Consider the following 72089-nt stretch of genomic DNA (forward strand, 5'->3'; position numbering starts at 1 on the left):
CAGACAGATCGGTGGTTAGATGCCATGTGAGCTGCTGAGAAACATGGACTTGTCTGCTGAATTACTACCTTCACACAGCTTGCAAATACTAATGGGACAGATGTTTAACGGTGGCAGAGCCGTGCGATTCGTACAAGTTGCCATCTTAATTAGTTCCTCTGTGTCAAGCTGTTCCTTCAGCGGAGACAAGAAGGACAACTTAATGCTGGAGGGGAAACCGATAGGTGGTCTTTGTCTCTCAGTCTGCCTCTCTCTCTGTCATATTCACCCACTCGCCTCCCACACACACTGCCACTCACAGTTTCCCTAACACAGATCACTATTGATTGTGCTCTGTTGTGCACTGAGTGTGCCGTGTACAGGGCCAATCATTGTTTTTCAACATGACTTTTTAATTTAGCCTGTTCAGAGTTCAGTCTTCACTTGGCCTGTAAATGCACCAGGGTGTGCAGCTGCATTCAGACATGAGCTTTTGGTCAGTGAGGATTCAAAAGTGCAAGTCAGGGGGTTGGGAGATTCACCAGAGTTTCTCCTTCAAGCCCCTTTAGTAAAACCTCTGGATGTCAGAGTGAACCCATGCAGGTCTGCGAGGTAGTGGGCTCGTTGACGACATTTCTAGAATGTGACAGAAGCAAAACGATATAAAAACAAGTAACAGAATGCAAATATCTCAGGATGAAAAAGAGGTTCCCTACACATAGAAGACGCAGAGAAAGATATCAGCTTTCGAGCAAAAACAGGATTTGAGAGCTTATGGTGATACGGGCTGACGCTGGTTTGACTGTAAACAAAAATGTGTCATCTCCCGAGCAGGATTTATACATTAGGGTCCAGCCTCCGAGCCTGAATGTTCCGGAGATCTCTGTCTTGTTGTGAACACGTCTGACCAGATAATATCATTGTATGTTGATCATATGTGAAAGGCAAACTCCAGGGAATGCCCGCACTGTGGGTCCCGACTTCTCCTGCGCCCGTGTCCGAAAATACCCCAGAAGACTGGTGGTATACAAAGGCAGTAATTAGTGGAGTGATCCTTAAAGGGGGCTCAGAGGAAACTCAGTGATAATCCTCACTTTTTCCTGGAGAGCATATGTGAGTGTGCATATGAAACAGGAAACATTAGGTACTGTAAGGCAGATGATAAAGGCAGAGGGGTGTGCTCTGAGTCCTTCCCACACTTTATATTTATGCATCAAGTTGGTGAACCGGGTCCCCAGGGTTCAGTGTGTCTACAGGACTTAATATCAAAGGTGAAAGGAGGGACCTGTCCGCTGGTGCGCGAAGACTCCAAAACTGCTCGTTCCCTTGAGGACATGTCATCGCTAGCTAGGCAGGTTCCATCTGAGTCTCAGTATGACTCATTCCAGGACACGCTGACAGATGCACAAACCACCCAGACATAATGATGCCTTTTTGCAAACATTGTGGACTTTTGTTATTTTGCTGTCGCTGTATTTCCAACCAACCCATGCACTTAGCCACACAAATCATGTGTCAGTTAGAAGTGTGCTTTCAGGAATACACATTTTAAACTCCTCGTGACACTGTGACTCACTATGCAACGTTACTCTTGTTTATCTAGAAAAACAGCATGTCAGCATTTTTCAATAAAGCCTCAGAATGAGATGCCCTTGATATGGAGAACATTTTATGATGCCCTTTAACAGTGAATGTCCTCTGACCCTTTGAGAGAAGGATCTTTCTAATATACACGACTAGAGCCTGATGAGCGTTTACACTTTTCTATTATTTACATTCTCCAGATGTTCCCTGACTTTTAAAGCCTGCATTTAAAAATAGTATAGTAAGTATATGTATTTAGTTTCAATTTCATCTGATTTGATTACAGCAGACCGAACCCAAGCAAAGTCATCTTTCTATGAAGGGTCAATACTTGTCTTATTAATCTCAAGGCTCCAAAGATGGAAAATGCAACTCTCTGTTTTTCCATGTGCTCTGAACCTCAGGCAGTGTGGCACAGCTGTCGGCCACTTGCTTTCCCTTTTACGCAAGATCAGAAATCCCCTGGTGCCCCTGATTTTCAAAAGAATCAACAATGTTATCTTAGTTAATGAGACCAAACTGACAACGGCCAGAAGTCTTAGCTATATTATTGTGTTTTAATGATCGTGTCCGAAGCCACAGCGGGGTTTTATACCACTAAGTTCAGAAAGTATACGAATATTTGCATAGAGAAAATACTTTAAAGGTAACCTGCGGCGTTTCTTACCATTAATCGAAGTATGGAGCAGTTCTTCAATAAGTGGGTCCCTGCTTCATTTGTATTACCCAGATGCATCCTCATATACAGCATACAGGCAATGTGATGTGCATCCTGCTGCCAGTTAAGGCAATTCCGCTGATGGACAGTTGGCAGTGGAAATGTGAGAAAGAGAGTAGAAATTAGCTTGAAGAAGCAAATAATAAGAATACTGATAAACACGGGTTTGATCAATGCAGGATATAAATCTTTGGAAGATATAAAAACAAACATATCAAACCTGTCAGGAATGTCTGAAAAATTGCCCCCCCCCCATTTTCTGGAGTTTGTCTTCCATGTCTGAACCAATTAGCAGGAGTCGGTCCGAGTCAGACACGTTAACAACAACAGGGAAATTATCGGAACAATCGGGGAGGCGTGATGGGCATGATGTCGAAATTATGCTGTGGAACTCATCTGTTATTGTTTACAGCACAATCTCATTGTATTTCCAAGTTAGGATGTCCGTAGGCTCCTCTAGGTGTAAAACATATCATCAGTCGATGTTAAGCTTCTGGATATTTTCCTGCTGTGTTCTCACATGGGCTGACATTTTTCCAGACAGTTGACAAGGGGGCCTGGCATGAAAACTTCCAGAAAAGACGGTTTTGGGATATTTGACTGAAAACAGATTTAGTGTAAAGACACGATACATTTAGACAAAAAACAGACACCTGCTTCTTTTCTCCTCAGGCTACTTACTGACTGACTGCAGACTGAGCTCAACATCAATTTTTGTTTTTTTTTGTTTGTTTTGAAACTTGTTGACCTCAGATAATTTGTACAATGAAACAATTACAAAGTAAAAGAAATACAGCTGCATGTATAAATGGAGACGATGGTATCTTCATAGTTTCACTGAACAATGAAAAGAGGAGCAGATACTGTGGTTTGATTGAAACACCCACCACTCTTGAACCCTCGGCGGTCGATATAGTATTTAGTATTGTGTGAAGATAAGTGGCAAATTGCTTTATCTCTTGCAAAGCTCCCTTCATTTACACAGAGATTAGCCCAAAACATATTGTTCATCATTACAGGACTTATGAATAGTTAATAGAAGAGGGATAACTGAGGCTGGGGAAAGTAATAATTAATGAGCCTGGGTGCAGATGGGACAGAACGGGATACTTAATTAAATTTTGGCATTAGGAAGTGACCCATTTTTTTTAAGTTGTTTGCAGTGTGGGTAAGTTTTAAGTCAAAGAAATCCAACTTTTTGTTCTCGGAGATTGTTAACATGTTTTTAGGGGAATTAGAGTAATAGTAGTTAGCAGAGTTTTAAAAAGTAGCTGTAATGAAACAAAGAGACTCAGAAAACCTTGGAACTTGTGATCAGTGCTTGGCAATAGGCCTGTGCCTGGAGGCTAAAGCAACATCGTCATGCAGAGAAGACTCTTCCAAAAGCCTGCCTTATACTGTATATTATACATTATGAAAATATCTCAGCGGCTGAATCTCTGCTCTCCAACTGTGCATGCCTTAACATTTAAAGTTTTAAAAACATTCTTTTGTTGAGCAGAGGATTTGTCTGCGTTTGTTGTCTTTCTGTGTGTCTGAGGATCAGTGTTGATGAAAAGTGGTGTTTTTCTGCTCACTGTCCAGTCAGTTCTCTGGGTTTGTGGGTCGGCCACAAAGAAAATCCTGCAAATAATGGCGCCTCATAAATGTCTGAGAGAGAAGACGTCTCCTCGCAGGTGGTTGGAGGCGGAGCCATCTCACTCCAGGCTGCTCCTTCCCTGCTGTGACACCTCAGCAGTGAAACTAAGGAGGTCAGCGAGGAGCAGAAAAAAACGAACAACGCCTCAAGTGATCATGACGCCTGGATGACTTGATGATGAAATCTGTGTGTAATCCATCAAACACACTGTTCTCAAGTTGGCACAGTTGCAGTTCACGATACTTTTTGACAGTTAGTACAATTTCAAATTTCAACCTCAACATTCTTATGAGTTTTAACTTTTTAGTCCATGATCAATCGAATGTAACAAAAAGGTTTAAGGTTCAACCTGAGGCCAATATCAGCTAGAAACGGCTCTAGCCCTGAGACCCGATGAGAGTAAGTGGCAGAGCTAATGGATGCATGGATGGTTTCAAGTTCAAATTCCATATGTCTTGAGAAGTGATTTTAAAGATGCCCCAGATTCTCAAGCTGGCAGTTTCAGAGCTGTGGGACCTTGACTGCAAAACACCTTCAGTCTTGAGCCGGGAAGCCGGGGCTGAGGACTTAACAGCGCTGCCCGAGGATCTGAAGCTCTCGAGGAAGAGCAGGAAGTCAGCAGGGCTGAACCATGATGGGTGATCAGTGGACCTTAAGATCATTTGTAGGACTCCCGATTGAAGTCAGGAAGAGTATTTTATGGTTATTAAAAACATCATAGAACCTGTATTTGTTCAGTTATAATTAAAAACCAAAGTAGATCATATTTATAATGTTATGCAAGTAGTTTGAAATTGAAATGCTAAATTTAAACATATACATTCAAAGTACACTGCACTAATGAAAAAAATATAATAGTGAAAATCTGAACCAGGTTTTTGACCTCATGTTAGTTTGAGTTTCTTCTCATTTTGTATTTTGGTGAAGGTTTGGTCTGAAATGGTCTGCCTCTCCAGTGGTAGTGGGTGTAAGTTGTATTCACATTTCCTGCGTTATTGATACAGAATTGGGTCATCGTGTGCATAACTGGAGGGAATTCTCAATCACAAAATCTGAAAAACCGTGAAGTTAGAAAAGCAGATTGCAAACGGATTAGCCCGGGGGCTTCTGGGAAAATGGTTATCTCGCTTCCTCTAGACATCAAAATTCCACTGCATACTGAAACTCCTCTGTCTGAGGAGACACGGACAGGAATTGTCTGACAATTTATAAGGGTAGATCAAGTTTGATAAAGATAAAGGTGGTGTTCAGCGGGGGGCACTGAGATCTAAAACTCTGAATACTGTGGTATAGTTACACATCTCAGGTCAGGAAATAATGTGTCAACACTCGTCACTGTTGAAAGATGACGATGAAAAACAGAGAGAGAGGAAGAATTACAAAAGGAGAGCTAGTTTGACATGAGTGAGTGTGGGTGTAGATGAAACACGCCGGAGAAAGTGTTGATCTACCTACTAGCTCCTCGTAGAGTGGCAATTATTTCTCTGAACTTGGAAGCAAACATAGAAAACTGTGAATTAATGAACTTGCATTCTTTCTGTTACAGGTGTTTTCTTCAAAAACACTTTCTTTTAGTTGCAGTGTATCTCCCATAGATTATATATAGGGTCCTTCCAAATGCAATAAAAGAACGGAAACTATAGACATGATCACATTTAAACTGCAGCAGTTGATTCCACACTCGCACAGGTTGGGTCTTCATTTCAGGATTGCAGGATTCTCAAACTTACTTCCAGTTTACATCTGTAGAATAAAAGCCAGCTCGCTGTAGCAGTGGTTATATCCAGGTGTCTATAACCTGGTTTAATTCACAAGATGATTAAATGTCCCAGTCCACCACTCCAGACAGGCTCCTGACAGCAGCCTCTCATGTGGACAGGAACGAGAGACCCCGGGGGGACGTCTGATGTCACAGCAGACTTGAGCTGAAATATCCAAGCGTCTGCTCCTGCATGCCCATGCCCACCAGATTATAATACCTGGAGGGGTCTCTAATAATCTTTGGACCCTGTCTCGGGCAGAGCCTGGGTTGGCCGTTGCCCATGAGGCAGCTTCCTGAAATTGAATTGGGAGGGATTCAATGGGTTTTAAAGACATTGGCTCTCGGTGTGATGGAACCAGAGAGGGCTGAGAATGCTTGGCAGCTGTGACTGACAGAAGGCTCGACAGTGGAACAAAGTGAGAGGGACAGAGAGATCGGGAAAAATAATTGGACAGAGTTAAGGCAAACTGATGGGAGGAGAGCGATTGTCCCCATTAAAGGTCAGGAAAAGGTCATTTAACTTCAAGTGGCTTCAGTCCTTATTTACATGCCTCATTCAAACATATGCTTCCAGTCAGGAGGGAACTATGTAAACAATGGTTGTATTTGTTAACTCTTCGAGCTTATAATTAAGCATCAGCCACACTGTTGATGTTGGACATATTGTAACACAGCAGATATGAAAATTAGAAATAGAAATAGAAAGAAATTACTTACTCTATTTCCATAACACCTGATAATAGGACTGGAAGAAGCTTCAGCGACACAAACACATTGATCAGATTTCTGTTCCTCTAATATTCTGTTAACATGTGTATGGATTTCTGCTGTTAATGGAATTTTCAATATGCTGGTGAAAAAACATTAAAACACATTTTTTCGATAAACAACAAAACTCAATTTGGGATGAATTTAATCGACATAAATATTTCAACCATTGCATAATAAGTTTGGCTATTGTGTCACACTTTTTGAACAGCGAAAAGGAACCGTTCATTCACATGAAAACCTGTTTGCCAGAGGGGAAAGGAAAAAGGAATGATTGCTAGTATGAGAAATGATTATAGCGCCTGTGTAAAAATTGTTTGAAGGGAAAGTGTGACAGAAGCATTGTCTCCAAATTAAGGCCAAAAAAAAGAAAGAAACTGAGCCTGAAAAATAGAATGCATCAGCTCGGATGGGAGAAATGGGACTGAAGCAATGGAGCAGGAAGCAAAGAGAAGTCGTGACTGTAATATTCACTTCATTTTCGATGGAACATTTGCCACATATCTGAAAAGAAAAGCACGCGTGGTAATATATTTTTCTGCTTTTCATCTTCAACTTTGACTTCAACTGTGTGTGTCTTTGATTCTCCTTCTGAACACAACACCATACAGCATGTGTCTGAGAGTGGTTTCACACCTGAGAGTCCGGGCCAAGGTCTGAACCAACACTCTCTCTTTGTTACATTATATATATTTGCTTCAGCTATTTTAGTTTCACATTCTGATTTAGAGATGGCACAAAAGGCATTTGTATGACATATGTGGGCTGTGTCTACCCATGCTTTGCAGTGATTGGTTTGTAGAGTTCAAATGTGCTAAATGAACGTCCTCGTTACTCAAACACTACATCAGCAGAGGCGAAGACAGAAAGCAATCAGGCAAAAAAAAAAAATTCAGCATCAATTGGTTTCAAAATTAGAACTATCAAAAAAATATTGTTTTCCTACTGCAAACCAGCCGAACCATGGTTCCCTTTGATCCGGAACAAAACCACCTCTTTTAGTTGGTCTGATTTTGGTCCGTTGGTCTGGACTATGGTGGGAGGTTTGAAATAAACTTAAAAAAAAGATCAAAGATCCGGACTGAACAAGGTAGATGTGAAAGCCTCTTCAGAAAAAACTGGAAATACAGCCTGGTTTTCTGCAAAAATGCCATGACAGAGAGCACGGCAGCCCTGCAGGCATTGTACATTAGAGTACAATGGATATAAAGCTACAGCCAGCATGTCATCAGTGCTTTTGATCGTCACACCATCAAACTGAAAATATAGTGTGGGGAAAAAGGCAAACGGGCACTCATTGATCTGCGCACTTTCAGCATTTCCAGTGAGGCATTGAGCTTATAGGATATCAATGCATTCAGATGATGCTGCTAACAATAAGGGTCTTGTGAAACAGTCTGTGCTGCATCTGAGTGCTTAACTCACTGCTGGAAAAGGGCACCGGCTTTTAGTGGTTTGCCTGCAAGACCTCAGAGTGGCAGGTACAAAGTGACAGCATTAACTTGAACTCCCATGGCGGCTTGGCTTCTCGGCTCAAGACTGCCCCCTCCCCTCTTCGCCCTGCTGCTCCCACATTGTCGACCCACAGACTCTTAATGATGCCTTCCAGAGGAGTCCATCTCTCTCTGCCCAAACCCGAGGGTCGTGACCGCTCGTCGTCATGGTTCCCAAACAATCTCACAAACTGTCAATCTTCTTGGAGGAGGGACGGCCTGCCCTCGGATGGCCACAGAATCATCAGGCTTAGAACGTGATTGTTATAATCAACTGATCACAAGACTTATAAATTGATTAAGTTACTGTAGATCACATGAGGAAATTAGAAAGACCACAATCCTGCAAGAAGGCATAATGAAATGTTCTGAGTATATTTCGGCATTAAAGGGAGACAGTCTGTGTTTGGAACTGTTGCCCCGCAGCAAGAAGGCTGTAGCAATCCCAGTTTGGCTAAGGGCCTGTTTATATGGTGTTTGCATGTTTATCCCTGTGTCTGAGTGGGTTTTCTCCAGGTTCTCCAGCTTCCTCCTTACAGTGGGTGTTTTTCTGTGTATGTCTGCCCTGCATTTACACAACTTGTATCCGTCTTGGATTCGAGCAGGGACAGGTTGACGTGCTAGCGACCTGTGCAGGGTGTCCCCTGCCTCTCGCCAAACGTAAGCAGGTATTGACTCGATCCACCTCAGTGACCCTCAAAGGATAAGTGATATGATGGATGGAACGATGGATGGAAGTCTGTCACCTGACAAATTTTATTTATTTATTTATATAACTATGATATACATTTTTTTTCAATTGCTCTATGTCATATTTCACAGATTTATTCTCATTAGTTCTTTCTAGTAAAGCACTTTGTAACATTGTTAAGAAAAGTTTGAGGTTAAATTCTGAAAGAACAGTCAAGGTGATATACACACACAGTGAATTTCCACTCGTTCATTGCGAGCTCTGGTTTGAATATGACAGGGAATGAGATGCTGCACCGACAGACGTGTTGTTCACCAAAACACCGACAGCTCGCGGATGACGCTCGTGCTGTGTTGTTGAACAGACATCAAAGGCAGACGCCTCAAATCGTTTCTCTGTCAAACTGTGTGACCCAGCAGCACCTCTCTTCCTCCATATGCACACAGACAAGCCGATAAGCATACAACCCATGTATGCTACGCACTAACTCACTCACACAGGCACACACACAGTGCAGCCTTTACACTCGACATTCATGCGCCTTCACCACTTCAACTCTCTATTATTATCCTGGCTTCTAAGAAGTGGAATTTTGCTTCCTTCGAAGTCGAATGACCCAGCAGCCAGTCCCAGTACTACAGGCAGGAATCTGTCACAGTTGTGTTGACCCTTGATCTCTGAGTCTTTGAAACCTGGACACCCTCCCACACCGACACCACTGACCCCATACAGCTCCCCCCGAGTGGGACATCTGTGGAAACGTTGAACGCTGTGTTTGCTTCTGAAGTGAGGGTTGTAGAAGGCGCGCCACACAGGCAGAGAGCTGAAGATGTATGGAGATGCTGTACTTGGTTTCTCAGGGGATGTATAATGTTTCAGAGGTGTGTTAAAATCACTGAGTATGGAAACCACCACAAATTTTGTCTAATGGCAGGAATAGAAAAAACTAAGTTGACACGTGTTTTAAAAAACATTGAGAATCGTAGCTACAACAACAAGATGGTTCTTACACCCATCAATATGCATCTCATACCATGATGTGGTTCATGGATTCACTGATAATCTAATTCTGAGAGATTTTTAGTGTTTGCTGCACTTGAGACATGGAAACCAATAGCATCTATATACAAACTCAATTATAACAGACGGCATGCTACAACAGATCTTTCCTATCACTACATTTTTCTCCAAATTCACTGAGTGAATCACAAATTGAATTATCTGGAGCAGGATTTGATTAGAAAAGACAATCAATTTGATAAGCAGACTCCAGAGAGGCTCACAGTATTCACAAAAGAGAACACGCAAACTGTTGGTAAGCATTTCACCACAGGTTTCACCACAGGAGCCTTTCCAGTAACTGACTGTTTACTTCAAAGTTAACTTCAGACGCGCACCCACAAACACACACACTGTACAAAACACATGGAATCACATTTACAATTCCAATTTCCTTGAAAGTACATAGGCTACAGCATAATTGAAGGAATCATCCTAGTATTTCTTTAAAAAGGAAGAGAAACTAAAAATAATTGCAAAGCGCTGCAGGTTTTTTTCTCGTCCCTCAGTGACCTGGGAATTCATTTCAGACAAGAAGTGATGATTCCCCTCAGAACGGTGTGACTGCAGCAGTGGAAGGACTTCAGGCCGCCGGCTGCCCGTGTTGCTTCGTCTAATGATGTTTGTCCAAAAAAGACAAAAACCTCTCCATGGAAACACTTGTGGGATTTAATTAACAGTGAGTGACACGTTCAGGTAAACACAGCGTTGTTTTATTCAGCTTATTTTTCCCTTTAATTCTTTTGCTTAAGTTTCAAGAGCGACACTGCTGCTGAGAGCAGGATTATTCATTTGAGTTTTTAGCTTAAGGGAATTACTCCAGACAGAACTCTGTAAGAATGTCCCAGGAGACATTGCTTCTAACTCTGAATTAGGCTGGAGGAAATGCTTTTAACTCACACATACTTCTGGCCGCCTCATATGTCCTGCGTCTCTTTTGTGCATCACCTGTACTCAGAAATCCATGCTACGCATCTGCAAGAAGCAATAGGCATGTGAACAGTGGGGCCAGTATTTGAAGAGGTCAGTAGGCAGCTTGCTGAAATGGCTTGGTAGGCGCTGCTAGCGAGCTTTGCTGTTCTCACTGGCTCACTGTTTGAGTTGTGCTCCATAATAGGTGGGTTGATTCGACATAGGAAATAATTCAATGTCCTCTCAGGCATTTGAAGATAATTTGCCGTGTTTCTCGTTGTTATTTTCTCACATTGGTTGAAACAAACTCTTCATTGACACGACATCGCTGATTTAAGGGCCTCACATATCATCTACAATGGTGTTGGTGTTCTCCCCGTGATCTAAGAAGTAACCATACACTCACCTCCACTGTTGCCTTGTATTTTATTTACAGGAATCAAACCTAACTTAGATATGGATAGATACATATAGTTCTGGGGTGTGCCCTCTGGTGGAATACTCCATTAACATGCATAGTTCATAAGTATGACAACAAATATGCTCTTGATACATCTGGATGTCTAACTGACTGTGTGGCTCAAAGGCAAGTATATCCCTGGACTTGAGCTTCCTCAAGACTCAGTGACACCAAATACCTCCTAACTCTCAAATGTCGATGCCTCACCATCTCCATGACATACAAAGTAGACTTGTTTTTTGGGCTGCACTGTAAACCATGGCGGATTACTGGCTGGTGCCTCGGAGGACACACATCCTCTCTGACCGGCCAAACAAACACTGATTGCCTCAACTAGACTCAGACGCACACAAACATGCATTCACCAGCAGCATCAATCAGTCAGTGCAAGTCACAACACGGCTGCTTTCAGACCCACGAGCGGCCGTTTCACCCCTTGTCCGGATTGTTTTCAAATCCATTTTTACCCACATCTCCCTCATCACTCACGTGCAAAACAAATGAAATTAGAAAGTTGTAAATAAACACATCCATTGTTCTAATGCTCTGGTGAGAGCAGTGTTTTAATTAGCCCGGAGGAGTTGGACTTTAAAAGCCAGACAAGGCCAATCAATGGTGACGTGACAGTGAGCAACAGAGGCCTCCTCTTAAACACGATCCAGTGAGGATCAATCAGGGAGAGTGCTCCGGCCATTTCTAGGTTAACTGCAGTCCAACCTTAAAAGGACGGATTGGAGGCTGGACGAGTTGCAATTGTCCTCAATTCCCCAGGTTTTCTGGAAGCTACTAAATTATTTAACCATAAACAAAGACTTAGCCACCGTAAGCTAACCCACATTCTCTTCCATCCATCAACACATGCAGAAACGGCATTTCTAATACATGCTTTTGTCCAGGTCAGTGAATTTGTTACACACGCTCTAATGCCTTTAAACATTGTGAATGACTTATATTGTGCTTGGCCTGCATCATGTCCCACAGAAGGTTGACCTGTGAGGTCTGACGTCCTCTGCAGGAATGCCTCAGATGAGATGTTTTATGTTTTGTGTTTGGAATTGTCATCCTGTCTGTGGTGTTGTGTTAAGGTGAACCTTGAGAGTCTTTATCTTCTGAGCATAATAGGCATCTTGTTATGACTCATGGTGACGCACACTGATATCTGCCCCCCCATTTGGTAAAATACTGAAATGCTTCTATTGTACTTTAGGCTTTTTGGTTTGGCTGCCAGCATGTGCGTTACACCAGGAATCTGCTCTGTTAACAGATCCATGTTGTAATAAACTATATATTATACATGATTCAGGTCTCTCTACACTGTGAGACATGAGACTATTTTAATATGTGGCACATGTTTTATTGCATGCTTCTTATCCCAGACTGTTTCATTTATTCTCCTTCCATTGAAGATAATCAATACTTGCTATTGATGGCCATTACCATTTCGCTCCGTGCCGCGAGATGTTCCCGCAAACCACCATGGAGGGAGCAGAGGCACAGCTGGTCAATTATGTGCATATGTCAGTATGAATACGGTTAAACTGTTTTCACATTAATCAATACCTGAGATTTTTATTTCCAGAAACGTCTAAAGCCCTTTACGATCACGCCCTGGGGCCTCGCCGGGCTTTAATGCTTAGTCATAAACCTTTCATAATTAGAATGGTGGGCAGTTTTAAATACCGCAGGTGATATTTATAGGGATAATGTGAGTGTGGTGCAGGTCTGACTTTATTAAGCTCCATAGGAATACAGATTCATCAGCAGTATTAAAGTAAGGCTTTGGTATTTTCTTAATTCCCTCTCATACATACCTCTCATACATAATACACATACTTCTGAATGTTTCTAAGCTTTCTCGCTTCCCAAATAAAATTATAATACCACTCAATAGAGTTGAGACTCCACCTTTTCAGGACTTTGAAAAGTTTCTCCATAGCCTGCGTCTATTCCAAAGAAAGAGCACATGGAGGACACTACCTCTTTTGTGGAGGAGGAAATTTGGTATGGGGCAACTGTATAGTGTAGGTTACAGCTCCTTATATTTAAAGTGCCGAAATTGTTTGACAAGATTGGTTTAAACCCTGTGAGGTAAAATTTTCCTTGCTGCTTATTTACTAAATTAGTGTTTTTGTAATTCTCATAAAATTACAACTTTATTCTCATAATATCACAAGTTTCCTCTCAATAACAAAATGTTTCTGACAATATTAAAAACATTGTTTTCTAGTTTTTTTGTTCATCATTGACCTAATACTCGATGTATGTACCTCATACCGATGACCATTGTGAGGGCTGCAACCTGACTTCCGCTTTAGTCGTTGTTTCCCTAAAGACAGTAAGACCCTACTAGAAAAAGGCCTTCACTAAGTGACTGTTGAATCCATTTGAACTTCAAATAAGCTGCAGACAAACGTAATGAAGAGATAAACCAAATAAACCAAAGTAGCAGCACTTCAAACATCGACAGCACTATCTAGTGAATCTCAAATTAGAACACTTAAATACTTGTCTTTCAAGTTAGAACAATATCTCTGTTTTCTTTTTGATTTTTATGTGTTATATTATATATTTATTTCTATCCTGAGGTCTGGATATAAAAAACATCTGCCACATGGATTAATGGAGATCATGGTTCAGACCTAATCATATATATTCAGCCTGCGCTCAAGGGTTCCTCCAGGCATCAGTCATAGAGAGCTTGTCAAAAAGTATCATGAAAAGATGTGGAGTTATTATTTTGAATTTACCCTGTGTCCAATTAGGGGACAGCAGCAGATTAAGTTTCTCTCAGGCAGGTCCTCTGAACGAAAGCATAAGTGACAGACAAGTCTTACCACTGAAGGCAAATAATAATAATGTAGAAGTAAAGCCTGTTAAAAGGAAGGCTGAAACAGAGCTGAAGACAAACAGTGGTAGTTACTGACACAGAGTCAGTGCAGGTTTATTTTAGCCAGGGAACGGACAGAGAGGAAGATATGTTAAAGTTTAATAAAAAAGAAATATAAGGATGAAAGCACACAATTAAAGTTGAAGAGCAGGAGCGCAGGGACTGGGCCTTGACAGTCGTAGGGAAGAGTTTCGACCTCAGTTTCCTGACAATGCTAATTACCTCCCTGGCTTAAACTCCTGGCCTGAATCTCCTCCACAGCCAGCTAATGCTGCACCTCTTGGGTTTGCAGCTGCATGTTCCTGTGATGAGAGATAGCCTGTAAAGAGTTTATGCTTTGCTTTTCTTCAATCCAAGCCAAACCAGTGGGGCACACTTTTTTCTTTCCGAAGATGACTGGACAGCAAATTTAATCCTCGGAGGGTGAGAGGAGTTTAGGATTATGTGCTATATCTTGCCAGCCAATGAGAGGATTTGAGACTGTCTGGCCCTGAAGCCTAGGCCAATCGTGGCCTGGGGCAGAGGATCAAATGCACATGGCAGGAAAGCAGCAGTGAAGAAGTGATGCACAGTGATAGCTGCAGCGTGAAGGAGTGGCTCTTTAACAAATGAACACTGAATTGAAATTCATTCGCCCATTTTCCTTTCATTTAAGTTACCAGCCTTGTTACTTTATGTAGTTGTTCAAACACCTGTTCAACTTGTAAAAGCGGTCAGTTTGACAATTTATCAAATATTTGTGTCTGTGATAGTTGTGCCTCTATGGATTTACCTCTCCAACATGTCAGTGACCACCAAGTCAGTGCTCGCCATGAACTCATAATGGCGGCAGTCTTTTAGCCTTGTTCTCAAACTCGACAGACAAAATAAATTAAATATAAAGCACATCTCCATATTCTAATATAAACCAACCACGTCTCTTCTCTCCTTTCTCATTTTGTAGTGTTTCTTAATTACCTGCAGTCGCTGGACCTACAACGCTCTTATTTGCAGCAGAGTGCATCAAAATAACTAAAATCTCTTTGTTATGCACGATGGTGATGGTCCTGCCGTTACAAGGGGACGTGCAGTAGAAAAGCAAAATACTTTTAAAATTGACATCATAAACAAGCTGCAGCACCTAATCCTTTCTTTCCCTACAATCACATCATCTTATGGTACAAACACAAGTTAACACGGCTACTTTTAGGCAGGGTGTATCTTCTGTTTGTATTCACTGCCCTCTAGTGTCAGAAAAGTAGTGTTACTTTAACAGGACAAAAAAGCCACTGAACATGAATGATCATCACGTTATTATAGATTTCATTAGCTGTAGGTTTTTCCTTTACAGAATACCATATTATGACCCAGTTGTTTTTCACAGTGTGCATTAATATATATAATAAATATTGTTTCTGTAGTGTAATGACTATTGTTTGATTCCTCCATTTGCACTGAATATGTGCATATGCCCCATTCTCCTTCCATTAACTTCATGCAACAATATTTATGTTTATATCTGGTGCACTGTAGCAGTCTGACATACATTACCACGATGTCTCCCCATAGGGATGATTGATGTTGTTTCATTGGCTTGCCAAAGGGGGGCACTATAAGCGAGATGTTGGAGCTTTGTGTTGAAGATCAAGGTGCAATCAGCAAACAGCCCACAGTAGAATTGAATCCCTCAGTTGGCTTGTAATGCCTCAGTAAGGACAAAGGAAACACAGCAAATAAAAGTTTGTGTTATTTTATTGAGTGTACTCGACGGACGTACCCAGTAACACGGTCAGGTTTCTGATTTCAAGCTGTGCACATTTCCAACTGGTTTGCAGAGAGGTCCGTCTTAAAAGAGCACTTGTTTTTAAATAGTTTCTTGAATAAAGAAACCCCCAGGGTGCACCAACAACAGAAAGGTCTCAAATCTAAGAAAGAGAAAAAAATTCCCTTTAGGAATAGCGTTGAACATTAAACTCAAATGTTTACTTCTACTCTATGGCACAGCCTTGCTTTGGCTGCAAAAGTGAGTGAATGACTCCAATGATAGATAGTGATGTAAAGTCTTAGGTTTTTAATATTCTTTTTATGGGGCAGATGACCCAGTTAGCAGTTGGACATTCCAACCTGCTCCTGTTGACACATCTTCATCATCAAGTTTTCTCTCCCCGACACATACATGTGATCAGTTCACACAAACCCTGTCACAACAATGTGAAAGTATTTGAGCTGTGTACACAGCCGTGTTAACATGTATCTGCTGATAGACCCGATGACCTGCAGTCGGTGCTACCTTTGGTCAGTCGCATTGCGTAACGGTGCAGCTGAACACTGACGTCTCTGTGGGCCTGCAAACCAGGTCTCAGTAAGATCAACAAGTGAATGAGACATTTATGCAATGGTGACATCATATCAAACCGAGACAATAACTGCCCTGAAAAAGAAAATTGTGTCAATAAAAATGTTAGAACTTACTTCAATTGGTAACACAATCTTTTAAGTTATATGTATATTATATGTGTGTAGATATGAATATATATATATGATGTACATAACAGAAGGCAGACACTCCACTCTGCATCGGCCAATCACCTTGCTGCTCCCTCACTGCTCCCGGCTCCCAAATGGTGGAACGAGCTCCCCATTGAGATCAGGACACAGAAGGTCTGCATATCTTTCACTGCAAGCTAAAAAAACATCTCTTCCGACTACATCTTGGCTAAGAAAATTATGTCTAATAACCATCGTCAAGCTAGTTGCACTTAATTATTACACTAACATGTAGCACTATGTAGTTTGGCTTTTTTTAAGCTAATTGTACTGACATCATTATTACTGTTCTGGGTTTGTATCCTCATGGTTGAATGCACTTATTGTAAGTCTCTTTGGGTAAAAGCATCAGTGAAATGATATATAATGAAATGTAATGTAAGTATAATCAACTTATGAGCTCTGTGGGAATCCTGTTTGCGGATTCAAACTTATCTTCCTCTAGGTTACAAACACAAAATATCTTGCTGTGTCCCAATGCAGGGTCCTTCCTGCGGCAGACCATCCATATATATAGTTTGTAACAATCTTCACCTGAGCACAGTGAGTCCTAGGTTGACCCAAGAAGCATCCACCGGTCTGATCTTGCTTTGCTCTGGGATGGAAGGACACACTTGTTGGTAAATAGTCAATTATACAGTGACTTTCTAGTCTTAATGAGCACTCAAAGCAGTTTATAGTAAGGCATTTGCCATTCACACCCATTCATACGGTGCATCTATGTGAAGCACTTTCTCCTTCACACATCAATCACACACGACTGACACAGCTCCTGAGTCACAGCCGCTGAAGGATACGGCCCCTGAATTGAGCCATTGCTTTTGTCTTGACATCTGAACGGTAGCAAGTGCAATCCCAGGAAAGTCTTAAAACTGTGAAGTCTGGATCACTACTGAACATGATCATATTTAATGTTTTACAGCACATGTCGGTTTACAAGCAGAAAAAAACTAGAGTACAAAGGTACAGCAGCATCAATTACATCCGGCTAACGTTACAGGGACGGACAGAAATCCAATTTGCTTCGACTCAGCCTGATGCCTGACTTGGCAGCCTTTAAAAATGTAATCCAATAAACAAGCCATCAATAATTCCACGTCTCATAAGTTATTGAGCATTGGGAAATGAACCAAATTCAATTGTGTCCCAATGCTGAAGACTGGAAGTGTGAGTGGACTCGTATATGACTTTAGTGCCAACTCATTACACACGCACTAACCACTTTGGCAACAGGGGATCCTGTAACTTCTTTAATGTTTGGTGTGGCAGCGTAAAAGGACTTTAACATAGCAGTTACTCAGAATTACTGAACAGGTAACATTTTTAAATGCCTTACAGCATATTATAATAAATTTATTTTTCATAGACCATGTTTTCTGTTTCTTTAGGTTCTGGATTTAAATGTCACTTTTGCCTTTTTTTTTCTTCATAAAAGCGTTAAGTTAATTCAATATTATTTATTTAAAACTAATTCATCTTGATTTTCAAACTGATATGATAGTTAACTTTTAATAAAAGTTCCTGACATCATGTTTAATGTCCATGTTAACCTTGTGTTCACTTAGAATTCAGTACATCAGATCCTCTGCTATTAAAAACTAAAGAAATTGCAATTTTGAAAATAATATTTTTTTACCTTAGGCTGCAGCTTTTTTTTTACCGTATTTTTCTTTATTTTGTTTACGTTTTTTTCTATTTTTCATTTGTTTAGAAAGTGGTTACAAATATATTATAAATAGGATATTCTATTAAATAGCTCCTTACTCTTCTCCCCCAGTGAGTTCTTAGATCATATCATATAGGAAGGGGAAAAGAAAATGTATTTAAATATATCAAATCTATAAATAATATATATAAGCTCTATATTTTGTGAAATTTTCAGTTGTTCTTCCTTTTGTGAGAACAAAATGTGGCCATGTGCCTCGCGGCCTGGTCAAACCTATCAGTGTTATTCGGACAGATTTTGGGAACGTGCCACTGATAGCGATGAGCTTCCACTATCCTAGTTTCACTGACCTGCTTTTAACAGCTGTGGGAGTCGATCTGTAAAAAGGCAAATCTCCTCCAATTAATCATTTATATACGCTGTTTGCATCATTTAGCGCAGCACTGTCTATCGTTTTGGAAACAAAATTTTACACCCAAATCTGAGCCAGCAGAGAGCAAGACCTGTGCTGCAGCTGGCATCAGGTCGAGTCTCTGCTTAACACAGGATCCTACCGGGTTTTCACAGGAGATATTTCAACATGTGATATAATAGAAGAAAAGCTTGACTGACAACATTATGTTCAGTACAAGTGTCTCAACATGAATAATACAAGGACCCTAAAACAGGAAGCAGCTAAATGGAATTCAGTCAATGTTTATCGAAGAAGCTTTTAACCCTGCTTACAGCTATGCTGAACTAAATGAAATAGCTGCTGCCTTAAAACACAGGGATGGGGGGGGGGGGGGGGGGTGATCTTGTGACCAATCATAACGTTACACCCAATTTTGATAGCATCAAATGTTCCATCCAATATATGAAGGTGGGGTTTATGACCTATACTGCAGCCAGTCACCAGGAGACAATCAAGATGGCTTCACGTTTGGGAGCATTCATGTCATCCATCTTTATATTCATTCAGTGCAAGAAAGCGCATGTGCATGAATCACAGTGGTACTATTCTTTCTTGCATACGAGACGATAAAACTATTTTGACTGTAAATAACTTTTTATAATTAAGGTTTCCTCACAGTATTTTTTATTGTTTCACATGAACATTAATCCATCACAATAATAAGATCCCAGCTGGAGAAAGTTCTTGAATTCTGATCATGCCTTCTGCAGCCTTTAACCTGGTGAATCAACAAGAGAAAAATCTTAACCACAGATATATTATTACAAATATAATCAGTTTAGGCTTGAGCATGAAACTACTTCAGTGATAAACTAAACCAATGTCACCTATAACAATGACTGTTTTTTTTTTAACATAAGTATTTAAAGTGTTGAGTTCGATCAGTGTACCACATTTGTACTTGTCGTATCAATGACTATAACAACAGTTTCCCACTAGAGGGCAGCCTCTACCCGACACATTCCTCAGCCCCATCCCTCCACCAACCACAGTGTAACAGCCCGGCTGCCCGAGGACATCATTACACACTCAATAAAGCAATAGTCAGTCATTTTATCTGCTTAATTGATCCCAGTGCTGCCCAACAATGCGTGGTGTGACATTTCTTTACTGCAGCAGACACAGCAGCATGCCTCAGAGTGAGACATGCTATTTGTAACTATCTTGTTGTTGTGCTCTTGCGTGACCGACCATCTGCAGACACCGTGCTGTACACTTGTTGGTCAGCGGCCGAGGTCAAAGCATCAGCAGCTTGTTCCTGCTGGAGCCTTTTGTATACGTCTATCGTGACATTATACGTCTATCTGACATTATCCCACCAGCGCTTGTGAAACACACGTCTCGAAGACAAATAGCGAAGGACGCTCTTTCCCAATCACAAACTGTCTGGGTACAAACTGACAGCATCGTGATCCACACACAGGGGGAGGCCTGATAAGATATGTCTGGCAGACGACGTGGCCACCGGGCACTCCCAACAACAGCCCGAGAAAAACAACTCAGGTTTCAACATCCTTAGATAACAGATAAACAAAGATAGATATGTTTATGTTTACTATGCAAGTAACCTGTATAGTGATTTTTACTCCCACTTGCAAACAAACCTAGTAGCGTACACATGCAGATTGGAAACTCATGCCATCACTGTGCATTATTTATTTTAATGGACGTCATTACCATCATGTGGTAAATTAAAACAATATTTTTGCTTTACCCGACCTATTTATGGCTTTTCATTCTATTATTATACGCTTAGCTGTGGCAGGAGAGCATCCCAGCGGTGAGGTGCACCCAGGACAGGCGGTCGGTCTATCACTGGACATAGAGACCATTTGCATTCACATCCTTCTCTGACCCAAGGGTCTTTAAGCATTTCTTTTCCAATGAAACTACACATTTGTACTATTGAAGGAAACAAGAACACCAGTGAAAATCCATGCAAACAACGTACAGAAAGGATCTGACAGTAAAAACACACTTTTGACTTTCTAACCATTAAGTTGCTGTGCTTAACATTCACCAATAATTACAATAACACTCAGTCGAACTCGTACCTCTGCCAAAGCCAAAGAAGATCTACGCATTTGTCTAGTTCTTATAGTCAAAATGTAAAAGAAAGACGGATGCACTCTGATAACCACCATTATGTTTTTGTGTTAAAACGTAGTTAAAAACAGATTAATTAAATAAAACTCATGGATTTGCCCCTTACTGCATATGTGTTCCTCCAAACCCGGCTGGTCCCATCTCTTCACCAAGTTTGGTGGAATGGGTAAAAACCAGGGGCTATGCAATGTTGAGGTGGTCGTGGTTGTTTGCGGCTAAACTTTAAAATGTTAATATTATTAAGATTGTTGTTAAGATTTATAAGTTGTAAATGAATTATGTTTGGTATGTCCTTCTGTTGTGGGAGGAACTGAGGGTTGTTATGCTTCAATGAGGGGCCCTTCCTTGACCCTTTTCCCCTTGGGCCCCCAAAGGTCCTTGAAATTCTCCTGGTGAAAACATAACCTTGTTGGTTGAGGGAAAACAAAATCTTTACACCTATTCACAATCCATTTCTGGGGCTTGAAATATATGTGACAACTGCTACTTCCTCAATAAATAAAGGCAGGAAACAATTGATTCAAAACTGTTTTCGTTGAACTTGAACCTCTCCTGGAAATATTGTTTTTAATTTCATCTCTTCTCAAATCCTCGAGACAGACATGGTTGCTTCGTGGTGTTGCAGCAGCCGCCCTCACTTGGCCACTCCTTGTGCTGTCAGGCCGGCAGGGTGGAGCTGACAGAAGTACACATGTTTTAAGCATGCTCGGATGCTTCTCCCCCTCCCTCTGTATTTCCCTCCCTCTAATGCCTGCACTGCTGAGCTGAAAAGCGAAAGAGGAGGGCCCGGTACGTGAGCCAACAATGCTTTCTTACCAATCACATGGTTTCCCCACCCTCAGCTCCCTCCCTCTGTCCCTGTCCCTGTTTACTCCCTCCCTCCGTCTCTATGCACGCCAACCAAAGAAAAAAAAGTGCAGGGAGAAAAAAAGTGATAAGCAGCAAGCAGCTTCTGGGTTTTGCTTTCAAGCGCACTCCTGCTGAAACGGTGTGAGTGAGTGTGTGTGCGAGTGTTTGTGTGTGTGTGTGTGTGCGTGGGGCGTTCACTTTTTCTCCTGCCACAGTAGCAACACTTGCAGCAGCGTCAGCCCAGGACAAAAGGCTAAACGCAGCAGAGCCACAGGAGGGGAAACTCAGGGATAGAAGCCGGCAGAGTGGCCCAGCGTGACTGCACTTCTCAGGGAGGAACTCAACCTGCATTTAGCCCTCCAGGCCGTGAAGTGGGGAAAGGACAGATCTCTGTTCACCGGCCCAGGCTGCCTGCCAGCCTCTCCTTGCCAGAGCTGAAGAGCACAGCCTGATACTGACAGTGACTTTCACTCTGTTTTTCACATACACCTCAGTCTGTGTTATTCAGCGTCTAGCCTTCTTCACCTGGACGTCCTGCCCTTCCATCCACCTGTCCTCCAAGATGTCAGAGGATGACTGCCTCTCGCCCATTGGCCTGGACTGCTGCAGTTGCTGCCTGGACCTGGCCAACGGCTGCGATGACTCCTGGTCCGGCGGTCCGGCTCAGGGCCTCCAGGGCACCAGGGGGGCCCTGCCTGGAAGCCCAACAAGCCCCAGTGTCAGTCACTTCCGCCAGCTCCGCAACCAGCTAGTGTACCAGAACCTGAACACAGACAAGCTGAACAACATCATGAGGCAGGACTCCCTGGAGTCGGTGGTTAGGGACCCATGCTACCTTTTCAACGAGGGGATCTGCAACAGCAACATTGACCAGACCATGCTGTCCATACTGCTCTTCTTTCACAGGTACGTCTGGTGTTCTCTTAACCGATGGGTACAGGCTTATCTGATAAGGCAGCAACTGAATTTAAAAGGTCTTTTTTTAGTATGTATCAGCTGAAAATTTGTCTGAACTGATGCTTGGGACATTCAGTTCCAAATCCACCTCACCTCTTATGGAACTGCACATATTGAGCATCGTCTTGCTGATATTTTGCTTCAATGAAGCAGCAATTTTGGAGACTAATCTGGTTTCTTGGATTAGCCCTTTCCTCTAAAAAGGCTGACATAAGTTTTTACTGATATGGATTCAGTAGAGGCCAGAAAGAGGCTCACCGATAATACTGTGTAAAAGCACATCTATAACTTCTACACACCATTTGATGTAAACATAGATTGGGTCAGGTTTTGTTTAATTTACTCAGGTTTACTTTGTGTTTTTTCTTACCAATATTTCAAATAAAAAGTATTTGGAATGTGCATCCAAAACAAACCACGATGCACAAACATTTATGCTGCTCACGGTGTCTCCAACATCCATGTCCGTCACGCAGCACATCTTACACGTTACATAAAGCGACATAACGCGATATGTCCATTTGCGAAACTCTATTAACATTATAAGGTGTTTTCCTTTGAGCGAGGCCAATCACTTCAAGGATGACTAATAGCTGCAAGACGTATTTTTAACTTGAAGAAAGAGATGTTGTTCTTAAATTCAGTTTCAAAGTAGAAGTGAAACATTATCAAAAGGTATTTACTTCAAAACAACACAATAGTAGAAAAACATGCCAGAGAACAGAGGTAAACAAGAACGAACCTTAATCCAAAACAACAGGTTCTCGTCATATTGTTTCAATTAAAAATAACTTTTGTTGTAAGAGGTCAATTAAAACTGGCCCAACTCCCTCTCAGCCTCCACCAAACAGTGTTTCTAAATTGGTGTTTGGCAGCTCACTTCGCACTGTATTGCGAGGAGGAGAATATCCCGCTACAAAGCTGTTGGCACTGTGATGGTTTGTTTGGCAGCTGCCGTCAAATGACTTCAGCCCTCAAATTAACAGTTACCACCCTTGCAGTCGGCAACAGTTTTTGACCGTCGCTGAACTCCTGAACCCGAGCCAGCGGGGAAGCTGTCATTACACATGGCGTGTGTGCGGTTATCGGAGCAGTATAATGTGGAGATGTTCCCGGGAAAACGTCAGATAGCCCTGCAACAACACAAAACTGTTATTGTGGCCACCTTTGAATGTCATATATTGTGGTGCTGTAGTTACCTGAGTCCATAAAACAGAGATATGTGTTAAAGGGTCATAACATATGTGTCAGACATGTAGGATAACATGGGTCTGATAATCAGGTAATAAAGGTTTTTTATGGGGTACAAAAGGAATCTTGATAAGAATTGAACTTTGGCCTGAAGCGTACATTACTTTCTTGTCAACAGGCTGTTTTCTTGACATTCACTGTACATTCAAATCAACTGACTGTTGTCTATACCCAAACTGACTCTCTATGAAGCTGTACAACTGAGCTCTTGACATATTATATTTGAAGTAAAATAATAAAAAAAAAATATATATATCAGGAAACTATGTTCGAATAATATAAAATAATTGAATAACAGTATATCAACTAAAACATTTCAAAAACTTACCAACACAAGTCCTCCCCTGGTACTGATACTTGAGAATATTTTTTCTTCTGAGTTACATGAATTAACAAATCGCACGTAAAACTAATTTCCCTCCTCGTCAGATTAATGTCTACCCTGATAAAATGTACCTGTAGTGAACATGTATATGTTATCAAGGTTTCAGTTATTTGCTGATGATATCATATCATAATGTTCTCTGGCTGAGACGTATTATCAGCACGTTATCACACTCAGACTACCCAAGAATTGCCAAGTAAGTTACATTTTAACCTGTATTAACTTGTTCTGTGCTACGGGCTATTTAAGACTCTTCTTATCGCCCAAAGTATTGATAGCTTCTACTTGATTACAGTCAATAGGAGTAAACACATTTATGGTGCAGAACACGTGATGGTTTAACTTGATTTGGTGGCTTTTGTGTGTAAAAAAGTGAATAAGTGCCAAACTCTCAGACGGATGGAAAGAGCAACAGTTTTTTTTTTTTTGTATTGTTTTAACACCTGACAAACGGCCTGAGATATTTGCAGAGCGTCCACACACTTTTCCGTCTGTTGAAGTTACACAACAGCTGTTTCAAGGCTCATTAATTTGACACCGTTTCAGCTGATATTGTTCCTGCTGATCGGAGCTGCATTATTCAACGAAGGAACAATCTGTTCCTGATTTATTTATGATAGCGAGGGCGTGTCGTTATGATTCTGTTGGATGAAGAACAACAGGTGAAGAAACTCTGAGTTCAGGACTGCCAGCTCCAACTGGCATGACCTTTGAACAAATAGAGCTTCTCAAACTAAACTTTTCTTTTGGTGCATATGAATTGTTCTCAAACTTATTGGATGTGCTAAGAGGATTTATTATTCCCTGCATTCGGTGGTTACAGTGTCCTACCTTTATTAATGACCACTGGCAGGGCTTTGCTGGAAGCTTTTCTGAACTGCTCTGATTCAGTTCTTATTCACTAACCAAGGGTTTCATGGTTGTACAGTTTTGTAGAATATTCTTATAATGGTTTTATTAGCAAACAATTCAGTGTTCAAAGTTTTCATCTTATCTGTCCAGTGTAGATGATTGAATTAGTCATAGAGCTCACATGTCACAGGCGTGAGGAAGATAATGCTATAAGTGCCAATATTTCTGACTCAGAGTCAATGTGCTCAGTCGTGTCATTGGCCAGAGGGGCCGCGCACCTGTCCGTGCCAACTGTTTGCCTGACAAATAAAAGTCTTTAGCCAGAACACTTTGTTCCTGAACCTTCCCTTCTGCAGAGGGGGAGTCACACACACCGATCATGTGGCTTCCATGCAGGGGCTTTCTCGCAGGATTAAAACATTGATTTGTGTACCCATGTGGGTTTTTCCAGCAGAAACACAAATGCACTCATTCATTCTAACGTCGACTCAAAGTCTAATCCCAGCAGTTGGGACGAGAAAGCTGCCTTGCTGAGCTGAGGATTGCAGAAGTTCATGCATTTTTCAAGTGCTCACTTCAGAAGGGCCCAGCTTCTGATGAAAGCCCTGCCGCACTTATTTACTTTGACCTCAACATGGGTGGTCATTCTACCCAGAAGCCATCACTCTCATTTGACACTCAGTATACATCAGTATGAAGCAGCGGCAGCGAACCTGTTATGTAAATGATTCAAGGGCCACAGAAATGTGCTGAGAGGAGAATTCGTCCCGTTTGAGGTAGAGCCAGGGAGCCGAGAGGGATGGGATCTGTGATTCTCACAGGATAAGACCAGAGGGAAATGTACTGATTTCCTGTGAGGCTTAGAGGGGCGACACTTGGCTGGAACGAGAGAGTCACTGTGACACACCTTCACCCCAGGCAACTACTCAGCACTTAGCAGCTAGTAAACTCCATCACCTGGCGTGGTCAAGAGGTGGGGGGGGGGGGGGGGGGGGGGGAGCCTGCAGCGATGACACATTCACATTTATCAAAAAACACTTCATGTCTGTGACCAGTCGGTCAGTCAAAACACAAAATAGAAAGAACATCAGCGGCAAAGATTAAGATTAAGATACATTTACTTGTCCCAAACACATGCACAGACATGCACAGGCACACTCATGCAGGTAGGGAAATTTAGCCTCTGCTTTTAATCCATCTGGTGAAGGACAGACAGAGCAGTGAGCAACCATGTACGGCGCACGGGTAGCAGATGTTGGGGGAGTAAGGTGCCTTGCTCAGGGGCACTAGACAGGGTAGGGAGAATCCTCCTGGATTTTTGGACAGATCAATCCTGGTTCGCCTTTTTGTTGTTTCTCCGTGGAGTCGAACCAGAGACGAACCACTAGTCCACCGCCTCTCCAGAAGATGCAACATAGTGTCAAAGACGGGACCGAGCTGAGCAGGAGTTTGCACCATTCATCTGGAAGCACTCCAAAGACAAATCTGCTCTTAGACTAAGTTTAATTTGCGGCTCCGACTTGAATGTTTGTCCTTCTGACAATTCTGCTCTGGCAACCATGGGCGTCATAACAATGTTAAAGGTCGGACTTCGGAATGGGATGACCACTGGCCTTTGGCTATGGCCCAGTTAACTACTGAGCATGACCTCGGCCCTCCCATGATTGAGTGGAGACAGACTCCAGCTGTGTCAGAGACCCCACTGGTTTCTAAATCTCCACTTTGTGAATCCAAGTGTAAACCGCAAAGTAGCTTTGCCCCATATATACATGTTTTTTCTGAGTGGAGACCTATGTTCAGTGATCGAGTGTGGAAAGGTTATTGAAAGTGTCCCTGCCACGTGTACAAAATGTCCTTGGGTTAAATACTGAACATCAATGGCGTCTTATAGAAAAAGGTTTTTCGAGTGGTCATCAAGACTAAAAAGCTCAATATAAAAAAAAGATAATTTACAACATCCGGAAATCCATACAAATGTATATTTAATTATCCTTAAAACTATGACTATCAATGGAGTTTTTTTCTAACTCAATGTCAGATTAGGGCCGACATCCACACTACTAAGTGTTTTCATTTCGAACTCGACCTCTCTCCACAAAAGCATTTTGGCTCTGTAACAGTATTAATCCCTGTCTATACTACCAGACCTGTAAATGCACATTAAGTGACCACTCACGTTCACCCAATGTAGCGCTGAATACATTGCATTAACAGGATCTATAGAAGTTTGCTGCAGTGATTTAGCTTGTTTCCTACGCATATGAGCAGTTGTATAATCGGCGAAAACAACAGGGTCAGCAATATGCCTGTAATTGATTATCCATGTTGGTTCGCCTATCAGTGTTTTCTTGTGGAGGAGGTCATCAGCGCCTGATAAATCAACGAAGACGAAGGTGTCTGCAGCGTCATTTCAAAACTTCTCCGTTGTGTCGGCTCTAAAACAAATTCAGTTTCACATTTAAGCATCAGTGCATGACAGTGGACGAATTATCTGCAGCACAGAATAATAGCATACAATAAAATACATTGAATATTCCTGGAGATTGACCGGTTAAGTTAATTTACATGTCTGATGCACCTGATAACATGATCTATCAGTCCTACCTGCCCAGACACTGACGGCTTGGATTTGCATAGCATACTCATCACAAAGGCAACACACACACACACACACACACATACACAGGGAGGACTCACTCAGAGAGAATGGTGCACCCTGCCTCTGGATGTTTTGTTGTGAATAAATGCTTTCGAGATTTTTCTCGAAACACGTGGGAGGGAGAGAGGAAAAACAAAGGTGCTGAGTCACATCTGGACTTGCAAAAACTGTGGGTAAATACCATCTGGCTGTTCCTCCCACCACCAACCCTGGGTGTATACTGACTTATACAGATCACATTGTGTAACAATAGAAGCAGATAAATCAGTCAGGAATGTAAAGCTGTAGGATAAAGACAACTAAACACTGTTTCCTCTGTATTATTTAACCTCTGTAAGATTTTACGGGCCAATTCTAAAGAATGGGGAAAAAAACAGCATTCCACACACATACAGCACAATTAAAGCAGTATTGTGTCTGTATTTTTATAAGAAGGCTGCTGCAGGCTGTAGCATGCATTGGTATCAGATTGAATATGACTAATGCAACAGTGCTGAAATTCAAATGTCTTATCCCTTCCACTGCTACAAAGAAATTCACAGGAGAGAAAAGTGCGGTCTTGAGTCCTGCATAAATACAACACAATCATTATGAGGTGAAAGACATATGCTGAGTTTGATACGTTTGCTGTGATGGTCTCTCCCAGTTGTCTGCCCCACATGAAAGCTTTGAAAATGTCAGACACATCCCTGCCGACCACAGAACCTGTATCCAATTACATTTCATTCATTTTTTTTTTTGCCGCCGCCGCTGAAATAAACAATACTGTGTAATTGCGTGTCTCTTGTCAAAAGAAAATACTACGTGTCCTACAGAAGTTTGAGGAGAGTTACATAACTACACGGATTGCAGGTGGCAGGGGGAGGACGGATGTAAACAAAAGTCGGGAGATTAGTTGGGAGAAGGCGAGGGGAAGGATGTCGGGGTGAGTCACAGATCCATGTCCAGGCGAGTCTTGCCGAGCCAATCCCTGACAAACAAAGGGCACGGAGGCGAGGTCTGAGCAATGTCAGGCCAGAGGGAGGGAGAGAGAGAGTCAGAGGTAGACTAACAGCCAGACAGGAGGGAGGCGCAAAGACAACACATAGACAGGAGCTGACAAAAATAGTGTGCTGTTGACACTTGTAGTCGGACTCTAAGATATAGGTGGACGGCAGTTGTCTTTGTGCGGCTAGAGGAAGTGATTCTTTGTCTGTGGGAGGATGTAAAGAGCCATGAAAAGTGCGTTTAAAGGCTGTTTTTATGGGTTTCCTCAACAGCCAGACTTCAAACACTTCAGTGTTGAAAAGAGACAGTCGGAGAGCGAGAGATAATTAACATTGATGAAAAAACATTGGGTTTTCTAAAACGTGCAGGTACATATTTGGTGATTTTGCACCACGAATGAGTCCTGTGCCTGATTCTCATCACTGTGGGACCAATTTAAAGAGGGATGGACAATAACGGCTTTTGAATGGGTCTCTTGAGTTACTGACTTGTTGTGTTGTCACAGTGTGAATGGGTTGCCCTTGGTGCTGTGCCCGAAGATTGCCTGGAGACTCATTTGAATGGTCTGTGTGCAAGTGCTACGTGTGTGTGTAGATGTGCATGAAAGTCCCTGTATGTGGTCCCTTTTAGAGCTCCTCTATTGGCTCGACCGTCTCTGCTGTCCAAGCGGTTGATGGTGCACACTGTTAGTTCCCAATCACACACATTTAACTGACAAACTCACACACAAACAGACACACACAATGAATGCCATTATTTCCACCGACTCCAGCAGACAGAGGTCTACAGACACACCCTGTACCGCAGCTGATACAATTACCTGTGTTCAGTCTTTATCATCACAGTGTGGTTACTTCACTCGTCCAACAACTTCATGTCAAACATACCATGCAGTGAAGTACACCTTTGCACAGGCCGACATATTAATGAACACTGGCACTTCCTTATTTTGAGATCATCATATACACCTGATGACAGAAAATAGTCGTTTGCAGCTTATAGCTAGACATACTCCCTCAGAATTAAATATTTCATCTTCAAAACTTTGAAACCTTGACATTATTTTAGGCTTTTTTATGTTTTGGGCCATTTTCATCATATTTGGTCAAAAAGCACAAGTTTGAAGTGAGAAGTTAGACCAGAGAACGACACGTAGAAGAATAGTATATGTTTTCAAAAATGTCTGGTCTTTTAATGGGAATTGTAGGTAATATTGAATATTTTTAATATAATATTATAAAATATTTATATAATATTTTTTTACAAAAGTATTACCCTTTAAGGTTTAGTTGAAAAGGCTCCATCACAACTTAAATAGCAAATCTATTTACATTTATTTTGTTTGAAATAATTCTCGGAATCTTTTAATCAGCCTATCTTATTTAATAACAGCCATAAGGCCCTGGGATTAGAAAATTGTCTGTGTGTCTGTCTGGTAGACAAGACACACACCCCTTGGCAACACAAACACTCACACACAAACATGAAGACATGCACACTAGGTGAGGTAAAGGTGACCCACAGCATTATGTTGTTGTTGACACATCACCACAGCTGAATCCGGCTAAGCTCTTTTGTCCTGTGTGACAGACAGTGGAGATACAGTATGTTCCAGAGGTGGATTAGACGCCTATAAGAAACATGTCAAGGTTGTCATCTGAATCAAATCCTCGAGATCAGAGTGTGTCGGAAAAAGTCTTTGTGAGGCATAAGAGGGGATTGATCACGGTCGGTTTATTTAATTAACTTAAATTCATATTGTATGGCACTCCCTTATTTTGAATAGAAAACATATTAGATAAACATGTAAGAGAAATATGCTTTCAACATTCCAACATTGCTTGTAACGGGAAGAAAACTCACTTAGATGTCATCGACAAATATTTCTATGAAAAAAAAAAGAATTCTTATATACGGGGAAAAAAGTCATAATTTAACAAGAATTGTAACTATATTCTGTTGAGTTTTTGCTTCTTATAAAATCAATATAACAGACTTTGAAATTATTATTATTTAGTAGTAAAGAAAAGACTAAAGTAATTAACTGAAAGTGAAAATGAAATCTGCCCTATGGGCAATTCGCTCATTGATTTATAACTATGTCAGGATTGCTTTGCTATGGCCCTAAACCATAATTTAGTGCTGTCATCATGTAGCAATATGTTAACAGAGTACTGGAGCTTCAGCCTCTAAACACCAATTTTGAAACGCTGAAGCTGTCCTAAAACAAACAAGAATAAATAAGAAGAATAAATATCAAATCAATAATAATTACATGGTTCTCCACCAAACACAGTCACCTGTAAGAAGGGTGTGGAACGTACAAATTGGGAAATATTTCAACAACAAAAGGAAGGAAGTGTTCTTACAAAAATGATCCAACAAATACTTCAAAAGAGAGAAGTAGCACCACCCATCCATTAAAATCCTTTCATGCTTCTTGTTTATGCAAGTCTCTTTGGCCTTTCCTGGTATATTTGAAACAACTATCCTCCCTTTTCTTTATCCTCGTTTTCTTTTTATTCTTTCTTCATTCTCTCTTTCTCCATCCCTTCACCTCACTTGCTCTAGTTGGCAGCAGTTGGACTTACATAAGGGGCGTTGGACTGACCAAAGCTCTCTCTCACTGCCTTATCTGTTTGGACCATGGCTATGGCGCCTATCTAGATAATAAGGCAGCCTGTCAACACTTGCCATCACGCACATATATACACACCCACACAGACACACACAAAGCCCTGGATGTGACTGTGAGTAATTAAATATCAAACAGTCTATGTATTATAATTACACTCTTTTAATAGACATTAGACAGTCATACCGCTTGCATGACCCCTGATATTATTAATATTATATTTGGGTTGATGTACGTTAGCTGGCTATTTCCATCAGACTGCAGTTTGCACACAACAACATGCTGTACTACAGTGTTAGTCCGATAATGGAAAGTATGTGTGTTGTCTAGAGTTCATGGTCTGGATGAAGAGAAGCTGAAATGATGCTGTGATTAGACTTGCACCACCCAGGCTGAGCGGTGCGAGCTGCCGGCTGGAGAGCAATACAAATTTCATCCAGTCCTATTTTCATTACCTCGGGATCCCCGCTCGTTCTCCGACTGCATGACGAGTGAGAGTGTGGTAACTTAGCCTGCCACTGAAGGCCAAGTTCAAGTTTGGCTGAGATGTGGAAACACAATCTTTTCCGGACTGTATCTTTCTGCAGATCCATGGGGATTAAAGTAAATTTAGCAACTGACTGTGTCAAAGCTTGACTGTGATTTTGTGTCCAAATTGAAACAGCTTGAATAAAAAAAAACTGGAATTCTGGTGGATATGTAACTATTCTTTGCCTGGCAGCATCCTCTAAAGGACTGGCATACCCACCATTCATTTTCAAATTCATTCCGAGGCTTTTTCCATCTGTGTCTCCCTGGACGACTGTTTTATAATCCCGAGCGCAGTTATCCCACACTGAATCTTTCTCTTTCTTACCACAATAGTCTGAAGCACAACACAGCCAGACACTGCTTTTGTGGAGTGGGTTTCAGCCAAGCCTATCATTAGCCTGGTCATTATTCACACACAGGTTGGGTACATCATGTACCTAAAGTGTACGTGCACACATACACCCACGCAAACACACACACACACAAGGAAGAGTAACAAAACTATAAAGAATGGAAATTAGGATGCACTTCAGAACCCACCTTGCCTCAGCTCAAAACACATGCAAATGTGTCCACAACCCTTCATCCCAAGAACACAGACGCACACACACACACAAAGGTTCTTACACAAACACTCTCAAGATGTCTTGTACTCTGCACGACATGCCGATCAGTATTAGAAAACACTTTAGCAACGGATTTTGTCACAGCCCATTACTGAGAAATGAAAAAGAGTCACTGGGAAAGACCACAGTTAGTTCTCAGAGCTCCTGCAGGTCATGAGATCACGCTTTTGAGTACACAGGAAAGCACCGCAACCAGTCACATGATCTGTTGTTGAATGTAGTGGTCATCTGCAGACTGACAACATACTTTTTACACTTACTCACTACTAAACAAGTTTGAACTATTTGGGATGGATGGGTGATTTTTGGCTGTCACCGTTTTCCGAGCATGACTTTCCTGCCATGCGATTGGACAAATAGTAATGAGGTTGGTATAAAAGGCAAAATAGGAAACAGTTTGGGTCAGAGAGTTCATGTCAAACACAGTTAAGCAACATCAATAAACGTATAAATAGATTAATACTTGAGTCACTGGCATCTACTTCCCATTACAAAATCACACTGGTAAGTTACTCCACAGTATCTGAGTGGAGATTAGCATATAGGTGAGTTAAAGACTTATTTGCATAATCTTGAAAGACACCCTTACAACACCCACCCAAACTCTGGGAACTTTTGTGTTTCACTGACATCTGTAATTGCATCATTAAATCGGGCCTTTGCACAACATTGACAGTATATGAAAAAACAAGCGAGCGAGAGACTTCAACATTCAAGCTGGGAAACTGAGTGGGAGACGTGTTGGGCAACCTGCTGTTGCTTTGGTGCAACGGGTTTGTTGCACCAGATGAATTGTGGTATGCAATAAATTTCATTGCTAAATCAAGAAAGCCTTTTTTTCCCCCGTAAGGCAAAAGCAGAGGTTGGCAGAAAACTGAATGTCATCTAGCTGCCATCCTGAGTTAACGTTTACAGTATACATTCTCTGAAAAGGCTAAATGACTGGCAAATCCCCATGAACTATAATCAAACTTTGACTGCACAGTTTCCTGTTTCTTACTGGGGCTTCCAAGTTTCCAAACTCTCATTGGCTTTAAATGTCCCTGCAGTAATGGGAAAAAAACAGAAGAGTAGTGAATGAGAAAGAAAAAAGGAAGACGCTGAAAGATAGAACCGTTCAGCTTGACTCTTGATTTACTGGTTGATTGCGTTTCAACCCTCACCTATGGGCGCAAGCTCAATCAGACAAATTAAGTTTTCTCCGTCAGGTTGCTGGGATCAGCCTTAGAGATAGGGTGAGCAATTCAGACATACAGAGCCCAGGGTAGACCTGCTGCTCCTTCAAGTAGAAAGGGAACATTGGAGGTGGTTCGTGCATCTAATCAGGAGGCCTCCAGGACGCATTCCACTGGAGGTTTACTGGGCTCACACAGCCAGGACTGAGGTAGACCCAGAACTCGCTGAAGGGATTATATTGGGGGGTGGCTGGGGAGAGGGATGTCCAGGGATACCCCACTTGGTCGGCTACTTCCGCAACCTCAGCACGGATAAGGGGCAAAGAAGAAAAAAAACTCAAAATGCAAATTGTTCCTCGTTGATAACAATAGAGGAATTGCAGTGAGTCAAGGATCATGAAAAGATAGTGCTGATTATATCAGCGTTTATTAAGCGTACAGTTCTACAAAACTAAAAGCAGAAGCTTGCAGGGCTGAGGACCAGATTGGTTCCACTGGCAGGCAACAGCAGCCGTGGAAGGAAAACGTGGACCTGTCCTGCCAGGCTCTTTTTCTCTGGATAACTTTATGGCAGACGAGAGCCTGCAAGAGGAAAAATAAACGCCTGTGCTAAGTTTCAGTGAGTCTGTGATTGTTCCTGGTCATTGCCCAGCTGAGAGACAGTGCGAGGCTCTAGTAAATGAGCAAAAATAACAAGATGTGTCCTGTCCAAGGCCTAACTTGTGCCTTTGTGTCACTAAGTGTATGAGAGGCATGTCGTACCAACCGGGCAGCCTGCGGTGGTCGAATCTGATGGGGGCATTATGCTTCCCTCTGCCCAGCCATCTTACTGTGCCATCGCAATTAGCACGAGTGAAATTAAATGACCTCCGTCTGCATTCCTTCCAGTATGCTGTCATGGAGCACAGTGACTCACAGACACGTCGTTATGTTCGCATGCTGTGGTGTGTTTACACAGTCTGGGATTGAGCTAAACAACAGCCACCCGAAATAATGTAGATGCTTTTGCAGCAAACAAACACATGCAGTGCCGATGCTGGGCTGAGGAAGCAGCGAGGTCCCTGCCAAGAAAGTGTACGAGCCCGGGAGGAATGTTGACAAATGCCTGAAATGTCCTCTCCCTCCCTTTCCTCATTTGTTCTTCCAAAATCGAGTACCAAAAAAAACCCAACAACCTAATTCCATCCAGACAACCATCAACAACTCGGACAAGAGTCTGTCAGGGGGCTGCAAACAAAGACCGATTTCACACTGGCCTGAATGCAAGGTGTTATAACATGGAAGCGGAGCCTGCAGTGTTCTGACAGAGGGAGAGAGAGGAAAGAGGGAAATGTATGTAACACTCCGAGTCTCAACCCTTCTCAAAGGTCAGTCGGGGTCAAGATTTTTTTTTGGGGCGTCAGTAGGTGCATCTCCTGCTAAGAGCTCGAACTCAGCTGGGGGACTGATAGTTGACCTGATGGTTGACATATTCTTAAAAGCTCTGTGCTCAGCAATTATCAAACCGAGCAACTGAAGAGGAGAACATTTCTAAGCAAATCAATTCCAAATGGAAAAAACATATTGAAAGAAACAAGAAATTATGTTTTTTTAAATGAGACTACCTTGTTAATGGGGAGTTTGTTTAAAGGAGCCCCTGGCATTATGAATCCTTTTCCTTGCTGCCATAAGTGGAGGCTCACATTTACAGGAATTTAACAGGAAATCATAATCATCTGTGTGCTGCATGACTCTTTTCCTCTCTTCACATTTCCATCTGCCTTCTCCACTCACCCTTGCACTGCTCAACCCTAACATGTTTGCTGAACCATCAGCCTCGGGCTTGTTAAGCATAGTTCACACGTTGCTCCACTGTAGGCTGCAGTCATATGCAGGATCAAGTTGTGTTGGAGGGAAAATGGTGCACATACACAATAAAGCTGTTACGAAACAGCGCGCATAGTTTGTTTTTCTTCTGTTGGTCCTTTATTTAGCAAACAGTGGCTGCAGGAAGGACATATCTCTCCAATAAAGCTAATCTACAACATATGTGGTGCAATTTTACAACCATGAAAAAATGGAACAACCACAATACCATCAAACAACCCAGTTTGCAGCGTATGGGCAACAGATAAGTCAAGGTTCCAACAGTCCAGTCATCAATGATCTGTAGGTTTCATCTAGATTCCGAGACAGAGGCCTGTTCTCACCAGAGGTTACATAACAAACTGAGCCAACAAGTTAGCAAAACACTGGTGATCAGTAAATGTCTTTTCAGGGATGTTAGTGGTTAGATGAAGTTGTTTGCTGTATTTCTTGTGCACTTTTTATCCATACCTCCCAAATGCCCGCTGGAGGGAAAGGGCGCTATTCTTGGGAAATTCAGAGAAACGCCCTGATTAAAGAAAACACAAACAAAAAAGTCGCCCATTGTTGAGGGTTGATATAAAAGAGGGGAAAAAAACCTGGAGACTAGCAGGATACTTCCTCCTTTTCATATTCAAATCAGCTTTCTAGAACAGAGTCAGACATTGCAGTACTCGTCCCTTCTGCAATATTAAGTCTCATAACATCTGTATCATTGTGTTGAAAACAGCGTCGCTTGGCTCCTCTCACAGGTCTTGTCTCTGGTGCTCACTCTCATTTCACCTTCCTAACTGACATTTGCATTTTATGGAACCACAATAGTTAAATGTGGATGGTCAACTTCCTGCAAGCGTTTTCATTTGTGTAACTTTTTGGATTGAAGATAATGAAATGAGTACCTCCTACTGAAAAAGCACAAATTATTCCAATACACTGATTTATCTGATATATAACTTATTCTGTATCTATAAACATACAAGAATATACACATGTATCTGTTTTATAGCTTATGATGAATAGATAACCTAGTTCTACAGTTTGAATCAGATCAATATTATTCCTTGGCAAGAAACCTAATTTGAATACAGTGTTAAACAATTATCAAAGGATTTAATTGCTTAGTGTTGTTTTGTTGACATTTTTATTCACTTATTTCTTCATAAAAAGCCATAATTACTACAAGGTCAAATCTGTTGTACAGGCAATTAAAAAAGAAAAATGTATTCAGTGAACTATTGTTGAGGATATAATGAAGCCAGAGTTTGAATCATCTAAACATGGCAACAGGTCAACTTTGATGCAATTAAACAGTCAGCTATAGCATTTTACTTTACTAGTTTATTACTACACTGGTAATTCTCCTGTTTTCACATTTTTTCTGTGGAAGCTTTGTTTGTTATATTCAGATTTTTGATTCAGATTTCCACTTGACAGTCTAACCCAGCCTAACCACTTGCTGTCACACACACTATGAGACGTGCAGCAGGACAGATTACAGACTCAGACTCTGCCTATTACCTTGATACCATGATAAGTGGCTAACATGTTTTGCAGATGTCAGCACTGCTACTCCTGCAAAACATCCGAATGAGCAAGTTTCAGGATGTGTCATCTTAGAAACAGGTGGGGGTTTGATCTGGTATATCTATTATTTAACTTTTAAAGGGTCTGACACAAATACTTGAGGATACTGTCATTTGTGTCCTTGATATTGTTCCTAGAGATAATAATATTCACTTTGAAAGTTGTATTTAGTTTGATCAGATCACGCGCAGCAGCATTTTCCTAATCCACGACAGGTAATGATCCACAAACAACATTTCAATTTTCACGCCATTGTCATTTAAGACTCTATTGTACTTTTGTTTTCTCCAGCTCAACAACAAGCTCCTCCCCTCGTGTCTCAAGGTAACCACGTTTTTTTGACAGTTTACTTAAAGAACTGGGAGTACAGCCAATGTTCAGGCAGTTCAGGCAGTGTTTCCTCCTATCAGAGGAAACACTGCCTAACAACAGCTGTGAAAGCCCTCTCCCCCTCCCTCCCCCCTCTATCTCTCTCCTCGTCCTCTTCTTTTCTCTTCCTCATTTTTGAATTTTCCTGTTTTGGCGTGAGCTCTCCGCTCAGTCTTTGATACAAAGCGAGGGGCTGCCCTCGGGGACGGCGAGCGCAGACGCAGAGTATCCGGTGAACTGTGCTCTGATGAAAGCAGATACCACAGATTCTTGTTATTGTGATCATTTGGGCTTTGATGGCTCGGAACACTTTTTTTGGGGAAATCATGACATTATAGGAAATATGTTGTGGTAACTACACAGCGTCCTTCTGGCTCGAACAGGAGGAATATTGCCTCAAAATGTGGTTAGCTGTATTTCAATGTGAAAGGAAATAATCTTGCGACACTTCCTTAATTTCAAAAATAGCCTGAACGCAGATCATTTATCATAAATAAGCTTCTGTGTATTTATACGTGTATACGTGTGGGTCTTTTCTCACAAGAGTAGACACCTATAATCAGTCTAATTTACACTTGCAGCACTGCAGACGATAATAAGACACTTTGTTCCTATTTCCTTGCTTTATGATGTTTTACAACATGAAGTAAGGTACATGACGACATCACTGGGAGTTCACCTTTACTCAGAGCACAGCCCAGACATGGGACCACTCACTGTGCACAAGGCTGTTGTTTTCACTGGGACTCCTCCCACCCGGCGTCAGATACTGTTCACGATACAAACACAGAGCTCAGTCTCACTCCCTTGTGCACGCCCCAATCACAAAAAAATGTATGCTGCATTGGCAACACCTGAGCTGAGAATAAGCGAGCGCGTACCAGACAACAAGGAATGTGAAACAGGTCAGAGACAGGATGATTTGCCTCGAGGGAAGCATTCTGGGTTAGGCTGCTCTGAAGCCTGTCAGTCAGAGATGAGTTACTGCTCAGAGACACTGTGAATAAAAAAAAAAAAAACAGGAAGAACAATATAGCTGTTTGAGGAGGAGGCATGCAGCATGTAAAGAGAAGAAGAAGGAGTAGAAGAGGAGGAGGAGGAGGAGGCGGGGGAGCAAACCAAGACAGCACAAACAAAAGACCCCGGATGACACAGAGAGCAGACACATGACTGTGCACAAGGTGGCAGGCAAGACACAGAAGTTGCACAGCCAAATCAGCCATTATATCAATGAAATGTACACAAGAAAAAAACAAGGGGCATTTACTCATACTATTGCTGTTATGGTTTTATGGGGGGGGGGTATCCTCGTAGTAAACACTGGCAGCTGCCTCGCAGGCGCCACACTCCTGCCTTTGTGGTTGGACTATAATTATAGTTTTACCAAGGAAGAACATCACAGTCATTAAACTGGTCTGAAGAAGTCACATAGAAAACAAAATACAATGAGTCTGCATTTTTACCTTATCGCGTGCAGTCTACTGGGTGTGTGCATGAGTGCATACAGGTCAGGAGTTATCCACTGGGTGTGGGAAACTTCTGGAATAGTTCCTCAAAACTGCTCAGACAGCTGAACAGACATCAGTTTCATTTTACAATTCTTATGTTAATTTACCGTAATAACAATGGAGACCACATGCTGACATAATACCGCTTTCACATGACGAGAATCTACTGAGATAGATGGAAATCTTACACTGAGCCAATATAATGAAAGGACACAAGATCTGAGCTGTATTTACTTGACATGGTCACTGGTCTTCCCAGAAATGTGAATTCAATAAGCCACTTTGTGCAGGGGCCCAGGAGTTCAAATCACAAAACAATGACAAAGCACAAAGTACAATGGCAAATAAAAACAACATAACTTTTCCAGGAGCCTTCACCGCTATTGTGTTTTGTAATTTGGACTTCAGGGTAACTGAAACGTATCTGTTCGTATTGAAACCTTACAGTTGGCTGGACTGAAGGATAGATGTAGATTATAGCACCTATGTGTCTGATAAACATCATGCCACATTCTTGCTCTTCATGCAGGAACAACAAAGCTACGCCTGGCATATTTCTCCTGTTTCATGATGCAGCACAGCCTGCTCTTGTGTTCTTACAGTATCCAAGCCAAAGACCATCCTGGATCAGATCGCTGCTCTGCAGAGCAACGCCTGAGTGTTTGACCTCCCTGACCTCCCCTAGTCCTCTCTGATTAGTTGCGATCGCTATCCAGGGAACACTTTTGAATACTGTGTTACTAACTAACACGTAATTGCATCATAAACTCCCCGACATTCCTCCCTCAGCACCTTGCTGTGCTGATAAGCCGAGACATGACAATGCCGGTGAGAACCTCTTCCATCAGGAACTGGTGTGATTAGGGCACATGAACAAGGTGATGGCTAACTGGCTCCCAAACAGCGCTTACACGGATAATCTGTCCATCTTGAAAACATCACAGGGCTCAGAGGTCAGATCTGATTAGAAATGTTTTTACGTCAGCCTCAGATTTCTTTCCATCAGATCTCAAACCAAGCAATCATTATCGACTCGCTCTATTGTCTACCACTTTTTAAATCGTTTTTATTTTGACTGATGCCACTGAATGGCATTTTAGAATTGAGTTTGACACTTTTTCTTGTTCCTATCCTCTTGCAGGCGTAATCTTGAAATCTCTTCGAACATTTCTGTCTAAAGTGTCTTTAATCCAGTATGGAAAAGAGCTCAGTCCTACGAAAGGTGTAAAGTTGATAAATAATCTCTCGGTTTCAGTGTCGTAAGAATGTGAGCAGTCGCCTGCCAAGCACTGTAATTCTACACGTCCAGCAAGGGACAAAACCACAGTGTGTACCGCTTGTGCGTGCTTGCTGGTATGCATTTGTGTGTGTGTGTGTGTGTGTTTGAGCTTTTCTGCATAGGTAGGTGGCTTCTAAAATTGTTTGCATACTGTATATGCATGACAATTTCTGTGACTGTGTGCCTACGTGCCTTATTGCGTGTTGTTGTCCCCGCTTGAACGCAAACCTGTAGACGAGTGCGATTGTGTACCTGTCGCTTGGATGCCAGGCAGATACCAGAGAGCTCTTTGGTTTCATCAGTGAACTTTGGACCTCTTGAGGACAGGCTGGAAGCCGGCCTGTGCAAACGGCATTGTTTACCCTGGCTTTTATACAATGACTGGTACGGCAGATAACATGTGGCTGTGCTGCTTCCAGACCGGGAAAATTACAGCTCCAAAAGGCTAGTTTGCCTCGTGTACTCAGACCAGGCTCAAGTTCAAGGCGCTTCGAGTGGAAGTTTTTCCTGTTTGTTTCTGGGTGGAGAGCTTGAACCTCAACTTTGCTGTCAGACTATCATCTGCTGTAAAAGCCTCAAGTTGAATGGAAATGTGTGAAGTCGATGCTAAATGCAAGATACAAGTTTGATGGTGTATCAACATGTGTTTGTATTTTCAAAGCAGCAAACAAAATATTCCCCTTGAAACTCGTCACAACCACAAAAACCTCCTTTGGTTTTGAAAAATGCAAGGTAGACACACCATCAGTGGGGTTTTCAGCGACTACAGCACAACATACCAGCGGCTGTTTGCAGAAAGGTGTTCTCAAGAAGGATTCATGAGGAAAAGACAAGCTCTCCTCGTTTGTTTTCTCACACTCACGGTTCGAAGTAGCCTAAACAACACCAGGCATCTCTAAACTCCGTGAATAATATGTGTTATTATGATATTTAGATGCTTTATACTCATTGTGTAATTGTCTATGTAATGCATTTGTCAGCAAATATCCTGAAGTCGAGTCTCTGTTCCTTCCTTCTGGACCCTGACGCACGTCTGCCAATAAACTGTGACCAAACAAAAACAACGAACAACTCTCAAATGACCAATCAGGGAAGCTTCTAAGACTTACATCTCTGACCGAGGCATTTTGGCCTTTTTGAAGGCAGGATAGGCTGGGGTTCCTGTCAACTCCCAGGGCTGGATATCACTCTGTTCCCAGTTTATTTGGATCACACAGCGGCTTTTGATACTGATCCTTCCCTTGGCTGAGTCACATCCTGAAAGGGGGCGCTTGTGTTACAGTATAAATCCTGCAGGACTGATATCAATCACGAGAAACAACACAAGACGATAGTTGAGGTTGATGCAGGTTTTAACCATACTAATCACAAAACTTGTTTAAAGACATAACTGTGACTAACGTAACCCTAATGAATATATACAGCCTGATTTACATGTGGAGTCCTTCGGAGACAGGCTGAGCTTGTACAAGTCATATGTGTCACAGCCATTAGTTAATCTATAACCACACGCCACGGGCATTTCCACAATGGAATCCGACTTGTATATGTCTATGTGTACAGTGAGAGATATACTGCTACATACCGCTCACACATACCATGTGAGGAAAGGGCAGCAGTATAGAACATTGCTGAAGTTGAGAAAGTACATACATGGATGTAAAGCAGTGGTTACTACTATAGAAACAAGTAATAATACATTGTAACATAACTATAAGGATCTTATAGGAACTTGGTGATTTATTTAATTATTTGCATATTCACACAGCTTAAGACAATATCAGGGATTTAATACAATAGGTTCAGTATCTTCAAGTCTGCATTTACTGCTCTCACTTTACTCTTCTTTAAACTGCATCACGATTAACACGCATTTCCTCATTACCTTTACTGAATTTAGCAGCGAGAATGATGATGTAATGTGTGCGTTTACAGCCAGAACATGTTAGTTTTACAGTTTTAATGCGGGTGGCCGACATCTGGATGTACACTTCAGTGTTTCTCTTGAAGGAGATGGAACCGCCTTATAATTGCACTTTCTCATTAGCGTTTCTTGAGGCTTTCTTTTATTAAACCGCAACTTGTTTCCTTTTAAGACGTGGTTGAACGGGGCCCACTCATCTGGCCTCCTCTTCCTCTGTCTCTGCCCGTCAGCCGTAGGTAGGAGATCCTCACCATGCAGACAGGCTGAGGAGACATTGTGTACACGATGTTCTCTCCGGCTTCAGCCCTCCTCTCTGTTCGCACACTGTACCTCTGTGGGAGAGCACAGACCTAGCGCCCTTCTGCTTTTTACAGACTCCGAAGTTGAATGGTTTTGATAGGTGACGTTATTTAGTGGGGAGAGTTATACAAGGTGCTGAATAGACATGAGTTCCCCAGTTGCACCACTTCACAGCTGCACTCTGAGTTATATCACGCCCCCCCCCCCCCCCAGAGCGAGAGTAAAAGTGCCATATGAATGGCTTTAAAGCAACTGTATGCCTCGGCAGAATTTATGTGCATATTTACATATGAACACATCGCAGCTTAATGGCCGACAGCACAGATGCTGTGTCTGTGGCGATCAATCCAAGGTTTCAATAGTGCTGCTTCAAGTTCAAACAGGAGCAGGGGGTAAGATCCCTGGACTAAAGAGCTGAAGAGTACATTCACAGGGAGAAGTGGTCCCTGTCCTATAGATGTTTCGACTGTACAGAATGTATAAAGCTCCCAGGTGATTGAAGTTATGTAATGTAAAAAAAAAAAAGTTAAAAGCATTGCTCCTTTTAAGGGTGTTACCCTGTCTTGCCCCTGTCTGTTTGTTTGTTTGATATAATGAAGCCATTAGAATGTAGTGCAGATCCGGACGAAGGGGACGATACATGAAATTGTTTAACTTTTTTTTTTTTTACATTATCATTGATTTCAGGATATATAACACATGGATCTTGTTTTAAAACAAATCCAGCAAGTTTAAGGGACTGAAATTTATGAGCGTTCAATCTGGTACATGAAAAAATCTGGATCTAGTGAATTTAAATGTGGTTACATTATGGGCCTGTTGGGCCTTGGCGGAGGTATGTCTCCATGTGCCATTCCAGTTTACCTAATGTAATACATCTACATTTAATGTATTACATAAACCTGCAGCAGATCAGTTGGATGTTATTTCTGTTACCATTGATGTGTCTTTATTTCGTGTTTGAGTCAGAGCAAGCTTTGTGTACAAACGGGGAAGGTGAGTGAATTATGATCTGAGTCATTCCTGTGGTCTTGTTGCAGGAGAATGATTTGATTTTCTTGGCTTGAAAAGATCAGTTTAATTCAGGTTGATGACACTTCCTCAGGCTAATATGAGTAACTTAGTAAAAAATGCTGCTGTGGTCACTGATATCTATTACATGGAGGCTATGGAGCTGTAAGGATTTCACACCCAAAAATCAAACAATAGCTATTGTAAAATAGGATTTATGCTTCTACTGATAGATTTGAGTTGTTAACGCACTTTCCTTCAGCAATGACCGCCAATGACTTGTCTCAAGTTCTCCCTGGGAACTGATTCATTGCCCCTTCATCATCTCGCAGGTGACAAAGGATTCACTTGAATTCTCAGCAGAGAAGCCTGCTGGAGTCTGTGGGAACGATTCAGTGTGCGGACGACACTGACAGCGCCGGATAGCAGGGTGCCTATCATCCACTTAAATCCAGACCCTGTTGACAAGGCCAGACGTGCATGAGCCTGCGAGCGTTTGCAAGCGTCTGGCCGACCGCACACATCGGCATACACACGCGGGCAAACAAAAACACGCGCAAACACACAAACACACACCGGGGGACGGCTCATCGAGGGCCCAGCTCCCTCCGTGTTGTCCCAGTTGATGGTGACTCAGGTCACGCAGCTGCGAGGTCCGCTGGATGGGAACATGATGGGAAAAGTGGGGAAATGCAAAGAGGGAGAGATGACAGGGAGGACAGGATTGAAAGAATAAAGTTGGATGCACTTAAGTGATGGATGCTTTAACCGAAAAAATCTATTCTATATGCAGCTGAGTGAGGAGAGTTTAATCATTGTGCTGCTTTGTTGTTAAATTTGAACAAAAGGCAACACCACATATTTTACAATTTATTTTCCAGGACAAAAACATTTGCAAAACTTCTCACAACGGCTTCTCGTCATCCCTCAATCCAATAAAAGATATTCTCTGTCACTTTTTTGGAAGTTTTTGATTATCTGTTGTCCTCTTTAAAAACACATGAGGCAATTCAGTGGTCATGTCTGAAGATGCTTCGATTCTCAGTCGTCATCGTCAGCAGTCTTCTCAGTGATAGCACACTTTGCTTATGATAAATGTGCGGTGCCAAAACAATTTTTTCAAATAACATGTCAATGTTTAAATCCATATGCAGCTCATTTCAGACCGACAGTTTTCAGTAAAAAGTGAAACTTGGAGCTGATAGTGTCGAGCCCATTGATTCTCCTGCAGGATCGATCAGTTTCGCAGCACATGACTATAGATTTCCACTTGTCAGCATCATGAGAGTCTTGTGATGGATATTGGAGCAGCCTGTATCTTAAAGCCCGATGTCATCACTCTGACGCCCAACCACACGACTCAGACAGCTGAGGTAAACTTTGCACTGGAGGAACATCGGACACAGACAGATGGCACTGACCTCTGTAACCTTTTGCTCTGGGATCTGATACATCGAACAGACGTATATCACAGTTGTCATGCAAAGTGGCAGCCTTTGCCACTCGGGGTGATACATTAATCATCGCTTTGAACATCGCTGTTCTTGCTTTGTGTTACATTAAGGTGGCAAAAACTTTCTCTCACCTTGTTTTTTGTTTCAGAAATATAAAGAGATATTTTAGAATTCAAACATGTGTGGTGTTAATTTAAAATGCAGCAGTACAGAAAAAATAATATATCCCCCCGACTGCTCTCATAAAGGTTTGTGGTAAGCCACACGACCCGTGACGAGCTCAAGGGCTTGGACATAGCTAATAACAATGATCACCGCTGTTTATCACTGCCTGGTCAATTGGGTTCACAGCCTTTGACCTGTCGCAGAGCCGCACAGGATTATTAGCGAGATCACATAACTGAGAGTTAAATCCCTGCTCTTCCAGTGCAGACAGTTTTTTTGTATACGTTTGTGTACACATGTTTGCACTAAAACACAGATGGCAATCCTATGGGCTATGGACTAGAACATACCGTGACTTATTTTGGGGGGAATGCAGGGTTGGGGGTATGAATACGGCCGGACATACTGCAATGCTTCCTCAACTCACTCCTCTGGGACCTGGCTTTATTTCAGTTCTTAAGTTTAGCCAGGACATTTCCCTGTTAGAACACAAGGTACATCTATACATTATGGCCCTGAAGCTGTCTGACTTCTGCTGAATCACAGGCCGGTGCCAGATGCTGTGGAGACCCAGAGCTTGTTAATGGCCATACACAGCGCAGCACCATTTGCTCCAGCGCATCTCATCTGCTGTAAATTGCCATTAGTTCCGGTGAAGGCTACTTTAAATGCACTGTAAGTCATTTCATGTTTACTGATATTAAGTGTGGTAATTTCTGGTAAACAAAGCATGAACGTGGGCCGTCGTGTTATCTCAGGAAATTGATTCAAGGCAAGCAAGTTCCCATCTTGTCTTCTTAGTAGTAATGATCAAAGAGTTGCATGTCACCCAGGCAGATGTTACACAGCAAAGGAGCTCCTCTATCAAGGGATTTATCCATGGTATACAATCCTCCACAGATGCTGAAAGGCAGAGATGTGAGCAAGCAGACATGTACGCCTGCTTGTGATGGCTTCTGATTTCAGCTTCAATTAGAAAAGAAGAAGAAGAAGTGGCGTTATGTTTCCTACCACGAAATCCCAATTAAAACATTTCTGCAGCTTAGAGCGACCTATGTTAGCGTGGCGCTATAGGGGCCTGTGTGTCAAATTAAAGCAGTTTGCAGACATGAGCTCCTGAAAATTGGGTCCAGGCAGTTTGCTGTTCACATATGAAGAACGCAGCAGGACGTACTCGGTGTCAGACTCGTTCACAGCCACAGGAGCATGTCTGAGACATTCACGCGAGCTCAGGTGCCTTGGTATCACAAGCAGGAGGCAGGGAATTTCATCAAAAGCTCATAAATGGTTTTGTCTTCCCAAGTTGACATCTTGAAGTCATTCATTTTCTACATTTTCTCTTTTTCAACATGACATATTTATATTATGTCAGTTTTTTTCAATATTGTATCCATTGCATGTTAGAAACGTCGTCAACATATCAAATCGCTCGCTGTAAATCTTTTCACATGGGCTCACTCCTTCTGTAACAATGACTCACGCAGCCCCTCTGAAAGATTTCCGGGAAACATCCAGACTTCAGTGCGTTTCTGAAAACAAGTTAAACGCTTTCAAACAGCCGACTTAGTCCTGATGACAAGTCAGTTTTATTTTTGTCTTTATCCCTAATTGATTTGATTCCTATTCAGAGAACTGAATTCCTGTTACTTAAAACGACACGATAAGATGGATACTAATCCTGTAATGCACTCTTACTGTTCTTCTGAATCTTTCTATTCATATATGTACAGAAAAGTGTTGGTCATGTGTGTGAGGAGATCATGGTTTGCAAAGTAACTAAGATATATAGTGGCCGTGATGTTACCCTAGTGGTTTCAGCAGATGGGAAAGTTTCAGCTCGTGTCAATGATGTCACTAGCTGGGGGCAGACACATTGTGAAAGTACATGTCCAGGTAGACATCAAGGTATTTAAAAATCAGGCACTACATAAAGAAAAAGAAACTATACATTACAGAAAAAGATGGCTTGTCTTTTAATATGACAAGTCATGAAATTGTAGATGGTTTAAAAAAAGAAAACCATAAGAACAACCAATTAAATTTGACTGGCAAAGATAAATACATCAAATGTCTAAATCCTCTCGTTTTCATTTTTCCAAGGAATTGCTGCTGACATGATCGGTGTAAACATGCCCGGTACAAATCATCTCTTTCCCCTGATGATGCTGAGTGAGAACATTGTGATCAGTGATTGTTAAGTGAAACAGGAAAACAGCTAGTTTGTTGATTTTCTGAAAGTGAGGTATAGGAAATCACTTAACCAAATGACACCTATCAAATGATAGATAGTCTTAATTTGCTCCATTAATATGTATAAGTCTTAACAACAAACTAACTTTTCAGACAGACACTGAATGAGGCTTTCTCTTTGATGGTGTTGACGGATGGGCTTGACGCTCCCTCCCTGCACGCACTACATCACATTTTTCCCATCGTGCTAAACTTAAGTCATAAACAAACAAGAAGGGCACTCAAAGAGCGCACAACTCCCACAAGGCCAACGCCCCATCTCGCCATGTTAAGGAAAGCGGGGGAATACGCCCATTTCTCTGGATCTGGAATGACTGGACTCTTTCCTTGGGTCATGCACCGTGACAGACAGACAGACAGACAGACAGACAGACAGACAGACAGACAGACAGACAGACAGACAGACAGACAGACAGACAGACAGACAGACAGACAGACAGACAGACAGACAGACAGAGAAAACAGAATCTTCTGGGCGGAGGTGACAATCAGTTGCAACAAGATTACCCATATGGTGAAAAGTATGAAAATACAAATATCACAAGCCAACGGCAACATGCGGAAACTGGTTTTATGTGTCATGTAACTCCAAACTCTGTTGTGCATCACATTCTGTGTAGCGTGTCAAATAACTGAACCCTCCACTTGCCAGCAAAGACGATTAAATTGAGACAGAGATGTGAAGCAAACGAGAAAGCCGCGCGTAAGTAATCGTGACAAGAACAGCTTACGTTTCTCTGTTACACCTTTACCTGCACCGATAGGTCTCCAAATCAGTAGTACATTAATTACAGCCATGATGACAAAGAGGCTTTCCGAAAGGGGCAAACCCACTTAATCAAAATCTCCAAAGGGTTTTGGGGGTTGTGCTTGCCACACACGGAATCTGAAACATTACATGAGAAACCACTCAGCTAATTCATCTGCTTAACTGACTTAAAGTTACGAATCACAAGTCGTTGTGAAACAGTATCTCCATGTTGTGTAGCAGGTGGTTGTATAACTGAGCGATGAATATAATATTTGCTCTAGTGTTTTGGAAAGTCTGCTGCAAGACAAGGTCATTATAAGGGGGACAAGTTTGTTTTACATCATGAACCAACTATGATTTACTACCCACATTATCACAGATTAAACAAGGTGCGCGGGGGTGTAGTGGTGCCCGGAGGAGTGTGTATACGCTTCATTTGTCTTTTTCAGCCCGTCCAGCGAAGGATAAACGTTGTGTGTTATAAACAGTGACAGGAAAGACTACTCCTGCGTATTTATAGTTCACCCAGAAATTGGCAAATTATCACTTGATCTCAGGCCAAGTAAAGGCGCTTCCACACCAGATTTTTCAGTTGAAACTGCAATAACAGAAGTGAGAGGTGCCACAGATCATGTTCTGGACCAATGCGTCAGAGTTTAGTCCGACCTAAAGAGGTGGTCTGGGTCTGGGTTAAACTGAATGATTTAGATTTGGACAGCTGAAGTTGCTCGCAGGATTGCTTATAGTCCTCACGTCTGATGATATAGTGTTTGAACAACAAGGATGTTTATTTTACTGGTATAATATCATGATATAACAGTGGTTACAAAATTGACAAAGTGAAGTTGTTCATTCATTTTCTCCACTCAAACAGAAACACTAGATTATTCTATGGACTTTATTCAAAAACAGTTAGCAAATGCAATAGACAACTTGACAACATGCAAATGTCAGATGCAGGCCCGTCTGCAATAAATAGAGGTAGACACAGGCCACGTGATGAGAACAGGACATATGTATGATATACAAAAATCTAATTGCACGCTCCCTAAATTGCAATGTGAAACCAAACCTTACTGGATTAAATGTAAACAATGTACCAGAGACATGAACCCTGGCTCGGACTATGGATCAGACTTTAAGGTGTGAAAATAACATAAGTGAGATATTTTCTGCCTTGTCTGTCTGACACTACTGTAATGTGGAGATGAAGCATGTCAGGGAACAGTCATTTGTATTGTGACTCTGGGGCCATTGTGTTCCACTGAATTGGTGACACATAATACGAGTGCCAGTCTGAGCATGGCACTCACAGTTATGGCTGCATATCCAGAGGTATCGCCAGAGCTCAATTGTCCCTTTGTGCTCTGAGAACACATTGCTCGAGAACAAACAACAGTAGGACAGTGGACGAGCAGTCATAGGAGTCCTGCCTCGCAAACAGGCGTCCATTCAGAAGCCAAGATGGGACACTCTCAGACACGTCTCGCTCATGTTGCCTCTGTCGAGCCTCGGCTGCCTTCTCCCAGGACGGTATGCGCCCACCGGTTGGCCGAGCCCCACCACAGAATCTGCTGCCACCACCAGCACTTCAGCTTCCCGGAGAGAGCCATAAGCTACTCGCCCCCTTACTCCCCAAATCTGTTCAAGAGGCTAGATCGGCGGTAAGTGGGGGCAGCAGAGGGTAGCAGCCAGGAGAGTTTGTCTTGTGTGCAAGTGGGTGTTGGGCGTGACAGTGACTCGTGACAGTGACATATGTGCACGTTAAAGACAATTCAGGAGAGGATGGACGGTAACAGCTGTGTGACAGTGTCTAGATGATATAGAGCTGTGGGTGCTGTATTTGTCATGATATACGGCTCGTCCTTCAGCTGCACTCAGAGTGGATGGTCTTATTATGAGTCATTTGAAGCCAAACACTGTTTACATAACAATACTTGGCAGCAGCAAGTGAAGCTGCAACCTGTTCTCCATATGACTGACTCGTCTCCGTTTCCCTAATGTAAATCTGGTATTTGGAAATGGATGCCATTTTCAACATCTATCTCTAAATGTCAGTGTTAGGTATTGTGCTTGCAGCGCTGATGAGACGATTGCCTCAATGACAGCTGCATATAGCTGTCCTGATGTATGGAGAGTGTTCAGTATTCATTGGCTTAATCGGTCGTGTTGCCCTGAAGTACCTCTGAGCCGCTCTCTGGCTGCAGCCAATGGCCACACTCCCATACACACCCTGCATTCCTAATTGTGAGTGTGCAGATGGGCCGTACATCGCAAAACTAAGCGTCTTAATCCAATAGATGTGTTTTAATCTTGTTGGAATTGGTCATCGGTCTTTCTCATTGGGCTGCATTGTTTACATTTTATGTCTGGTGTCTCGAAAACCTCAAAAGCCTTGCTAAACAAAAGCTGGGCAGCCGGCGGCGTGTCTCAGCCTCGTTTGTCTTCAGCTTTTGGTGCAGATGAATCACAGTTTTATATAATGCGGTTAGCTCTTGCGCCGGGGACATCTGATGCGAACCGTGGCCTAGCTTTAAAGTGACTCACTGGGTTTGCCACATGCCGAACATGGTCAGGCAGTAAGTGTTCCACAGAAATGTAAGGGAGTGCTGTATCTTGGAAAGGTAGCATAGGTCAATATCTTTAAACAAAGTGCTGTGTGTAATTATCTTTTACTTGTTAGGATTTGTATTGACGCAGTTGTAGACGTGCAGAAAGCAGGAAGGTTAAGACCGTCCTCGTCTTGGTGCCTGTGGCTCATCTGGTGCGTTTCAGTGGAAAGGAACAGGACGGCTCCCCACTGTCTGCAGTTATATGTCTCAGCTGAGCCACAGGTAATTGTTGTGACTCGTCTCTCCTAAATGGGACTATCACAGCGAGGCAAGGTAACTCAGCCCCTTCTCACCAGAACAGGGCCTGATATTAAACCTGGCGGCTATACCGCCACAGCACGGGATGCCAGACGTCAGCCACTGCGGACCCTAATACCCATTCAATCTGCTTTTTGCTTATCCTTGTTAGGCCTACCAAAAGTCAGCCCTTTTGGTAGGGCGGATATTTTGTCATGTAACACAACTCCATTTTCTCCAGAAGACCTTGCCCATGCACATAAGACCTCTTGTTCAGTAGAAGAGAAAACAGAAAGGGCCTTGGGTCATTTATTGCAATTTGAACTGCGTTTCCATCTTTCCGATCTTGCTGTCTCACAGAAAATTTGCATGGAAAACCAATTTCCCACTATATTGTCAGTTAAAATGTGTGGACTCCAGAATACAAATTTATTGTGTTATTATAGGAAGACAGAGCTATTGTTCTTCATAGGATAAAACTGAAGAAACGTGGATTTTATGAACTATGAACAAACCAAATTATGCTTGAACACTAGTGCTTGATGTGAGGTCCGTGCACTCAGAAGGAAGTTCCATTAATTTTCTTTTTTCGATGAGCTGATAATGTTCTACAAATCGCTGGTGATTTGGAAGGAAAATGATGTTGCACCAGTGGCTCCCTAACAGAGATTTAAGTGGCCTATTATCAGTATCGAATCAGATAATTGTAACAACATAGGGAACATAATGTGACAGCTGAGACATGCTGGGCAATGACATTACAGCTATTAAAACCTGCAAGGACGCCTCAGTGAAAACAAGGTGTATTGCTCAATAACAGTCACTGTCAGTGTGTGGTGGAAAATGCTGAAGAGAGAGAGAGAGAGAAAAAAAAGAGCGATGACAGCAGGTATGTTTTCCTCCGTCGGCCTCTTCTGTGGTCGGCCTCACACCACAAATTGTTTATTACATTTTGCATGAGGTATGAGTGTACTCCCGTCACATGCAGTGACATGCAAGTTCAAAAGACAACCCGAAGTGCCAGAGGTCACACAGCGGGAAACAGTGCCTGGGTTTATGAGCAAGGCAGAGTCCTGAATGCCAGTTGAGTAGATTGGATAGTTTAATTAATATAGCCAAACTTTGGTGGTATACACAACAAATACCTATCTGCGTTACTTTAAAGTACCCTTGACTATGTTGTGGCTTTCAAATGAGGGTGAACTGCAGTACAATGGAAACTAAAGTAAAGAAAGTAGGGAGTCAGTGATAAGAACAGCATTGCATAAGTAAATATATAAATAAATAAATTACTAAATAAATAACTTAATGTCATTGAGTGCCCCTTGAGAATTTTTCCAAATTATTTCCAAGCAAGACAAACAACCTGTATTTTTCCGGAACTGTGAACTCATGGAGCAGGAAAAAAAAGTTTATGGAAAATTACATAGTAAACACATGAGTCCAGGAACACAGCTGAACAGTGTCCACTGCAGGGGCACTGGTGTGATCTACTGTTTCACCACTAGAGACCGATAGAGTTCAGATATATACTGCAGGGGAAACTCACAGTGAAAGTAGATGGAAAAGTACCTGTGTGCATCAGCAGCAGCAGAGGCAGATGTTCACCTATGTGCACATGTGCACCGTGCAGGACATTCCGTTAGAGCATGTTCTGTGACACATCCGCACAACAGGCATGAGGACAATAACATGTTGTCATCATTACAATAAGAGAGGCAAAATAATCAGAGGCGGTTAGACGAATAATTCACTTTTCAGATGGAAAATAAAGACACCTTTAAGATACTAGACACAGACACATACTTAAAAATCATGGTTTAGTTAATAATCAGATGATACATAACCTTGTGATAAGCAACATTTTAACAGCAGCACAAGTGAGTTATTTGTACAAAGCTTCGCAGGTTAAACGTTGTTGTTTATTGCCATGAGTTCTGCACAGTTTTGGTCTGTGGGTTAAATGCAGAGAAAGAAGAAAAGTTCAGAAGCAGGGCATGTGCAGTGCTGCATTCAAGTACTCCTGCAAAGCTCGTTATTTCGAGGAGCGCTCTTGTTTACAAAAAATAAAGGCTGGAATCCAATATAAAATGTTCTAGTGATATTGGTTCCATTTTTTTTTTACAAATGGACTGAATTGAGATGTGTAGTTTGTACTGGAACGCAGAATAAACACAACAGGTGACTTGTTTCATTGGACTGATGACATAACGTTTTGTCATCGATTAGTTAAGTTTGATATCTATTGATCAAACTAAAACGATGCAAGCCTAACTTACAACACTTTTGTATCTACAATCTGTGTTTGTGCAGCGGTGAATTTATTTTGATGTTATAACTAACACATGCTCTTTGGGTTGCAACTGGATTCTTATTCTAATGTGAATCTTATCTGACAAAGAATAAGCAAACATCCCCCTGAGCAGTGAGATTAATATCAAATTGTCATAAAACTGAAACATTTGGGCTCCCTGAATATTTGACCATTGGTTCGTGACCGTGTTTCCCTTATTATACCTCCCTTTGGCTTTATTATGTAAACGTGGACACGCGTCAATAAAGTCAATGGCATAAAGTCCGATTTTTTCCCTCCGGCACGGGAAGGCAGCACCACCCACTCCCCTTGCAATAAAGTGCGCTCGCGTCAGATGACGTCACGGAGGCAGCGGCTCTTATAGCGTCCCGGGGCAGGAAGCAGCTGCAGACAGTCGCTCGTTCACACCGGCGAAGCTTCCATAGCAGACTCAGCACTGGTCCCAGCAGCGGCTCAGTGCATCGCTCCCACCCGAAACCCGAACGCAGTAACCCCGGATACACAGCGAGAACAACACCCCGCCGCAAAACTGGCGAGAAGCGTGATCCAAGCGAGCGTGATCCTCAACATGAGCACGGAGATGTTCGCTAAAAGCCCGATGGAGGTGGCCGTGTACCAGCTGCACAACTTCTCCATCTCCTTCTTCTCCTCGCTGGTCGGAGGAGACGTCGTGTCGGTCAAACTAGACAACAGGTAAACACGGGGCTGCGCTTTCAAAAAAAACAACGGTTTCCTTCACGAACCTGTTTAAACTCGAACCCAACACGGGCCCGTGCTCTTTGTCCTGCACATGAACCGCTTAAAATACTCGTGCACGGTGCGTGGTGATGGTTGTGATGTTGTTTGTCTTCCCTGCAAAGTCTCCGTGCGTCTTCGTGTTGCGGTTTGTTTGGACTTTGAACATGTGACTGCACAGTGGAGACTCACTGATAGTGCTGCACTGTAACCCGAATAACAGCATACCGGTCCAATGGTCGACATGCAGCTGACTCTCAACCACAACAACAACAACATTAGTAATAATAATAATAATAGTAATAATTAAGACAACAGCTGGGTAGTTTTCCTTTCAGTTTCACTGTGTGTTGTAGAGCAGTGATTCCAGGAAACCCTGGTAGTGTGGTAATAAGTTGTTTGACTCGAACTCAACATTATTTGTATCATTGAACTCTTCATTTATGTTGTGTTTTCTCTTTTTCCTGCAGTGCCTCTGGTGCTAGCGTTGTGGCCATTGACAACAAGATCGAACAAGCAATGGTGAGTTGAGATCACACTAGCACACATAAACAAAATCACCAGACAAACACGTGAGTTTTGGTTCCACAACACTGTCCAGGCATGTCGTAGCCAGAGTGTGTTCGAGGCCCAGTTGAATGACATGTACAATGCACAATTAGCATTTAGCAGTGCTTCTAGTCATATGGACTCATTACAACTAGTACCAATGGGACAGTAACATGTGAGATTTTTAGATGCCATGTTAGTTTGGGCTCCAGATGTTGTGAATCAGCACGTATGGAGCGATCACAACCCACAGACTAATGCATTCTGCACAAAACCAGCACTGTGTGCACGCACAGGGAAGCCCAAGTCATGTGAAGGCAGCACAGGCGGTCTGATTTGCTCATGTGATGAAGAGTAGAAGGTGTGGGAGTCAGGGGCAGGAAGTAACCCAGTGTACTTTGATGTGGACATTATGTAAAAAGAGATCGATGCAAGTAAACAGACCAAATCATGGATGCGTTCCCAAAGCAAACTTTCCTGGTAACGCTCCTCTTTGTTTTGGCATCTGATGTGCAACCAAGCTGATTTCTCTGTTTTTGTATCCAAACTGATCCGTCTCTTCTTCTGTGTCCTGACAGGATCTTGTCAAGAACCACCTGATGTACGCGGTGCGTGAGGAAGTGGAGATCCTCAAAGAGCAGATCAAGGAGCTGGCGGAGAAGAACAACCAGCTGGAGAGGGAGAACTGCCTGCTGAAGAACCTTGCCAGTCCAGAACAGATGGAGAAGTTCCAGTCCCGCATTCCAGCGGATGTGCTGTTACCGCTGGATAACCAGAGTGCCCAGGTGACCGCGGACCACCACCAGCAGCAGCACAGCTGCAGCTACAGCGCTGGCTCTGCTGTATAAGTGGCTCTGCCTTGGGGCGGGCAGAGCCACTGTCTCTTTACAGTAATGGACCTCCATTTTAAATGAAAGTGTTACAAATTCGCCGCTGAGAGCCCTTCTCACAGTGAAGGTGCAGCACCAGGGCTGTAAATGATCGATGGGACACAAAAGAACTGACGAGCACAAAACAGAACCTGGGACGCTCTGACCGGCGCGGTGCCAGGCCCGTCTTCTGATTCCGTCCAGCTCTTTGTCGTCAGTCTCTCTTTTGTAGACAAAAGCGCTGAGAAATAGAGAGTGGTCTGACTTGGTCGCCGCTGAGCGCTTGCTTTGAGACAGAGGGAGGGTGGGGGGGGCATTCCCCTGCCTGGCCGAACCCTTCCAGCAATCACCCTTATGCACTAGAGAGAAGGGAAAGGAGGAGGAGGAGGGTGTTGAGTGGGCTGGCCCTGAAGGTGCCAAGTTGGGAAAGTGTGTGCGAGAGGGAAGGTTGATTCCCTGCTCGCCCAGAGGAGACCCGTGTGTGAGACGTTCCTCCAAGTCTCGAGGAAGAAGAAGAAGAGAGAGAGCCCCTTCATGCAGATCTGTCCAGTCACGAAACATACAAGTTTCAAAGGACCCTCCCTGCCACAACCTTTCAGCCACATAACTTTTCGGACTTTCTCCTCTACATGCAATGTGTTGCTCATTTGTTCATGTGCATCTTATTCATGCCTAAAAAGAATAATCACCAGGATGAGCTGCCGCGGAGGTCGCCGCAGCAGAAGCTTCCAGTCGGAGCTGGTGGACGCTGCAGGGGACTGATCCGTGTGCTGTAATGATTCACAACGTGTAATCTTGTACTGTCTGCAGTTGGGGCTTGCTGCTTATGGGGGAGGTTAATCCTGCTATATCTTCTGTTTTTGTTTGTGATTCAAAACAAAACTCAGTTGTTGTAAAATAGGAGCATTGTACAATGGTCTTAAAAGATGTTATATATATAAATATATATATATAAATAGATTTATAGAGTAGGGCGCGACAGGCATATCTGCTCGCCTTGTTGGCCTCGCTCTTTAAAGTAAAACTACATTGTACATAAGGTCGAAACCTCATGAGGTATAAACGTAGTGGAGATGGCGAGAAAGCAAACGACTGCTTTCCTCGCTGCAGATGCACTCCTGCAGTTTTTTCTTTTTGTTTTTTAGCATTGTCCAGTATCTGGTCCATTTTTAAAACTTGCTCAGATGCCTACTTGAAAACGATGGCATCACACCAGTGCCTGTCTGTAGTGAGAGAGGATTCAAACTCTGCTGTCGTTTGTTTTTCTAGCTACCAAAGACTCTGCCTGTTTGTTTGTTTCTGAACAACAGAAAAACCAGGACCATGTGTGAAACTTCACAGGGAGAAGTTGTGTTCGTAGCTAGAGCTAAAGTTTCTATGTGTTTTGTAAAGATAACGGTGTTGTTGCTGTACAGTATCCTGGAAAAATGGTTGCTCACTGAAGTGTTTGGATACAGCTGCACATTTTGCAATAAACCTTGTGTTTACATGACGCAATACGTTGACACACTCTGTTTTGTTCACAGCATGCATGACACAAACCAATGTTGGATCAGGACTTTGATCCAAACAAGAGGTTCAGAATTTAAAGTATGACACTTATGGGTTTCTTTCAGAGAAACAAAACAAACAAGTCATTTTACAGTTACTTGAAACTCAAGTGTCTGGGTATGATAAGAGCTGAAGTAAACAAATAATTTACAGTTTGATCTTCAATAATAGATCATGGGATTTGATTTATATTTAGTTTTAAGCTTTTGAGTTCTTCCTTAACAAACATGTGATATGTCAGTAATACAACTTGGGCTGATGTCTACACACTGCAGTCAAATGGGCGAACCAGAGTACACATCAGACTGGTTTTCTTTCCCTGATGCAACTCTTATTAAATGTTATATACTATGCAATGGAGAAATGTATTCAATGGAAACCCAGGCAGGGAAGACCGATGAGTCGCCTGTGACTACACCCAGGATGATTTCATTTACTGCTACTTTTTAATCTCAGAGAAAAAATGATGCGTACCTTGAAGTAACCTTGCTGTTACAAGTTCGTGCAACTCCACCATGACTTGTTTGCCTGCGTGCTGATTTCTCTTCCATCTGTGAGCCTTTGTTTGTGTTTACAAAGTCAGCGTGACGAGCATGTGATCTGTGAATCTCGGCACAGAGCCGCAGCGAGCCACAAGGCCCCGTACGTCAGAGAGAGGTATTTTCAATTTAGCACGATGGCTCCTCAGATAGAAGAATCTTATTGTCTTCTAAGAGAAAAAAAAAACGTTTATTAGCAGGTAAACAACTTTTTCCCTCTAAGTCAAAAACAGGGTGACCACTAATGATAGTGAGGTAATAATAGCTGCTTGGAACTGGACTGGAATCTACCAGAGGGGAAAAAACTGTTTGTCCCGGAGTATTTCCCCTCAGACGGATTGGCAGCCAGTCAGTGCAGCTTGTGTGTAACCAGATATGTTCTGGCTTTCCCGTGCGGAGAGCCGCCTCACATGAATCTCTCATAGAGAGACTCAGCTCCAGCCCAGAACAACCATCACAGATCAAATGGCACCAGAGTAAACACAGCGTCTCCCCCATTACTCTCTGTCACACCCGACACTGCGGCCTCACTCCCCTGGTGGTTTATATGTCAAAGCAGCCGATTCTGTACGTGAAACCTGATCGATGTGGCTTCTCTGAAATGCTCTGTGCATTCAATTAGCAGAAGGCAGGATGCGCAGTGCATCGACGGAAGAGGACGTCTGTTTAATGTGGCAGAGAGCAGAGGGACAGGTGTTTATTGGCTCTTTTTGAACAAGATAATTAGAGACGGTCTTTATGCTTCCTGTCCACATACCTTGAACTACCTCGTGCATGTCTAAGGACTCCAGAAAGACAGAAAAAAAGCCTGAAGACACTAAGGAATCTGACTTGATTCAGTATTTACAATTTCTTTTCAAAGTATTTGCATCTTTCTGTTTTAAGAATAGTTATAGAAAGACCTCAATGCATGTGGCTTTTTTAATTAGGAACTGATTTGCTATAAATCTCCAGTTCACAACAGAAGACACACCAGTAGAATACTTCTGTGGGCATTTATGTGTCTTTGCCAGCCTCATGTTTTCTGTTGAGGCTTTTTCATCTGCCTTTTTGTTTATTTGTTCCCTCCAGGTATCTCTGAAGCCAGGGAAATGATAAATGGACTGTATTTATATTTTTCTAGTCTTATCACATCTAAACTACACTACAGGTCACACTAACATCCATACAGCACTTTCTGTCTCACACCATTCACACACTGCCAGTACAGTGTCTTGCCCAAGGACACTTTCTCATGCACACTGGAGGAGCCAGGGATCAAACCACCAACCTTCTGGTTAGTGAACAACCCGATCTACCTCCTGAACCACAGCCGAAAGGAAGTATGAGCCTTGTACTTTTGGTCTACTAAAATGTGAAGATGCTCCATTGCAGATTTGATTCTTAATTCACTGTAACATGAGTGGATGTAAAACATGCATGAATCAAGCATTAAATATGCCATCCATTATATTCTTCTAAACAGGAAGTTCAAGAATACACAACTTGATTTTCAGCAGGTTCTCTGTGTGGAAATCATGTGTGAAACATTGATCTCACCTCCGGTTAAAAGCTCACTATGTTCATGACGTGTTCACATTCCTTTATTCATTAATGAGTAAAAACTCAAGTTCCGGCTTCAGTCTGACTTTCCTAGAATTGAGTCAAAGCATCGGTGACTCATCGTCCTTTAACGTAAAAGTACAGTTAATTATTACAGATGCGGGAGGGGCCTTAGGTGCGAAATTAAAAACTTTATTTTGAGGCTTGAAGAGTTTGTGTTGGATTACTGGTGTTATGCATTGTAAAAAAAAAGAAAAAGAGAACATATGTTTCAGATGGAAATTCACGGATGGAGCTGGAATAAGCAGGCGCTGCAGCCTCGGTGCGGTTTGGTTCTGCGTGCAGGGGCAGTGATTTTTTCTGCCTGCTTCTCATGCAGACTGACACAACATTCGTCATCTGAATGTCAACACATTCATCATGTCAACATTGAAAAAGGTTTTATCTTTATGGCACACGGTTAAGCAGCATCATGCACGACATGTCTCCTGCAGCACAGACAAGGAGACACTGTTATCTTTTTTCTTCCCAAAAAAAAAAATCGAATCCAAAGAGTTGCTGACAAACGGTTATGCAATGTAAATATGCGATTATTATATATAAGCATTATTATTATAGCTTCAGGGACACAAAGACATTGCACAACTTAAAATACGACTTTGTTAATGTCTGCTTTCTTACAACTTGTGTTTGACCTATTTTATGAGTGTGACCTCTTTTAAAACAGGAGGCCTTTGACTGAGGGACAACACACAGCAGGGGGTTGCAGGAGGGGCCTTGCTGCCGCCTTTATGCCCGTTTAAAAAAACTTGTAATACTTCATGCATTCGGTTTTATTTGTATGTGCATGGTTAGCCCACATGTTACCTGGTTAGGGTTAGGGTTAGGGTTAGATTGACTCATTTCTGGTTTCTGGTGATGATGTTTTCGTCACTCACAAGACGCTGCGTGGACACAGTTGTTGCCTCTGGATCGTTGTTAATGTTTAAAGTTCAGTCACAGACACACTGAGATGTTGCATCACAGTCGGGTTCTGGTTAGTGGTACTGCCTTGAATCACACATAATCAAGTTAATCCTCCACTAAGCTTTTGTATTTCTGGTGCAGCGATGTTGGTCCTCATACACACGAGATTCTATTTTTGCCTGCATCTGACATGATGGACAAACAATATATTACTTATCTTTGACATTAGAAATGAGGTCACACAGTTGACATGTAAGGTTTGTTGTCTGAGATAGAAAAGTGCTCTTACCAATTGTTGTGAGTCTTCTCTGTCTCCCTGGTTAAAAAAGGGGGTTTGCAACATCCACCTGTGACACATAATCTCCCTGCGATAGCTTATAGATAGAGTTATTGAACTTGCACGCTAAAACGGCAGTCAAAATATTTGTTTTGGGTTTGAAAGGTCATGAGTGCAGAGCTTTATTATAAGCAGCATTACTGATGCTATTTGGAAGATGACACCGATGAACGTAGAGAATTTTAAACTTACACAGGGGCGGCTGTGGCTGAGGGGTAGAGTGGTCGTCCTCCAACCTGAAGATCGCCGGCTCGATCCCCAGTCAGACCCATCTGCATGCCGAAGTGTCCTTGGCAAGATGCTGAACCCTGAATCGCCCCCCATAGAATAACAAAGTGCTGGGATAGATGCACTGTATGAATGTGTGTGTGAAAGGGTGAATGTAAAAACTGTACTGTAAAGCGCTTTGAGTGGTCATCATCAGACTAGAAAAGCGCTATATAAATACAAATCCATTTACCATTTACACAAGGCAGTCCTCTGGGTCAGTCTTCTGGAGATTGGCCTGATTGTAGGAAAAAGTTCTGAAATGTATATAGTTCACCAACGGCCTCGAACTTTACCTAAGCATAAATATATTCGGTGGTTTCCTTTTTCAGGTATAGCATATATAAAAACAATACATTTTGCATTTTGGTGGCTTGTATTTCATGGCTGTTGTGAGTGGATCAGTGGAAAAGCTCTTGTTTTGATTCGAGGAGGTGTCAGCTGTGTTTGTAGCCCAACGGATCAAAGCCTCTTTGGGAATGTGGCCAACTCAGGACATCTTATTCATGAGGACAAAAGGTCAGGTCAGCCACTGGTTTCGGATTTACAGTCATACACCTCATGGTACCACTGCACAGCAAGAGCCCGCACATAATATAAAGCCCCCGCAGACCCCCATCCTAGCATGTGACACATGTGGGGTCAAAAGGGAGTTGGTTGCATAACCTGCACAATGCAGAAAATGTAGCCTGCAGTGGTCAATGATCACAAGATGGTTGTGATACATGAACTTAAGATGCAGAGATCATTTCTCTACAAAGATCAAAAACATTAAATAAACAGGATTTTCTACTTCGCAAAAACATGTAAACATAACAACATGTTAGATTTCAGGGCAGCTCAACTGAAAACCAATAGAATTTGAAGCAAGTATTGTTTCATGGGTACTTAGTGAAACACTATGTACACACATTATTCAAGAGATTCAGTAGAATCAAGTAAAGTTAATTAAAAATGTACAGAAGAGCTGTGTAATAATGTGCTGTGCAGCTGTAATTCTGAATTCAGTCTTTAATCTGTATTCAACGTCTTGTATATCCTACACTAGCTATAAGAATGTAACTGAGCATGGATCTTGAGGTTTTTTTGTGGCAACACTTAAAAAACAAGGGCGGTTCATGAAACTAAATTCAATCTTTAGAAAGGCAGAATGGAACTTTACAGGGTTCAGTTTCAGCAACAATTTATGGTCAAATTTCTTGCTACCACAAAAACGAGTTTAAGAATGATCTGGTAGAGTTTGTGAAGGATTATGCAACTTTTCCTCCTACATTGCGGTAAATGTGTGTGTCTTTTGTGTGGTGCACATCCTCTGACCTCTGTTCTGTGCTGTACAGCGAGCTGCAGGAAGTCAGGTTCAATGTAAACAGAACTCCACACAACCTTGGGAACAGGTTTGTGTTTATAATCCTTTTAGGCCCCATCGTACACAAATAATCAACAACTGTTTAGTTCATTGACAACTAAACTTGAATAATATGTGTTGCATGTGAACAGGTTGAAAACACAATCGCAATATTTGGAGTTATAAAAATATGAAGGCATCAATTGAGTAATTTGATAGCACACAGAATAAAGTGGGATCTCTTCCTTCATGTTTGAGCCTTTGGACCTTGTTGACATCATCACAAGGTTCCCACATTGAGGTTTAGTCTCTTTTCATTGAGTGCAGTGAGTTGGAGGAGGCTGAGCAGCTGCAGCAGCCAGTCGTGTCAGGACCAAGGCATCTAGTGTAGGCATTGTAGTCCTTCACCAATCAATGCAGTTTCTATCTCAATATTTTGACATCATTATTTTTTACAGATCCATATAAGGTGACCTTTACCTTTAAAAACTGAAATGTAATTCACTTCATCTTTGAGCCCAAGTGACAACTGATCAAAAGTTGAAGGAATTCCTTAAAGGCATATTTGAGATATGACTCAAGAGGCCAAAAACATGTTTTTTGAGGCCACCGTGACCTGTGATGTAATGAAATCCCCGGGGGCCATCCTGATAAACCACATTTACAGGACGATGGGGACATTGTGAGCTTGACCTTTGACCTCAAGTCACCAAAATCGAATCAGGTCATCTTTGAGTCGAGAATTACGTATGGACAAACAACCTGAAAACATAAAGCCTCTGGTCACAGGCTGGTGCCGTCAGGAAGACATTCAAAACTGCCTTTGTTTTGAGATGCCAAGCAAGGCCAATACAAGGAGGGAAAAACAGACAATGTAAAACTAGTCAGCAGAACAGATGATGCTGTTATGTAGGTCAACTGTAGTTTATCACCTGCAGTCTTGCAACTGGTTCATTTGCTCAAACATATTTCAGGTGGGGATATGTTTCTCTTTTGCAAATTATTTCTTACAAAAACAATTCTTAGAAATGTTCAATTAAAGAGAGCGCTAAAGACAATATTTTTGTTGTTGTTGTTGACAAATTTCATCCCCCCCTACACATCTTCATAAAAGTGCATTTTAGTTCAATTAGCTTGCCAAGGAAACAGTTGTCAATAGAAAATAGTGCTTGTTTCTTGTAACAATGTTAGAAAGCTACACATTGGGAAACATGCAGGCCTACAGGGCAACAGCTTTTCTAAATAGAGGGCATAGCTCGAAAGCAGGATGGAGAATAGATGCTCAGGATCCTTCATAAACACTGGAACAGTCAACACTAATGTTTGACGTGTCATAGCAGGAAAACAACAGGCGTCAGTAATAACACCAACAGTGGCTCCTGTCCATGAAAGTGACAGTGAACTATGCACAGACACCAGGCGCCCATGAAACTGGATCACCGAAAGTAACCAAGTCCTTTGTGATGTTCTTAATTCCACTTGTTATGGCACGTCAAATATCGTCTGTAAAAAAGGGGAAACTTACCTACAAGGGAGGTCTGACATTTTAAAATCGGCTCTTCATTAAATACAGACCAAGAATGACCAGAATAAGAACAAAAAAAACGTGTTACTTCATAGTTAAACAGATTTAGTTTCAGTTAGATTAGATCGTATATGTTTACTCAAGGTCTGGAAAAATAGTTTATCTCAGGCTCTGTGTTTTTCAGAAACACAATAAACCATTGTGCGATTTGACACAGGTCGGAGTAGGAGAGTATTATTAGGGCCCGAGCACCGAATGGTGAGAGGCCCTATTGAATCTGTAAGGATTTTTATTATTATTATTATTATTATTATTATTAGGGCCCGAGCACCGAATGGTGAGAGGCCCTATTGAATCTGTAAGGATTTTTATTATTATTATTATTATTATTATTATTATTATTATTTCCCTTTGGGGGGCTTTTTCAGGGTCTAGACATGCTCAAAAAGTTATGAAACTTTGCAGGAAATTCAAGGTCTGCGGATATTTTAGTATTCTGGAGTAATTGGAATTGGGCGTGGCAAAATGGCTCTACAGCGCCCCCTGGAACCAGCCCCTAGGTTTCCACATAACGGATTTTCATCAAAATCTGGATATAGGTGTATCGTGACCAGTCATGAAAAAAAGTCTCATGGAGCATTATGAAAAACGCAACAGGAAGTCCGCCATTTTGCTTTTAGTGGCCATTTTGGCAATATCCCACATTTTTACTTTTACGTACTTGTCCCAGGGCTTTCATCAGATCAACTTCAAATTCAGATGAGTGTCATCACAACAAGATGGAGATAAAAAATGATTGAGGGATTTTTTTTTTATCACACCGTGTGACCGTGGCATGGCGTTAAAAATTGGTTACACGCCATCAAAACACGGGCATCTGTATCTCGGACATACATGTTCCAATCAAGTCCAAACTAGACATGTAAGACAATAGTCCCCGCCTGATGACATCTATGCATAAATGATGACTTAAAACCGCAGCGCCCCCTGGTGGCAACAGGAAATGTCTTGTTTTTTGCTTGTCTTACACTTGGATGAATTTCTCCTCATCCACTGACCTCAACCATGTCAAACTGTATCAAATGGGTCCCAAGACATTGACAATGAAGACATAAGATTACCGTGACTTTTCGTCAAACGCCATATGAATGGCGTGGCATTAAAGTTCATCAACTCGCCGTGAAACACGAAATTGCTGTAACTTCAGTGTTCATGATTCTATCTCTCTCAAACTACATGTGTGTAACAACAGCCCCCCCCTGAAGATATTCATATGGTTTTAAGAAATGGGCGTGGCAAAAAAACTGACCAGCGCCCCCTATAGGGCAACCCCGGCACTACGATGGCCGACATTTATACAAATCTATCGGGACATGTGTCGTTTCATAACAAACAAAAAAATATCTTGGATAGGTATGCTTGACCAAACAGGGAGGCCGCCATTTTGGATTAAGTGGCCATTTTTTTTCCATATTCCACATTTTTACTTGATGCACTTGTCCCAGGGCTTTCATCAGATTAACTTCAAATTAAGATCAGTGCCATCACAACAAGATGGAGATAAAAAGTGATTAAGAGATTGACCTTTCGTCACACCGTGTGACCGTGGCGTGGCGTCTTGAGTTTGATTAAACGCCATCAAAACACGAGGTTCTGTATCTCGGACATACATTGTCCAATCGAGTCCAAACTAGACATGTAAGACAAGGGTGCCATCCTGATGACATCTACACAGAAATTATGACTTGAAATTACAGCGCCCCCTGGTGGCTACAGGAAGTGACATGTTTTATACTTTGATGAACTGCTCCTGGCTGATTTACAATATACAGCTCAAATCAGATCAGTCAAGTCATTAGATCATGGTCAGAATTGTGACGTTTCCTCAAACCGTGTAAACATTGATGTGCGGCGAAGGATTTTCCTTCGCCAAAGGACACGATGTTATCATAACTCCACTGTGCATTGTCCTATCACTACAAAACTTCTGTCACATGGTCAGAGTCCAAGCCTGAACAGCTCTATGTGTCAATATTTCCTCAGTGTCATAGCGCCACCTACTGATTCGCCAGGAAACAGGAAGTACTTTGTTAATCCACTCTGCATTATCCAACCGGCTCCAAACTACTGACCTATGATCACAATACTATTCTGAACAGCTCCACATATAAATATTAGTTCAGGGTCATAGCGCCACCTACTGATCAGTGTGAAAATTAAGTTGTGTTAACATTGTCCAATTGACACAAAATTGCTCACGCTACATCAGAGCGCCTACATGAACAGATATATATGTCTGTGCGTAATAATAGTGATGGCGCCACCTACTGGCAAACCTACTGCCGCAGAGCGCAAAACGCATTTAACGTGGAGAAGTGCATGCTCGATCGATGATGTGCGCTTGGTCATCGATCGCTCTCTCCACCGACCGCAACAGGCTTCAATGTGCGGGTGCTCGGGCCCGCAAGTGCTACAACGTAGCCCTAGTTGTTATTAGTCTTTGTCACAGTCACACTATCCTTGTTGGCTGTAAAAACATTTGTGGAATTCACACGGCTTGAGGAAAACCAAACATTGTATGTCTAAGACGGCGATATTTTTTTCTTATGTTAATATGAAAACAGCTTTGCGAGGCGTACCCAGTGTGTCACCTGACCAGCTGCAGATTCCCTCTTTCTCACGGCCACATTGTGTTGGTGGGAGTCCTGTCAGGTTACAGTCCTGTGAGTGTTTACAGTTTCCACATCGATTTCTCAGAAATGCACACGGTACATGTTGAAGTGAGAAGAAACTTTTCAACCTCTTAACTAATGTTGCTCAAATGAGAATTTCCAAATGACCTTAGGCTTTAACCTATATCCATGTCAGTCCTTAAGTAAAAAATAATTGTCACTTTCTTCGTTCCAGTCTTCCCTCAGGCGTGTCTGACATGTTGACGTCCCAATAGTGAACCAGAGCCAGAACCAGGTGATGCCAAAACCTTGCACAATGGTGAGTCAGACACCTTTTAATAATGGATTAAACTGACTTTACATAATCATCCAGTTTGAACTTGTTTCAGGTCATGAGTACCACTATTATTATTACCCCACCAAGATGTTAACGTTTTCATCTGCATTATTTGATTGTTAGTTTCACACAAAAGCTATTGGATTGATTATCACGGAACTTGGTTGAAACATGTTGTGTGGGTCAGGCAGGAACCTATTAAAAACCCTTGTATTCACTTTTTAAGAGGACTATTGGGTGTTGGCCGAGGTGTATGGTTTTCTGATTGCCAGTCTAGTTTTTATATGACTTTATCCTCTTTTGTTAACATTTACCATCTATTTATCTTGTATATAATTATTTTTGAATTACTAATATAGCTTTCAAAATGTATTGCACAGCATTTCACACCTGTCCTGTCCTTTACTCGCATGTTGTAGGGACGCCTCCTCCGAGACCGTCCTTCCTCTCGGATGGTAGAACAGCTTGTGCTCGGATGCTTCACAGCCTCACCGCGGTTTTCCAGGGTCGTGAACTTTGAGATGAGCTTTACAGCCGCTCAACCTGTCCCGAACTGTGTTGAGCTATTGTGGATCAGAGAAGATTGATAGTGGCCTAGCTCTGTTTTGTTCCCATACCGACAGTTGATGGTTATGTTTTTTTTAATTACAAGTTGGGCGACTTCTGCTTTTTTTATTTTTCTTGCGCCTAACACTGCTTCTGCATTCCATCATTATTCACCACAGATGCTGTGTCTTCAGCTGCAGCTCACAAGTTTTCATACCCTCATATAAAATGATATCAAATAAAATGTCAGGGTCAGTGATGATCTTTACAATTCTTGGGGAGTTTACACTTCAATCACAATAAATGTGTAATTGACATGTGCAAATGAATCCATTCATACTTAAATGCTGATTTATCTTGTTGCTGCTATGTGTAAAATAGAGAATAGGCTTTATCGACTTGATTCAGGTTAATATATTATCTTTAAAATGTTTATGTTTGCCACAAAACATTTATAGAACTAAACATTATAACCTGTACAGTAGGAAAATAAGTCACTTATGGCCTCAGAAGTAAATTATCATTCATAGACTTTCATTTAAATAAAATTGCACTTGCACATTGTGTTAATTAAAATGTTTATGTTTTTAGGATTATCGTCTTTGCATTCATACTCATAAATTGACATTGACAGTTCATAATCAATTAACTGAACCAAACTTCTTTCAGTGATACAATAAGAAATGTGCAGCATGAGATGAGGGATTGGTGATTATATGTATATGTTAGTAATTGTGTGTGCATATAAAATGCAATTCATTATAGTAGAAATGTGTCACTGTTTGTAGTTCATATAAATGCAAAAAACGTGTATAAACTGGAATAGGCATAAAATGAATGCATGACTTGAGGTAAGTGTCGTTGCTGAATTACTGATTATTCTGGATTAGAATTTTATTCAGTCATAGTGATAAACACACATCAATGAACAGACCCATAACTGATAGATGGAAAAACATTAAAGTATGAGCATGCAATACAAGGATTTCACCATAGTTTTGGTCCATCGTCAGGTTAGATGAATATGTTTTAGCAGAGCAGTTCACACATCATGTTTATTACATAAAATGTTTTATTGCCAGCTCCAAAAAAATCAACACATTGGTACACGTTCAGAACGTCAAGGCCAAATGTAAAAGCACATGTAAACACACTTGTGACACTTTGATCCTATATTCACACTGTACCAGCGTGTAACGACAATGACATTTAGCTGCCACACACAACATGTGCCGGGTGCATATTGAGTCATTTAAGCCAGTGTAATTCATCATTCATTAATGTGCATGTCCACAGCCTCTTTGACGAGTAAATCATTTGTCCCCTGGCGCTGTCGGTGAGCTTTGAGTTTGCGAGGTGTCAATACGCAGAGGAGGTGCATCAGCAACACAACATTCCCAGCTGCTCGGGTTTAGGTGACTGACAGTGTGAAGAGGAAGAAAGAAACCAAACTAGGGCAAGACAAACTGTTTTGGCTGGAGTGTGAGACGCTCCGCCCATAGCCTGAATAAGATGGATTTGACAGGTTTCTGGGCCGAACACATTCATCTTCGAGCGAGAAGCACAATTGGAACACGCTTCAAAAATTTAAGCACAAATCACCGCAGAGCCACACGAAAAAACTCATTCACACTGAGCTATCACTCGACGCTGGCGTGGAAGTGTGCCATTTTAAAGACAAAATGTTCTTTGCAGCCAGACGACTATGTGAAGAATGTTTGTGTGTGATTCAGCAAGAAATATCGCTGTTTCAGCACTAATGTCAGCGGGTTTCATCACCTCACCTTATTTTCTATCGTTGCTTATTCAGGCCGTGTGGTGGTCACCCCATACCGTCCCACGCTAGGTTTGCGGAGGTCCTGAACATTGCGATCTCATTCTTGTCATTGTCAGAGTCACAGTTAAAGACGACAAGGTTAAGAGTAGAAATGTATCCCGGCCTGGATTAGGACGGCACCCTGCTGCTTTTGCACAGTAAATACTGGACATGGGAAAGGTGCCATGACATGCCATCCATGAAACCGGGTAACAGCCATTCACACATTCAAAATAAACTGCAAATTCTTTTCCTTCATGCATTCACCCTCAACACAAATGTCCTGCCATGAGCTAGCCGAGCGCACACATGAAATGAAACACGGCTGGGCCAACAAACAAACAGAGCTCTGCTGGTGCACATTCTCTTGCGCACACACACTGAGACGAATGCAGCGGTTATTTGTGCAGGAAGGTCACCAACATGGAGTACATTTGAACGGCCTTCACCTTCTGACCTTTAATTTAGATCACCAGAAAGGGACTGGCTCAACTCCAAGCTTGCAAAAAAAAAGATTCTGGGTAATGGGCTGGATATACCAGTTCAGCTCAAAGGAAATGAAACGTGTCTCCAGTAACCTCTAGTGCAGAGAAAACGTGAATGAATCATCAGCCACCGTCCGTTTGTGAGGTGTGGCAGGATGCAGTGCAGGGAAGACACTTCTGAAACTGGAGCTACTGTACAGTCTGCAGTAAAAAGAGGAAAAAACAAAAGGTTCCGTCTGTTCACTTACACGACGAGCACACACACACACACACACACACACACGCGCTGACACAGACAGACACACTTTGACACATATGGATGATTTACGCTTGAAGTGAGGGTCACATAAAAGAGAATGTTTTTTCCCCGCAGCACATTCTTCTCAGCTCTAGAACACATAACAATATAAATTGCCGTGACAAGGTAGATGACTCCATGACTAGTATGTTCTATAGTGTCTGTCTGTCACAGCACATTCAGTACACACAGGTTCAGATGTATCTAGTGGCGGTCACGCCTTCTGCACGCTAGAAGCAGTCACATCAACCATTCATTACTTCAAGCACCTGGGAGCTGCGACCTGTTGTCAATCTCCTCTCAAGTGCTGGTGGGAACTTAAGTCTGTAATAATGGGTTTCCTGTTTCCTATTCGTCGCTGCGTCAAACATCAGCGTCGGTGTCACTTCGATCTTTTCATGACCGTTTTCACACTGTGTAATTTTTCCAAAGTTAGTTGGATATATTGGTTAGAAATAACCTAGAATAACAACACTTAGATATTCACCTTGAACTTCATCTGCTTGCTTCTCCATAGACAGATCACTTCTACTGATAAGATAAGAGCCTCAGGAACTATGTCAAGTCGTTAAACATGTGCCATTGGAAAGAGGTTTAACAATCTCCAAGGGAATGAATATTACGAAAGATGATAATAATAATAATAATAATAATAATAAACTGAATCAATGCTTATACACTCAATTCACATGTGTAAAAACTACAGAAAGACACATATTTTTTATTATACAAAACTTAATTCACACAAAAATCCTTCTTTAAGACCTTGTAATTAATAACAAATCATGAATTGTTTATTCATAATTATATTAATAATAATAATAATATATCCTTTGCAATTTATACAGTGATATACAAGCAACAGTCTTTGTTTAAAGTACAAGTTGTCACGTCTTTGACCTCAAATAGTAAGTTGAACTAAAGTTCATACTTAACGTGTCAAATATTGACTTTACGTAACTGACTTGAGCTGAAGCTCAGAACTTCTGTAGGTTAATAGAGAATCAGACATAATGATGTAAATATTTTATTAGTACAATATCATGACTCCTTTCATACAGAGCTACTGTAGTTGAAACCGAATGGTCGGCCGTAATTCGACCGTAATTCTTGCCACGTCCATTATTGTGTCGGTGATAATGTACAGACGACAAACAGGGCCGCCCTCACTTGCTTTATTTAGCTTGTTATGTTCCAGGGGAAAGACACTGTTCAGAGCAAACTAAACTTATAATAAACACACACACACACATTAACACACAGACATATGTGTACATAGACAGATTTTGAGCCAACACACAAAGTAAAGACATTCAAAATGTGGGAAAAAAACCTGCACACACAGACATATGTGCAAGACAATTCTATTAGCTGTCTGCCTGTCCCCCAAGGTCAACTCAAGCATTCTTTTATAACCTGTTGTGATCTATTGTGAATTTGTCTCTTCACTTCAAAAACACATCCACAGCAAAAACCGAGGGCCCCAGTTATGAACTAGACCATTCAATCCGGGGGTAACAAGTGACAGCTGAGTATGAGAACACAATATAAGATTTGACATATACTGCCCGAGAGTTTGTGTGTGTTCCAGCACTCACTGTATGTGTCAAAGAAGTTAGCCATAGACCTCTTGTGTTAACGAGCGGCTTTTCTGTCTGATCATCTAACATTTTGACTAAGAAGGTGCTGATTCAGCAGGTTTAAAGGCTGAAAAGTCATAATAATGTAGATGTACACAGAAATGCATTTGTTTCTAGTGAAGCGTTGAAATAGCTAAATACCGTAATTAGAAACATTAAATGTCCACACAAACATTATCACTAGTATTTTGAAACAAATTCTCTCTGTATGGATTTAATTATATTTTTCTTAATATATTAACTGCTCATTGTAAATTCTCTCTCTCTCTCTATATATATAATTTACGATTATATATAAATTATATATATATATATATGTGCAACTGCAAGGACAAGCAAAAATATGACCTATTTATGACCCAGTTCATTCCAGGATATGTTTGTATATAGCAAACAGATTTACAGATAAACCAGCTAAATCAAATAGAGCAGAACACATTGGCTGACCCCACAACATTTAGCATTAAAAATCAATATATGATGCAAGTTTTCAGCTTTTCGTAGAACGCAGCCTCGCTATCACAGTTAACCTGAGCAGGGAGTGACGCCAGGCAGGTCGCAGCTGGCTGTGTTCTCTTTGGCATAAGGTGGATGCCCCGCCGGTATCTGGTGTGTTCGCCTGAGATGGCGTTTCACCTCTGAACCTCAGAGAGGCAGGGAAAGCCACAGCGTTTTTGTCTGATTCATTGTCCTCCTCTCCCTCCGATGACGTGCAAGGCTGGGGTATTACAGTTTGATGCTGTCATGTTGACCATCAGGGGCACAGAGAGTCAGACAGGATGGAGAGAGACCTCATGCAGGGTCACATCTGTTTCTGTGTCTTAGACCCCTGAGCAGAAGCAGCGTGGACACACCT

At 42.0% G+C, this 72089-nt stretch overlaps 1 protein-coding gene and 1 long non-coding RNA gene across 4 annotated transcripts; both read left to right on the forward strand.

Annotated features, from left to right (window-relative positions):
- Positions 1-21594: 21594 nt before the first annotated feature.
- tsc22d3 (TSC22 domain family, member 3) lies at positions 21595-56864 on the forward strand. Of its 3 annotated transcripts, XM_053429634.1 has the most exons (4): positions 21595-22459; positions 37332-37364; positions 54420-54471; positions 55077-56864. In XM_053429634.1, the coding sequence occupies exons 1-4, from the start codon at positions 22116-22118 to the stop codon at positions 55344-55346; spliced, it is 699 nt and encodes a 232-aa protein (XP_053285609.1). In that variant the 5' UTR covers positions 21595-22115; the 3' UTR covers positions 55347-56864. The 3 variants fall into 3 exon arrangements, with proteins under 3 accessions (XP_053285609.1, XP_053285610.1, XP_053285611.1); XM_053429635.1 differs by lacking the exon at positions 37332-37364 and having other exon boundaries at positions 21601-22459; XM_053429636.1 differs by lacking the exons at positions 21595-22459; positions 37332-37364 and adding an exon at positions 53588-53907.
- A 9163-nt stretch (positions 56865-66027) lies between these two features.
- LOC128446242 (uncharacterized) lies at positions 66028-67844 on the forward strand. The gene is made up of 3 exons (XR_008339562.1): positions 66028-66162; positions 66347-66430; positions 66868-67844. It is a non-coding gene; the product is annotated as an uncharacterized LOC128446242 (long non-coding RNA).
- Positions 67845-72089: the final 4245 nt, after the last annotated feature.

This window comes from Pleuronectes platessa, chromosome 8 (genome assembly GCF_947347685.1).
Source record: "Pleuronectes platessa chromosome 8, fPlePla1.1, whole genome shotgun sequence".
In the NCBI taxonomy this organism is placed as follows: Eukaryota; Metazoa; Chordata; class Actinopteri; order Pleuronectiformes; family Pleuronectidae; genus Pleuronectes; species Pleuronectes platessa.

What these genes read in the sequence shown, in the direction of transcription:
- tsc22d3 (XM_053429634.1), top strand. Translation starts at nt 22,116, where the DNA reads ATGTCAGAGGATGACTGCCTCTCGCCCATTGGCCTGGACTGCTGCAGT. An exon ending in ATACTGCTCTTCTTTCACAG is followed by an intron (nt 22,460 to 37,331) that starts GTACGTCTGGTG and finishes TGTTTTCTCCAG; the next exon opens with CTCAACAACAAGCTCCTCCC. An exon ending in ACAAGATCGAACAAGCAATG is followed by an intron (nt 54,472 to 55,076) that starts GTGAGTTGAGAT and finishes GTGTCCTGACAG; the next exon opens with GATCTTGTCAAGAACCACCT.